The sequence below is a fragment of the Anser cygnoides genome, chromosome 3, assembly GCF_040182565.1.
Source record: "Anser cygnoides isolate HZ-2024a breed goose chromosome 3, Taihu_goose_T2T_genome, whole genome shotgun sequence".
Classification (NCBI taxonomy): domain Eukaryota; kingdom Metazoa; phylum Chordata; class Aves; order Anseriformes; family Anatidae; genus Anser; species Anser cygnoides.
The window spans coordinates 36,532,147-36,604,235 of record NC_089875.1 but is presented as its reverse complement, the minus strand read 5'-3'; the positions used below and the strand labels follow the sequence as shown (position 1 = coordinate 36,604,235).

General features: G+C 37.8%; 1 long non-coding RNA gene across 1 annotated transcript; it reads left to right on the top strand.

Annotated features, from left to right (window-relative positions):
* The first annotated feature begins 47,654 nt into the window (after nt 1-47,654).
* LOC106049937 (uncharacterized) lies at nt 47,655-65,808 on the top strand. Its single transcript, XR_001214596.3, has 3 exons — nt 47,655-47,764; nt 57,053-57,125; nt 65,341-65,808. It is a non-coding gene; the product is annotated as an uncharacterized lncRNA (long non-coding RNA).
* Nucleotides 65,809-72,089: the final 6,281 nt, after the last annotated feature.

The following is a 72,089-nucleotide window of genomic DNA, read 5'->3' as shown; positions in this document are numbered from 1 at the left end:
AACTCAGAGATCACTTATAGTACACGGTCATCACACAGACTGTATTGCCTTCATCACACGACTCCATTTGAATGGAGGCTGGGCAGTAATCATACAGTCACATCTGGAGAGTCTTGATCTTCCTGTTTAGATAAGCAAGGAAGCAAATAAACAAACTTTGCTTCTGATTTGCTTCCTTGCAAAACAGACCATTGCAGCCCACCATGAGATTTATCTATTGACATTTGCCAGTTAACTGCCTCCAGGATCCAGAATAGTTTGAGTCCCTGGAAGTAATTCATTCTCCTATCAACAATAAGAGGCTTGAACATTGTACAGACTGTGCATGGTATCTTTAATGAGCCGGTTCATCCAGGGCACTCAGAAATCCAAATTTCAAACCATGTACAGTCCTTACAACTTGGGCACCAGGAAAAGAAAACATAGGTAATACGCATGGCTTAAATTTTGCATGTAACCAGGCTCTATGGATTAAAGCCAGGTAGCTTCTCTGTTTTCTTTCCTCTTTTTCAATAGGAGCTAGCACAGAGTCCTTTAAATCCCTTTTATCATCTTTCTCATTGTTCAACCTCCTCCAGAACAGCTTTATGCCATGAACTCTAGTGTGCTCTTTCCATTAGAGTGGCTTTTGGTGACTTAAAAGCATGTAGATGGTATAAGTTGCATCAACCTAGGGGTGTCAGTATCTTCCACTCTCTATTCCAAAAAGAGTCGACACTGTCTTCAGTGTGTTTTTACATCCTCTTATCTTGCCTGTCAGGGACAATTTCTTCTGCTTGTGGACCTACAGGATGACAAATGGGTCTCAGGGCATTGAAACTTTTGATTTGCTGAGCTAGCATGTGAAATAGTTTCAGTGCTTTGTGGGGGTATTTAAATGGGTTTAACATGTTTATAAATCTTTGCTTGTATACTTCACAAAAAAAACATACATCGGTTTGGTTGACAGAAATTTAAGAAGGCAATTAGACAGTTTCAGTGACAGATTTGGTATACCATACATTGATTTGCTATGAAAACCTTTCCATATTAGTTACAATCAATTTCAGTTCTTACTTAAATCAGTAAACAAGAGTAAGATGTGCAAAAGATCTATAACCAGAAAATATCTCCTAACTTAGACATATGAGTGGGTTTCAGAGGATCAATCACTACTTCTCACTTCTTGATTCCTAATCAATAAGCAGCCTGCTGTGTGGAATCTCATGAACCTTTCAGAGTGGAAAGGATGATAAGGGGGAAAATGTAAATAATACACAAGTGGTGGTTCTGCTTTTGAGGTAGCTGTCGTGTTCATCAGCTGTTATGCACAATTGCCATTTGATAGAAATAAGCAGGTCTGAAACAAAGACATAAGACCCAACACATTATGCTGAGATCCATATTATTTGGCCTCATGGTCAAGACATATGTGGAGTGGTACTGGTTCAACACTGAAAAATGCTCTGAATGCTTTTGTGTTGTTCCGAGTGTGACACCTGTAATACTTTCTCTACAAGCCCTTGTGATCCGATCAGAGTTCAACCTGAGCTCGCATTTCATCCACAGAGGGCTCTATATTTGGCTCCTTGCCACAGCACCCTCTCCTATTTTGGCCAACCCTTCCTGCTAGATGCCAAATACAGTCTCCCCTTTATGGTCCCAACAGGTTTATACTCATCTACCTTCTCCATGCCTAGTTGCTCACCTTCTCCAAATGCCCTAAGACTTCTGTTAAGGGATGCTTCAGTAGTGGTAAAAATGGCTTTTGAGACCTGGAGCTCTCTTGGCAGTAACATCATTGGTCTGAGGGTGCTTTTCAGTACAATCAGAGAGGTACACATCTGTTTTCGTGAAGCATGACTTCAGTTCATATTTTGTCATATACCTCTGTCCCAAATCTGCCTCTCCCAGGCCAATAAGTATACTCAGTTTATTCAGCTAAAATTGTAAATGTGTAATTGAGACATTTAATATTTTTTATTAGGTAGGTGAACTTCTAGTATCAATATTACTAGACATCTGTTTGATTTTAGAGCACACTTCTACCATATATACCATGGGCACCCGGTGGAGAATTCACAAACAAGCCAGGGTGCAGAACTGATGATAGTTTGGACACTGAATGAATGAATGATGGATAGATGATAGTGGGTGAAGAGGTAGGATCAATATATATCCCGCTTATTTAAAAAGTGTTTCCCTCCTGGAGTTTCTCTGCTGTCAAATCTGGAAAAATAAAGGTGGTTGAACACTGTCGCTTTTGCCTAGGAATTTCAGAGACAGTAAATTGTGTTTCTGTTTTCCACACAGACTGAGAAGAACTGATCATTGCTGTGTTTTATCTATTTTTTCTTTTCTTTTCCTTGAGATTTGCTACACATACAGGTCAGGAGAAGTGCAAAGAACAATGGCAATTCCAAGGTTATTTTGTGAAAGGGAGTTCATGAATACATGAAAAGTGATACAGATATACAGAAAAGACAGAAAAAGTTTGGGAATTTTAAAGGACATATCATGAGAGCATATTTGAACCCTGATTTCAACTAGCCTCTTATAAAATCGTTGCAAATGAAGGCCTACCCATCTGGGAATCATGGATTTGAAGCTTCATGAAAGTGATTTTCATCATAACCAGAAGGTGTAATTCAATAGATATTGCAGAACGTATTTGATCAGCAGGAGATGATCTCTATCGCTAGTTTTATGTTGTTTTTATATCAACTGTCTTCGAATTTTAGTGCTTGTCTCTTATCTCCTGAACCAGGAGGGAATTTTCATAGATGATGCCACCAGATTGCCTCCTTGCTTCCTGTTGTTTTTTTGTTTCCTTGTTCATTTGTTTTTTTTTTTTTGTTCCAATTATTTCAGTATTTTCTGTAGTGAAAGTTTCTCCACAGTTCAAATGAATAATGCTGCAGTGTATTAGGATAGTGTTTTCCTGCAGTGTAACCAAGTGTATGATAAATAGGCTTTTAAAAGTCCTGAATTCTGGTCTTTTCTGGAGCATAAGCTATTGACAGGCATAGTGATGAGTTTCTTGTATTCACTGTGTGGTAAAAATTATTGCTGTAATGATACTTGAAAACTGACAGGGAAATAATACATAAATCCACTTGTTCTAGGTCTGCTTCTGTTTTGCTTTCATCATGGAAATGACTCCACTTCTGTTCTCATTTGGAAACCAAGTCTATGATAATTAAGAAGAATACCAGCACAGAGATCTTCTCTATTTCTTGGGCTTTGCATCTTCAGTCTTTAGGTGTGCACAAACTTTGTGGAAGGTACCACAAATTTTGTGGGCAGTATCTAAGGTTAGGTGCCAGAGAAAGGGACTGCTAGGAGATGCTCAACTTAATTTATAAGCCATTCTTTAGGGAGACTGTTAATTTTAACTATAGAGCTGTCTTTACTTGAGTTGGGAAATAAAACAGTAATTTGTTTTCCTTGGAAAAGAGGTGAAGTAGAAATGCCAGTCAAGATATATACATAGATATATAGATATATCTACAAAGACTTCCTGAATTTGCAGTAATGTAGATGACTAATACCACATTTAATCACAAATCAAGAAAGCAAAGGTTTGAGTTGCCATATTATGCATGTATCCACATAAGAGAGAGATAAAAATAGAGAAATCACCAGTGCCTCAAAAAATCTATTAGAAATTATATATTGAGCAAAGAAACTGAAAGCAGTAAAAGTCCTTTTTATGAAAATTACATTTGCTTAAACTGTCAGAAGAAATCAGAAACAATTTAAATAAAACATTACCTCATGAGGAAACACAGACAGTAATTGATGATCTCATTTCAGTAAAACATCAGGACCAGATGGGATTAGTATTGAATTCCCCCCAAAATATACAGATATAATTTTACCTTGCTCTAAATATATCTACACTCTTCTATAAAATTTTCTCCTCTGTTCAGAGGCATAGCTATACTATTAGTTGTGTTGCATGTGCTTTCAGAATATTGCAATGGGAATATTTTAATACTTTCTAACTGGATATAAATCATAAGAAAACAAAAAAAATGCATTAAAGGTTTTTTCTTGTTTTGTACATAATGCTGTTGAAGAGATATTTGCAAAAGATTATCTGGTTGTGTGCTCCAGCCATGGAAGATTACTACCTTTGGCCTGGGAGCCAAGGTTGCTCTGGCTAAACTGGGATGCTTTTATTGTGTCACAGCAAACCGGCAAACTTGGTGAAACAGGACCTTGGCTTCCCCAGAAAATGGCAAGTGCAAGCTGTAAAGCTATCTCTGCTGCTTTTCCGCACATCTTATTTTTGTGTCAAAAATGTAGCTGTAGTGTAGGTTTTCTGAATGGCCATAATAACAAATAAATTTCACTGATCAAATATGCCTCTGACCAGCAGGGACAACCACAATCTGTGGGCAGTCAATGGGCAGTCAGTGGCAACACACAAAGAACCCTAAATATAAAATGCAATCAAAAAGAAACAGTCCAGTCTGGCTCCTTACAATTGGTTTGAGAATTGCTGTATATCTCTTCTTTTTGTTTCCCTGCCTGTTTCCCAAGTATTCTAGGTGACCTCCATTGCCTTTAGTGCTAAATGAATTGCTCTTGCTAACCCCCACCAGTCAGACACGTATATGTGTGCTCCTGAACTGCTGCGGATAGTTGTTAATAGAAGCTATATTGGATTAGGGAACTGCATTTTGTTTATTATTTGTGTTTTCAGTTGGGACATATTTATTTGCAGAGATCAGGAGTAAATTCATACCTCACAGAGCATTTTCCAAGAAGTATGCAGATGGCTGGGGACTGATGCTGAGAGACAGCCACCAGGGTTCTGCTGTGCAAAGGCAATGTCTTACACCATGGAGATGAGGCTGTGCTGACGCCTGGTATTTGCACATATTGCCACTCTGCCCGAGTGTGCTGACAGCCATAGCAGGAGCTGCCTGGGAAGCGAATGGCAGAGTACTGCAAGAATTCAACACCCAGTGTTTTGTCCAGGAGGAGCTGGCAGTAGGAAGTAGGACAAAGTATGGGTTAAGATGATTCGTGCTGTGACCAGTGAAAGAGAGGGAAATGTAGGGTCTTAAGAAAAAATGATAGAGGAGAAACACCACAGTACCTACCTGCAATGGTGAGTGTTTGGATATCAGAAAACTGGGTATGTAATAATTGAAAGAAGACTCAAAGTGTACGAGTGTGTTCTCAAGTGTGTCTATTATGTTTTGCCTGTACTGTAACTTGAACACCTATTAATGTGCTGTGAGTAAAAGCTTGTAGGGTTAATAATTTCTTGACTTTGGCATTATTTTTAACAGGTCTGGTCTCCAGCTAAAGTCAGTTCAGTACCTGAATCCCCACGTATTAATCCTTTGACATTAAAATGATACAATTTTCCAAGTTGCTCACTGAAAGCAAACTTAGACCAGTGCTGTATTCAGTCAGATTTTTGAAAATATCAGATAACTGGAAAAATCCTATTTAGAATTATTTATTTTTTCATATTAGTTTTGTTACTGTTTTATTCTTCTTTGTCTGTTCTAATCTGTTCTTGGCACTTTAGACCTGTGATTTTTTTTTAAAAAAAAAAAAAAATTCCATATATTTCTTACTTTGCAGTCATAATTTGTAACAAAGTGAGCCTAGAAATGCATGATGAGGTATGTCCCATGGCCATCCTGTGTCATCCATGGACAACATACAAACCATGGAATTATCCTGTGGAAGCAGTAACTTGTCTTTCTGGAAGAAAGTTTTGATATAAATGAATAAAGTGTGGGCAGATAAGAGACAGCAAATGAAGAAATGAAGTCAGAGATACAGACTGAAAAGTTGTGGAAACAACATCATAGGGGAAAACCGTCTGGATGCAGGAGTAACAGCTTATTATTAAGTGGCCCAATGTCATGGAACCAGTAAGAAAATAAAGGGTGTATTTAAGCATTTCTATTTCCACTCCCTTGTAACCACAACACTGACAGCTCTTGAAGACAAAAAAGCCAAAGGTTGATCAAGTCTTAGATAGGAAAGAAGGACAATATGTCTTGCTGAAATTCAATGTGCACCTTTGACTTTTCTATTATCCTTAAGAGTAAAGGACTCCAGACAGAGGAGTTGCTCTTGTAAGCGAGTAATACTAGGAGAAGGACATCACAGAACCTTCTGACAAGGTGTCAGGCTGAAGTAGAACAGAGCAGGAAGTTTACCTTGAAGTCTAAAATAAAGTGTTTTTATTTTGTTGTTGTTGTTCTTGTTGTTTTTGTACTCTATTTGCACTAGCTTTCTTCTATAACCAGTAGAGGGAGGGTTGGATATTGACAGAGGTTATTCAGTTTTGAGGCACTCCAAAAGGTGACTCAGAGCATCTGATCATATGAGGACTGTTAGACATGTTATTTAGATGCCTTTAATTATGCATAGTGAACTGAAACCTAATCAATTAAAAAGGTTGGGGACCTCAAATGACAGTACAGGAGCAGGGATGGCCAGCTACATTCTTGGTATGATGTTTCTGGCAGGAAAATATCTAGCTGCTAGAGCCCTGCTCCACTGCATAAACAGTATTAATGGCAAGTATTGAGCACTGCCTCAACCCAGTAAATGGACTCTGTCAAGGACTATGCAGAGAACAACACTCCTGTAGGTGCCAATGCTCCTTGGTCGCAACCATGCATGTTCCTGTTCATGGCTAAGGAGTTTCAGAGACAATATGTTCTGATTAACATTTTCCCCTGCTCAGGTTTGACTGTCTGTTCCTTAGCCTGCAATTTGGGGTGGGAATCCAAAAACGTGAGTCTTGGAGTCAGTGCAGTGCCTTCTGAGGGCCATAAAGCACGTAAATCAAGGTAAACGTGGATGCTCCTTGTATTAGTGGTAGTTGGTTGCTCTCCCTCTTCTCTACAGGCTTTTCTCTGCTGCCTCAGCCAACATAGATATGAAGAAACAGATGTTTTTAGTGGTAAAGCAGAAAGCAGCTTCCAGAGTGTGACTCTTAATTTTCATTCTTTTTTTTTTTCTTTCAGTTCAGCAAGAAAGATATTACTTAGATACTCTATCTGTTTGCTTTGTATATACTTTTTCCACCTTTATTCATTCCAATTATAATTCCAGTGGTATGATGTGCAGGGTTTTCCACAAAACCTGTAGCTCAGTGACCCTGAAACGTAATGGAATCAGAGCTCTCAATTCTACCTGACCCATCGTTCACAACGAGCTACTTGTCATATACATCACATCCCTCCCAGGTCTGGGCTGTGCCACAGGAACATTTTAAAGAGCACACAGAAGAAAAAAAAAAAAGGTACTGAAGATGATTTCAACTGGCTCTGTAGTCAATTTTCATTTAGTGGATGCATTTTTTAATTTTATGTATTTAGTCATATATGGTACCAAACAACATAAAAACACATATTATCCAAGAGCACTGGGATGACTTCTGAGAGCCACAGTACCTACCTCATGCCCACATGCCACTATGTTATCTACCACTAGCCTGTAACTGCATGGCATGCAAGTACAGGGATCACTTGTGCATTCAACTCAACAGTAAGTGAGGTTATGTTCATGAATTCAGATATATACCAGGTATATTCTCACAGGTCTGACTTCAGACCAAAGTAGGGGCTTGTGCAAGCAACACAGACACAGACTTGCAGAGTCAGGGAAAGGCTAAGTTATTGTTGCAGCCTGGAGATGCTGAGAGCAATGGGGTTGTGATGATCACAAAGCCTGAAACAGTCAAGGTGGCTGCAAACACCTGCAGTCAATCTTACCTTCTCCATAAAGCTTAACTAGTCCTTGTCTTAGGCCAGTGACTGCCCTATTTAAGCAGCAGGCACTCATTTTGGAGTCCCTGAGACAGGCATTATTGATAGTTGCTGTTGTCTTTGCTTGCTTTTTTTCTGCAGTAGTCACTGCACTGGGTTCTGCTTAGAGCCTCTGAAATTACAGTTTCGGTTAGCTTTGTTGTCTTTTCAAAGCTACAGCAGATTCATCTAGGAGACAGGTATTTAGCAGGAAATTTGCCAAAATCTTAAGCAAGGAATTATTCATAATCCAGACTGTACAGGGTATATGGACAGTTAACATAACATTTCTTAATATTTAAATTTAGGTTCTTGAAGTTTCATTAGAAAATGACATAAGACACAGAAAGTATTCCTGGAAAACAAAAACATTACTTCTGTTTTGTTAAGCAAAGGAATTGGTAATATTGGCTCTAATTCATCACTCACTGAATGGGTGTTGGTTTCATCCCTTTAGTACAGCACAGAAAAAAACCTGAATTACCTTGAATTAGACAGCCACGTTGCTGAAAGTTGAGGTGGCAAGGCATAATGTACATTAGACACCCAGAGGGCACCAGAGGTCCTGATTGTCCCTCATCTGAGACCCTTGTCCATACATCCCCTGCACGCTTGCATATAATCCCAGGTCCTTAGGCTTTGTTTCAGCTGTGCTAGAAGTGTGCCAGTGCCTGGACATGTCCCCAGCTGAGTCATTTGGCATCTTGCCTTGACCTCATCTCTGGGGACTTGCCTGGCAGCATGGGCTGTCAGTGGGACCAGTGTACCACCACTGGATTTGCTCTATTCTTCTTGTTCGGGCTCTATGGGTCTCCAGCCCTTGTTGGTGAATAACAAGTCCTTGCTACCTCCCTGGCTCCTGTCCTTCCTCCCAGTTCTGGCCACTCCATACAGCAGGCTCCTATTAACAGAACCACTGAAGGAGATAAAACCTCTTGCTAAGAAGCAAACAGAAAAGCTCACTTGGCAGCCCATGATGCTGACCTTTGAAAGATGTTAGTGTAAAACACAGAGGTGCTGAACTGCTGGAGGAATACTTGTATCACTGAGCACCAGACTGGGTTAAGTAAATATGACAAAAAAGGCACCTGGATGGGAGTGAGGGGCAAAGGTGTGCAACTGGTAGGTCCTGCAGAAGTCAGATTTCACTATCTGAGTTAACTGGGAAGTGATGAGTAATGAGGTTGCCAGTTTTGCTGCCAGTCTTGCTTGTCAGTCAGAAGTTCCATGTGTGACCCTGGCTAAATGTTCCCCATTTTAGCTCTGCTTCTAAGTTTCTGGCCTCTGCTGAGAGAAGAACTGAGAAACGAGAACTGTTCTCAGAGCTTCTCTGATAACAGAGCTACTATCCCATTAATAGGTCTTACTGGCCTTCAGATCCAACACGATCAGTGTTGTATCTTGGTATGAAAGACCACCCTCAAAACTTATACCATGAACTGGACTGACGATTGTCTGACATCCCTTCTCCTTGGCAAAAGATGTGCCTCCTTTGCTCACCTCTAGGTGAAGCAGTTCGTTTGTCCTCTTCACTTACCACTCTTCAGTTGATAGCCTTGGGATGAAGGTGCCCAGTGCAGATGCTAAACATCCACTAGCTGCTGCCTTCTGGATGGTTAGCTGGGGAAGAGAGGACCCATGGAAAGGAGGCACAGAGCCTCACAAGCTCCCAGATTCCAGCTGCCACTGGTATGCAGTCCTTTTGCTGCCTTCTTGCAACTCCTTGCACTTTCTGAGCAAATACTAAGATAGGACCAGATATTCCTCATAAAGGTGCCTTTACTTTTCTGTGTTAATATTTTGATCAGCTGATCTCTACAGCTGAAGTTATTGTGGACAAGCCTGCCCAGGCAGAAATTACCCTTGAAACAGCCAGGTCTGTACTTCTTCAGTACCGGTGAACACCTTGTCTCTTGCCAGAACAGCAGGAAACAATGAAACCACTGCAGCTCCTTGCCTTCCATATTTACAGTCTTGATACATTTCAATTCTTTTAGCAGCTGAAATGCTGTGAGTGCCCTGAAGACTATTCCTCTTACTATACCGTGTAGACTGCTAATGGGGTTAGTTTTGAGGGTCTTAGTGGGCCACTCAGCACAGACATTTTTCCTCTGTGATGGTAAACTGGAGGAGTCCTCAAGAAATTATTCAGGAAGAGAGCTGTATTTAAATACTTTCTAATGTTTATACATCTTCAAAAAACGAATCAAAAGAGTACGTGGCATGAGACTGAGAATAGAATGTTTTCTTTTCCATTAGAAAAGTGAATGGAATAAATGTTAACCTTCCCCTGCTTTATTTGTTTTTGGTAGTTTATTTATTTATTTATTATTATTATTATTATTATTATTTAAATACATGAGATCAAACCACAAGAGCTTCTTTGGTGCTTTTGTCAACCTACCATTGTCAGAAATGCATTTCTTTCTGAGACCAGTTGTGCTGGGGTGAATAACACAGAGTACTCTATTCTCCTCACCTCCTCGCCCTCAGTCTGCATGATGCCACATAAGGCTGTGACATGATGCCACCTGAGGTTGTTTTTGAGAAATGTTTACCTTTGGCTCAGATATGTGTTAATTCAGAAAGCAGATATAGTATTACTGATTTTCAAGCTGCAACACATTGTAGAGGCTCTGTACTACAGAATTAATAGAAAATATAGGAAAACAAGTGATTTAGAGAACTACAACTTATAGTATTAGCGCAGTACATCCTGCTCAGTAATGAGCATGGCTTCTTCAGCCATCCTTTGGTCTTTGTGTGAAGTACAGTACTCTGTCCTAGCAGATGCAGTAATCTCTTTTCAAGCCTTTCAGATACCTGTTTCTTCTGGGACACTGTCTGAAGTGTAGCAATCTTGTCATGTTCTGTCATCATGAGTCTCTGGAAGGCAGCAGTACTGTTTCTACAGTAGATAGATGTCACTTAGCTACATATGTTTCTGGGGAAAACAGTGGTTCTTTGGCTGTCACCACTCAAACCAGCTGTCTTAGGGGCTCTTCCTTTGTTCTGGAACAAGAAGCAGCCTAACACTGCCTCTGCTGTACAAATAGCAAACTGAAAGGGAAATACTCCAGAAAAAAGTATGAAATCTAAGCAACAATAAAACGTATTGCACTACTACTAAATATTTCAAGACGTTAACAGTCTAGGATTAAGATTTCACAAATACATTTGTGCTAATTGTCCTCTGTACAATCTAGCACTCTCCTGATCATTTTTGCACAAGAGGGGAATGAATAGAATATATAAAGTGATGGTCTCTAGGCTGCTTCTCAGCTGAGTCTCAGTAGAGTTACTAGTGAACCTGACACTGCGAACACATCCATCGATACAATAATAGACTCTGTAATACAGCTCTTTCACAACTAGCTCTAAAGCACCTTTAGAGAGGACAGCTAAATGGCACCATTTTCTAAATGTAATAACCTTTCAATAATTTCATCAAAGAGAAAAATTCTCTTCAAAAAAATCATTTAATTGCACAGTCTTGTCTTTAATCTGAAGCTTTATCTCAGAGCCCTTAAGAAAAAGAAAAATCTGGCAATGAATTTTCTCTGATTTCTTTGATTCTTTCAAAGACTAACTGGCAACTGCAGAAGCTCCCTATTCAAAACCTAGCATCTTCTATTTTTCAGAGCAAAAGCCAAACACTTCTGAGGATGTAAAGGTTCACTGGGGTTGGGGAGGATAGGGGGGAAGAAAAGGAAAAACGACAGCAGCAATCTCTAAAGGGACTGCTGTCTGAAAGTAGTGAGTCTGCTCATAAGATTTATTAGCTGTTGACCTCCTTCCACCACTTAGTTTATAACATGATGACAGCCTGGTGGTGATGGAGAGAAGCCACTCTTCCTCCTTGATCCTGACCTAGAGAATTAGAATCATGAACCAGTCACACAAGCATGCCTTATAAAACCATTCATGGCAATTGCATTGCCACCTGCTCCCCTGCTATTAGTGCATCAAGGATAGTTGTGAATTCCTCGAAAGTTAAAAGCATTTCACATCTTGCAGCTGCCCAAGGTCTCCAGGGAACAGATGAAGGTAAAATGCTGCTGTGATTCCCTGGACTGCATGATCTCGCTTTAAGTGATTAATCTTCTGTTTTGTTTGTTTGTTTGTTGTTCTTAATTGGGAAATTCCATATATTGACAATTTGGAAGTTTTTTTAAAATACCGAGGATAGAGTAGAGTAAAAAGTGGATCTGGGAAGGAATGATCTCTGGATTTTTATGGAGACTTTATGTGCATAAATTGCACTTTATACTGGAGAGATGGGGGCAGAGGCATCCCCATCCTGATTTCCAGCCAGTGGGGAACAGATCACAGGCCTCTCGAGCAAAGAGCCTACCTGCACATCTTTTACTGCTAGAACAGAGCATAAACAAATTTACACAGGTATGTGATTTATTTATTTAGTTATTTTAAAAAATTAATTAATGAAAACCCTTTTATTTACTTCTGGATAGATATTAGTGAGAAACAGACTATTTTTTGGCTGTTTGGTCAGCTTCTCATGTCTCCCTGCAGTGTCTTATTTATTTATTTATTTGTTTGTTTGTTTGTTTATTAAAATGTTCAGAAAAGGTATCGTAAAGATAGAACCCTTTCACCCGAATCATGAACTGTATCAGATCGTGATCACTTCAGTCCTTAAAACATGATACAGAAATGCCTATAAAATGAAAATATCATTTTGAAATTAGTTTAAATGATTCCCATAGAAAAGGTTAGAAGTCCTCTCATCCTTGTCTTCCCCTACATTCCAGCTCTCATTCTAAAAGGGCTAAAACAGTTTCCCAAATTCACCCACACAAAAAAATACAGTCTCCTGTTACTAAAGTTTTAGGTGAATGTATTCTTCACTCCAAAATCCAGTAGTCTTCTTTGATTAAGGTAGAGATTTAGGCTACTGGATTATTTTTTTCAGTTTCATTATATATTTATTTACATAGTATTCAATGTAGTATCACTAGAAAGCCAGAGTACTGTCAAAGAAACCGTACTGTTTTTCATTTTGTCTACTTTTATGTTAATGTTAAAAAGGAATTCAGGATTCTGCTTAGCTACAATATTATGAAAAAAAAAATCCTGTAAAAACAAACAAACAAACAAACAACAAAAAAAAGCACACACTCAAAAAGTGTTTTAATGTAGACATGCACATTTTTGGTAGACAGAATTAACCTAGAGAATGTTGTAGTACAGTCATAGAAGACACTGCATAATCCGGATAAAAAAAATACGAATAATTTTGAAGAACACAAATTCTGTCCTGTCTCACTGAGAAGAAATTACAAAATCTCAACAAAAACTTTACCATTCGGTGCAAATAAGGCCATCAGATAATGCATTCTAGCAAAAATGAGGAGATGGGTAGGGAGTGAAGTTGCAAGTAGCTGTCTATTTTTCTAACTATTACGAAATAAAACCACCTCTATAATTACAACATTAGTACTGATCAGTTGTGCTAAGTTATTTTTAGACCATTGTTGCTAAGAAAATAAAATCCAAAAATTATAAAAATATATGCTGTCAGCTTTGATGTATTGTTAAAAAAATATAAAAATGCATACATTGGTTTCATCATACTTTTTTATATAGATAGATAGATAGATAGATAGATAGACAGACACATACATACATACAAACATATTTTTTGTTTTTAACAGTTAAGCCAGGTGATATGAATTACACATTTCATTCCTTTAAGAAGAGGAAAAACATCTTCCTGAAACCTTAATGTAGGCTTTAAAATGCATCATTCTTACTGAATCAGCCTGCTGGATCACATGAACTGCCAGCAGAATAAGATCTTTCTCTGTGAGTAGTATTCAACCATGGTTAAAGGTTTCTGTGTAGTTCTGAGCATGAGGCATGGGAGCATGGCCACTGTACTGGGCTGGATAAGTCACAGCAAATTCACATTCAGTTGTTCATCTCTTGTGTTCTTCCTCCAGGCATGAGAAATCTGGGACTCACTTCCCCGTACATTTCAAAGGGTTGCTCCTCCTTCCTACTCCCCATAGTCTTCACCTCCACGACACTTGGGCAGGAGGCACCGCCAGGGAAAGCTCTTGTCACACATGAGCATAAGAAAAAGAGGGCAGGGATGGGATTTGCAAGTGATCTGTATGCCTTTCTCGGGCTCAAGAAAAAGAAATCTCTTTCTGATGTCCTCTCTTCCATGCTCTGAGCCCTGCAATATGAGAAAAGCAAGAATAGCATTACACACGCACGCACACACACACACACACACACACAAATCCTTATTGAGAAATTGCACTGTTGCCAACACTTGTGATTTTATTATAATATTGCAACTCTGGGGTAGTTGTCACAGTCCCAGTTCCTGGAATCAGGATCTTACAGCAGATCCTACCTTTCAATTTTATAGAAAGTTTTTAGCTTTTGCCATGGTGAAGAAAAGGCTTCTCATGTGAAGTGAAGCCAAGATAAGGAACCAGAAAACAAATAAAAAGAAATCCCTAAAGCATGTATTATTATTTAATCATCTGATTGCTAGAGAAGAATGAGTGTGACTCATGTTTTTAAAGAGTTTTAAGGGATGGCAAAAACTGAATGGGAGAAGCAGAATTTCTTCAGTGCTTTTTGTGAATATTGGAATTACTGTTTAAGTGACAAAATTAACTAACCACATTTGAGTGTATCAGGATCTATTCTGGATGTGCTAGGTTTGTGACTTGGGAGAAAGACTTTGAGGAAGGGAATGAAAAAATGGGCAAAAAGTAAAAAAGACCATGCAAATTCCATTTTCATCATTTTTGTTTCAAAAAGAGCAAATTCAGGTCTGCACCTTCATTAGATGTGCACATGCTACCCTGCTTAATTAGTAACTGCGGAAACATTGTCTTTCTTGATTATGTGATGTTTCCCTGTCAGAAACAACATTTTTATAGGCGTTGGGGTTTTTCCATTTTGCCATTTGCTTAGGTATTTTCTACTCCTAAGATCGTTTCCTGCAGAGGAAATGCTACAGTTCTCATTCCAGTAGCATTGTTAGCAACAGTTATTGTTTCCTATCAGCAATTCTGTGTTTTGGGACAGAACCAAATTGTCTGTTTTAAATTCTGTCTTTTTTATCCTTTCTCCAGCATTGCTTATGAGATAGCAATTTCACAGCCCATAATCTGGAAAGACTATAATAGAATCTACATAACAGTTTGTGCTACGTTTATATCAAATCACAGGTGATAGCACTGCTTCTTGTGTTCATGATGATCATCTGGTACTATGAGATCTCCTTGTTTTCACAGGCTTGCAAGATTTTAGTGGGAATTATGGTTTTACAGTGCTAAAGTGAAGACAGGTATAGGTGAAGTCAGGTACAGCTGAAACTGCCATCTTTCTACCAGATTTTGGGTAGACTACATCTTATCTCTACCTATAAATGTCCTACATATAATACATATTTCCTGGGGAGGACTACCACGATGGTGTCACATTCAGAAACAGATATTACCCTCTCAAGCCTCATCCCTTCGTTTGAAATGAAGTATGCAAGAAAAATAACCATAAAACAGCTCCAGATACCCATGCACAGCCTCCAAAGGGCATTCCAGCATTGTTCTCTGGAGTTGGTGTTGTAAACTGTTGTAAACTGTTGTGCTGTAAATACCACAAACCAATCATGGTATTGTGGTATTTAAAGATTTTTTTTTTTTTTGGTCATGTTTATCTGTGTATGTGGGTTTGCAAGCAATTCAGTCAGTGAAAAACAACAACAACAACAACAAAACCCACCAACCCCCCATTTTCTTTTTTTTTTTTTTTTAAACATCCCAGTGAAATACAGAGGAGTAAGACTGTAAGACATCACAGGCACATTTCTACAGATCTGAACACGGTTCTGAGTTCACGACCACTGACTGTCCTACATACCACCATCTAGAGTACACCATAATCATCACATGCCCTTTGTCCTATTCCTTCTGTCTGCCCCACATCTTATGTGGATATTTTTTCACCAAAAGGAATCAATAATTATTAGCAGGTGGAGCCAAATTCTTATGTGATAGAAATCAACGTAAGTATATTGAAGTCAGTCTGGCCTTGAACAAGTGAAGGCTCCAATGTGGAGGGACAATGAATGAGGAGCTGAGAGGCCAGTTATTTACTGGATACCATAATTCAACCACATATTGGATATAACTTACCTTTCTTTTAGAGCTTTGGCTAACAAAATATTTCAAGTTTCCAAATGAAAAAGAATATAATTGCAGACCTCAGTAGTATAAGTAGAGGAGACAAACAATTATTTAATGTCATTATTCAGTGTCATAAGGAAAAGGTTTTCAGAAAGATGTAACACATCACTTCAGAAACTTTATGATCTAGTTATATATTGAGATGATTTAGATGATTTTCATTTATTTATTTATTTATTTATTTTAACCTAGCCAAACAACTTAGCCAGATGACCCACTATTTTAAAAGGCAGCAAGATAGAAGTCATATCATTGGTAGCTGGCCATTAGAGATATTGTGGTAAATGATATTTTTACTCCTGTTCCATCTCCTTCTCAATTATTTGCTATCTAAATTTAGCTCAATTACTAAGAAACAGAAAACTCAGCTCTTCACATTAAATAGAGATACTCTTTCCTCCAGACAGAGATTCCTGCAAGCTACACATCTTTACAAAGCGATGCCCTTGTGTTGTGCACCCTGAAATCATGGCAGAGGACAAAATCTCAGGAAATTAAATCACATGTCTACAGAAGTTAGATGAATCCGGATCTTATCCAGAGCTTTTAGTCAAGCTGGAAGCTCATTGCCTTGGCCACTGCTGCAGAGGCTTTCAGACCAAGCTTATAATTAGCTGTCAGAAACTAACCAAAATTAAAATATAATTCAAAACAAGCAATTACTCAAACATTATGCTCAGAATTGTCTGATAGTTTGGAAACAGTGACTCAGTGAAGGCTTTTCAAGCCTGTTGCTGAAAAGAAGAAAATTCAACTATCTCCATTCATACAGATAGAATTAGGTAACCAAAGTCCCAGCTCCTGAAGCATCAACTGAAACAAGTACATTTATATTTTTTTATTTCCCAGCCCATAAATGGGAATGCTGAGGACAACGGCACCTGGCACCGGCTTACTGAGCAGCTTGAGCAGGAGCTGAGTGAGGGCCACTATTATATTGCAGGCACTGTTAAATACCAGTATTTCTTTTGTTTTGGTACTTGTCCACTGAACTCTCCTAGGCTTTAAAAGGTGAGAAGACTTTTTTATTATTATTATTATTTTTTCTAGAAGAGTTTTAGATAGTGAAAATGCATTGTGTTCTCCAAGTAGACTGGGCATTTATTGGATGCAAGCACATTTTTGTCCTGCAGTATCATAGTCTGAGATGTTATAACGTAAATTTTATCCTTTCTGTAAGATGCTACATACTGTTTCAATGTTTTAAAATTTACATTCTAAAAGTATACTGAAAGCATATACACCTTCTCTGTGTTTTAAAAAGAAGCAGTATGCAATACTAATGCAAACAAAGGAGATTTGCATGAAGTGTAACTTGAACGCAACTAAGATCCTAAGAGGTAAAACATGAACTCTCACACTATATATCAGCAATGTTCCATAAATAAGAGACATTCATATTTCAGACATTTTTTATGTTTTTGAGTTAGATCATTAATTAATTAATTAATTAATTAATTTATCTTTGAGAAGGGTTCTAAAGAAGAAAAAAAAAAAAAGTACTTTTCACAATTTACCATCATTTTATGCCTTTCTGATAGCTTTTCTTTTCTCTGTCTCTACCCATGCATTTTCTTTGGGTGTTTAACAGTTCCCTCAGGGCAGGACCAATTATTTATGACATACTTCTCCATGTAAGATTTATTTGGGAAAACTGTTCCTATGGAAACTGCTGTTTTCAAACAGGCTTCTATTAACTTCAAACAATAGGACTGCATATGCAATAGAGAATACATCTTTTATTAGCAGGCATATTTTAATGAATTTGACAACCAAATAACTTGCTCAGAGGAGCAAAATGAGATATATTCTGTGATATGATCAAGTGGGCATTCAGTCGTCAGCTGGTAACTACAGGGAATTAGAGTAGCTCAGTTCATTTTACCAAAGTCCATTTTGTAGGCCTTTTAAAATTTCAGAACAAAGCTTTTTAAAATATCGGTCAGAATCCTCCATTGGAATGCTATGAAAAAGCAACAACACCTTACTTACAAGTAAAATACTGAAGACTTTATTTCAGAAACATAAAATTTTATCTGTATGAAATACTGACACTGCAAGGCTTTGGCACTAAAAGTAGATTGACAGGCCAGGATGCTACAGACACTTTTGATTTCTGTGGCTTCAGGATCAAGCTCTTATAATTACATTTTCTCTTTGTGGTATTTTTCAGTTTATTCTCGTCTCACTGTACCTCTTGTTTATCTTCTCTTCTTTGTAGTCCCCCAGATGAAATGAAATGTAGTTCAGCAGCAGCATAGCCCATCTGAGCAGGTCTTTAATGAAATATATATATATATATATATAAAAGATCTTTTCTATCTGCCTGAACAAATAATTTGACTTAAAAAAAAGGCATTTAAGAGACTACTTCATTAATTACGTTGGTGGCATTATAAGGTTTCTAGAGCTGTAAAATCTTGTAATAATCTAGTCAGGAACTGGTAAGGGCAGGTGGATGGGGACAGCATAACAACATCCCAGTCCTCCAGTTAGGACTCTTCCTTTGAGTCTGTGCAGAAGCTAATGATTTTAATACAAAGGCCTCTGCTACTAGCCTTAGCACAGACAGCCTGGTAACACTTGTTTACGTTCTGACTCATCTTGTTAAGAGAGATTCAGAAAATATCAATTCTGCTTTCCTTCTGGAAATGCATTCTGTACACTTAAGTGGCCGTTCTGTTATTTAAATGATTAGCCAAGAGTGCTTCATTTTTAAAAGGAATGAATTCAGACGGAGACTGAATAAACTCCAAGGCCACGATGTGTAAGGGAAAAAACCTTTGAATTCCATGTTGGAGAGTTTTAACAGCCCAAGATAAATTGACTGAAGAACTATCAGAAAAAAGCTCTCAGTCTGCTAAATTGCAGCTTCTAGGCATATTGTCACACATACAGAAAAGGAGAAAAGTATGTAAAATATTTTTTTCTACTAAAATTTAACTTAATTTATCTTTTTTTTTTTTTTAAGTACTAAAATGTGACATTTCCAAGAAAATAATTAAAAAATTGTGAACAAGATCACCCAGAAACACTGACTGCTTGTTTTTAAGTTGGTGTACAGACCTATCAAAGGACTGTTGATGGTGAACATTCTCACAAAACCAGTGACTCAAGCCATCTAACAGGATGTCAGGAGGTTTGGAAGGTAGTCTTGATTACTAAGTAACCCTACAAGAAAGAAGCATACTTCTTATACTGAATGACCCTACAAATGTTGTCAGAATTCCGTAAGCTCAGGCAAATGATGTGTTCCGTGAGCCTAAAATTAGCCCCTCTATGAGGAGAAGACATTTTCCAGTGGCTGGCAAAAACAAAATAATTTTGAAATATGTAACACAAGAGGAAACACAAGAATTTCCATCCCCATATCTTGATATTCTTCACATTTTAGCTTCTTCTTATAGATTGTAGATCTCCCTCCTAACTGAATAAATAAATAAATAAATAAATAAATAAAGTTTATTTATTTATTTTACTGGAAGAAGATCCATTGTGATATGAATTGAGTTCATCTTTCCAATATATATTCCTAGCATTGCCATCTTCTTTTGAATTGTATTTTTAAAGAAGTAATTCCAGAACCTGGTCCACTGGGTCCATATGAGAACATTCACTTTAAGCCCATTGTGGCAACACTGGGAAAAATAACAGCTCAGCATCCAGATTGCAGATGGATTAATTTTCATAATTAATGATATATATTCTCATGTTAGTGGTCATTGGGTGAGTAATAATTTTTAATGTTTAATGTGACAAGAACTTCCTGAGTCAGACTTTAAGTTACATGAAAACTGGAAGAAAAAGCATATTGAAAAAAGGATTTATTGCTTTTAAACAAAACAAAAAGGAAGACATTTCAGCTCATTTTTCAGGTGTTTTTGTTAGACATAGAAATGCCGAGTTTTACCAAAACCAAGGCTCTGCAGTTTGCTGAAGACAGAGGATTTTGAGAAAGGCCAAGGACCCTACTGTTTTCCTGTTGGATGTTGGGATATTTATCATTCTCTTAAAGTCAGTCCAGGGTACTTCTGAAAATCACACTCCTGACCTACTTTGAGTGATTTATATTCTCATAAATATAAGAAAATTATCTAACAGAGAATGGTGCATTTGAGAACCTAAAAGCCACTTCTAATCTCTAAATACAACATTAGGTATTGCAGGTGTTCAGTTGCTAAACCATGCACTGCCCCCATTTACATTCACAGATAACTTGTTTTTCACTGGCACTTTCTCCAGCAACTGCACTTTCCCCTTTGGACCTTTACACAGCCACCTAAATGCTGCACAAAGTGCGATGGGTGAGATTTATCGCGTAGCCATGATTCACCAAGTAACATTTTTGAACTTTTCTCACACGTGAGGTTGATCTTTTCATCCTGCTCTGATTGAGCTTTTCATGCAATTCCACCTTCCTGGAATCCTGGCATTAACACCCCCCACTTCCACACCCCCCCCCCCCCCCCCCCCAAGGGTGCCCCTAGACCAGCACTTGAAGCCTTCTGGACAGCAGTGATGAGCAGAAAGTGAGATTATTAGAGCCTCCAAGTCACAGCCACGCCTTCAACCAATCTTCAGTAGGAACCTGATCACAGGGACTTCATTACTCAGAAAGGTCTCCTGGCTTTTAAGATGTGGAATGGGTAAGTTTTGCCTATCCTGCTTTATCTCTTTTTAATATATTTCTATATTCACTGGAGAAGGGCTCTGCATATAAGTGTCCTAGGTTAGTATCAAAGCTGGCATGTTTTTGAATCACTCTGAGTAGATATCTGCCCATTGAATTTTTAAACTTACACTTGAGGGAAGGAGGACAACAGCCACTCTTCCTTCTATTTCTGGCAAAAAAAAAAAAAAAAGAGAGAGAGAAAGAGAGACAGATTGACTTAACTTAGACACCTCAGTCCAAGAAGGGATTCACGGCTGTGAAAGATGAGTATTTCTATCCAGTCCAAAATTAGAAACATCGTACTTTCTGAAGGAAAAATTCCCTAGTCCCTGTTCTTCTCTATTTTCCTATGGGCTAGCACTACCTGAATCTGCAGCCAGCTCATTGGCTTCTGTGTATCTGTTTCTACAAGCTCTCACTGCTCTCCAAGCAATGAATAAGGTGCCAAATCTGGGGTTACAAATTCCCCTGGGTAGACAGGTGCCAAAATTTTGACATCTCGGTTTTCAACAGCAGTGTCTAATACTCCCTTCTGAGCACTGTATTTCTGTAGTTACATAATGAACTGAAAGGAGTTGCTACAGTGTTTTTTTTTTGTTTTTTGTTTTTTGGTTTTTTTTTTTTGTATGATAAAGTAAAAGTTTTAGTAAAACAGAAGCTGAGACACTACATGAAGAAAAACTTGGAATTAAGTGATAGGTCGACTTGCCCTTCTCTCCTTCTGGAGGAGAATTAGCAGAAAAGTGAATCTTGTTGCATATTAACACCATATTTCAAATGTAATTTCAAATCCTAGTATCTGAAGAGAAAAAAACTATATTTTTAAACAACAAAAAAAAAGAGAAAACAATTCAGAGAATGGAACAAATATATTTATTTTTAGATAGCTACTTGTTTCCATGAGTTGACACACCAGGTTCTTTCTGAATACATACCAGCCTAATAAAAGTCTAACAAAAATTCATATATCTGAACATTAAAGTATTTAATCTTCAGAAATTAGAGTTTAGTACAAATCTAATATATGCCCCAGGACTTTTCATTTATTTGTTCTGTACTTAAAGCACAAAGTTAGGCAGTTCTTCACAGAATTAAAGTGATTCCTTTTCTGAGTTCTGTATTGAGTTTGTGTCTTATGTGATATTTTTACTTATAGTATTATTAATTATGATTTTCAAAACATGAATGTAAGGTACTATCTATTGGTTGGCTCCAGGTCTATCAGGTGAAAAAGCAACCAAAGTGATGATCATTTGTTCTCGTTAAATTCCTGGATCAATCTCCAAGACCAAATAGAAAAGCATTACTTTTTTAAAAGGGATGTGTCTTTAGAGGTTTGCCTGCTATAACAAGATGTTGTACCTCATGCTAACTTTACACTATCATAAATTTCTTGCTAAACATGCCAAATGAAAAACTCAGGTCCATATAGCAAATGTATTCATGGGGGAGAACAGACACCTGTGGCTGCTTGCAGCCTCTGAATAAAAAAGCAGTGAGGTTACATTCACATTCATTCTGAAACTTCAGGACAAGAAAAAAAAAAAAAAAAGGTGCTAATTTTCTGTACTATTAGATTTCCTGTGCCTTTTGATCCAATAGTTGCCAGTTATTTTTCTTGAGTTTTCAAGCATTATGTTTTCCCATGAGAAACACTAAGCAACCATTTGACTTACAACTAGGCCAGGGATAGGCACTGCTTTTCCTGGTGCTCAATATGGATCCTTCTCCCAGAAAATACATGCTGATGCTAACCAGCACGAGTTTCTGCTACACATGCTTCGCTGCTTGGCACCTGCCTTGGATGCCAATCAGATTTTCAAGACAGTCGAGATCTTTGTTATGATCTCTGTAGAGAATTATTTCTCTTTCTTTGTTCCCATCCATGTTTCCTATTCATCACTGAACACAGGGTCTGATGGAGTACAGCTAATATCCCACTGTGAAAAGAGAATATGGGGGAGAGGGAAAAAAAAATATTGATCAGAGTTCCACAATAGATCTGGTTGAACCTCAATCTTCCCAGTTTTACTGTGCACAACAGAACTTTTCTACTGAAGTTGGCATGTACCAACTAATAGTCAAATGGAATGTAAATTAACATGCCAGCAGCTTACTTTATTTAAACAAACAGGATTAAAAGAATAAGAGAAGAAAGATCTTCCTTCTAGTGGTACTTTTGATATATCTTTGATATTATGAAATGCTTTGATGCTGCCACAATAGATACTATAAAAAATATCCATGTCTAGTTGCAGTATATCCTGATTTCAGTTAGGACAGAGTTAATTTTCCTCCTAGTAGCTGGTAGGGTGCTATGTTTTGGATTAGGATGAGAAGAGTGCTAATAATGTGCTGATGTTTTAATTGTTGCAGGGCAGTGCTTACACCAAGCCAAGGACTTCTCAGCTTCTCGCTCTGTCCTGCCAGCGGGCAGGCTAGGGGTGCAGCAGGCGCTGGGAGGGGACAGACCCAGGACAGCTGACCCAAACTGGCCAAAGGGGTATTCCATACCATCTGACGTCATGCTAAACAATATATAGGGGTGGCTAGCTGGGGTGGAGGGGCCGGCTGCTTGGGGATAGGCTGGGCATCATTCAGCTGGTGGTGAGCAATTGCATTGTGCATCACTTGTTTCGTACACATTATTATTAATAGTACCATTATTATTATTATTATTATTATTATTATTATTGACATTATTATTATTTATTATTATTATTATTTTCCTGTCTTAATATACTGTCTTTATCTCAACTCACAGGCTTCACTTTCCTGTTTCTCTCCCCCATCCCAGAGAGGGAGGGGGGAGGGTGAGCGAACGGCTGTGTGGTGTTTAGCTGCCGGCTGGGTTAAACCACAACAAGTAATATAAATAAGACTAATTCAGAAGCACAAAACAATGTGCTTATTTTCACCTCTAGCAAAGACAATATAGATATACCTAACTCCTGATCTGCAGTGCTACTGGTAGCTAAAAAGTGTCTGCAACCTGTGTGGGCAGGACCATTGGAAGGGGACAGTAGAGACCATGAGTGCAACTGCATAAAATATAGAAGGCATTGTGTAAAGAGAGCTGAGGCAAGTACTGGGAAGAATCTTACGGAAAATAAGGAAGAAGGATGGCAAACGTGTTTTTCCTGTTATTGTTGTTGGTGTTGGTGGTGGTTTGTTTTGTTTCATTTTTTTCAAATTCTGAGAAAATTAACTTGGCTTAAAACCCATAATGGGATCTGGACTGTGTGAAGGCAATTTGCCATTGAAGATGCTCGGATGGAAATGTAAAAATCCATGAATGTTCTAGTCAAAAACAATTAATTGTCCATGAAAAAAAATGACTCAAAGATACCCAAATCCATCTATCTTTCTAATGAGATTTACTTAATAAGATTTAAAATGTGCCATAGTTCCCGTGAATCACCACCTAATGGCATTACAGCATTATTCTTATTTTTTTGTTTGTTTGTTTCTTCTTTTTTCCAGGAAATCATTAGTTAATGAAACTGTCCTAACCTTTCTATTCATTTCAATACTGAGGCAAGTATTACAACCTGGAGAACTCTAATCTGCACAATTAAGCAAGTGAATCATAAATATAAACAATTCTAGGAGCAAGTTCAATCCTTTAATAGGAATATAAGGTCAGTTTTGATTAGCAATTTGGATAAATTTAGTCTTTAATGGAATCTAGAACCACAGAAGTATTATTTATTTTTTTTTAGACATTCTAATGGAAAGAGAATTAAAAGAAAAATTGTCTTGCAATGTAAGCACAAAATTGTTGGACTAAATCAACAAATGAAAATATGAAACTCAGAAGTCGAGGCTTGTTATTCAAGCTAAGAGAAATGCAAAACATATGTATGGCAGAGAAATAAATGAGAGACCAAATCCTGACTATAGTTACACCCATTAAATTTCAATGATCATATTTGGGCTACAGTGATAGTTTTTTAAAATACTGCCTTCTTAGTCAGTTAAGGTGTAGTAGGTTAATATAGTAACAAATACGTTTCTTTGACCTGGAACCATCTCTAAAACTACAGTTTAGTGTTTTAGGAAATGAATATTTGCTGCAGATTTTTTTTTCTTTTTTTTTTTCTGTTTTTTTTTTTTTTTTTTTTCTTTTTAACTAAACGTCTTAATAAAATAGGAGCTTGATTCAATCTTTGTAGGGATTTTAAGTGCATGAGCCAAAGCCATTACAGAAACACACGTCTAAACTATAAAGCATGTACAGGAGTCCATTTTACATTTAACTGTCAAGAGTAAGCGAACTGCTTCCAACAAAGCATAAAAATAATGATTTTAGATAAAAATAATTCCTCTTATGAAAACATACGTGGAAGACCACTTTTATTACCTGATTCTGTTCATTCAGTTTACAAGAAAATTGTATTATGAGACATATGAGGCAGATTAGTCTTCTCCTTAATGAACTTCTGTAGGTTCCAGAAGCCAAATGGCTTCAGTGATAGCAATGTGCACTGAGTTGCAGTCAGGTCCATGATACATGACATAATTACAGAAGTAGGACTTCCTTACGTGTTTTTTATGTGCAGTGTTTGCCCTGGAGATGGAGAAGTGGTTTGGGGTAGGAAGAAATGAGAGCTGACAGAAATTTTGGATGGTCTATTCACAACTGTGGGCAGTTTGAGAAAAAGGGCCTTATCCTGGGTGAGGTACAACAAGGTATACCTGGGTGAGGAACCAGGAACAGCTTGGTTCCTCTTCTTAGCAGAATACTGAGTACCAAATAAAACAATAAGTCACCCAGAACACCTGAGTTACCCAAACAAAACAATGCAGCATATAGTAGTGCCCTGCCAGAACCAAGCCCCTCCCCACACCCCAGCCCAAAATCTGCACAGTGATACAAGTGACTGGAAAACTTCAGTCTGAAAACTCTACTTCTTCAGGAGAGACTTCCATAGTTCCAATTCTGGGATGAGTTTTGCCTCTGCAACACAACTTGCTTCTAGTGTTTTAACAAGTAAGTATCTGTTTTAACAATCTGCTTGTGTGGGTGGCAGCAGCAGCACACTTGTAATAGCTACCTGATTCATGTTTCCCCTGTTCTTCCTCCTGTTTTCTCTGTTCCTTCTTAGGTTTGGAGAGGTTCTTATTTCTTGGAATAAATATGCTGGAGAGCAAAAAGGCCTTGCAGAAATGAGCTTCCACATCTCTCAGAGACACCTTAGCCTTAGAGTTTCCACAGCAGTCTCTTCAGTTCTTGTGTGATTTAGGAGTGGAAATGTATTACAAAGCCACATATACCATTACTGAATGTATCCTTGTGAACTACTTGGTAGGTCCTTTCCTCTGCTCTCTTAAATGGGAGTCAAAAAGAATTTACTGAAGACTGAATCTGAACTTTGAAAAGACTGGGGTGATTTTTGTCAGAAGAAAAAAGTAGTTTGAAAAACTAATCATACCTACTCTCCTCTCCTCTCCATTTTAAACTGCTGTGGTCCATCTGGCAGAATGATACGAAGTCTTGGGAGCTGGAAAGAGAAGTGGCCTTCCAAGCTTAGCTCTTGGCCAAGCAGGTGAGATGAAAGGATCTGTAAGAGCACCTGCCTGGCTCCATCTCAAGCTTAACAGCAGAAAACGGCATTTGGTCTCGGTGTCCTTCATGTGTGTTCCCACCAGCTGGGGTGGTCATGATATGAAGGAGGTTTGTGAGGACAGCATGCTTCTCCTGCTGCACAGCAGAGGTGTGGCAGAGCATGGCAGAGGTGAGACAGAGATGGTGCTACGTCACCACGGCAGGTAGGGCTGTGCTCATGCAGGGGAAATACAGAATATGTGCAAACAGACAGAGTGTATTCTATCTGTATTTTTGTATTCACAGTGCTACTTGAATTCGGGAAAAAATGTGAGTGACAAGTTAGAGCTCTGTCATGTATGCCACAGGTACAGTGACATATGAAGTAATTATATTCCATCATAGAGTTGCTAGTGAATAAACAACAGTTAATAGATGGTTTTAATGAATTATTACAATCTCAATGTCAGGGCTGAACCTGAAATAATGGTAAATATTTTAAGGCATTCTTGAGCATGTACCATTCTCATATCCAGCAGTAAACTGCCGAATGTGAAACTGGTCATTGAAAAGCTCCAGGGGAACGTTGAAGGGATCATGTTAAGTCTGTTCATGTTTTTAGACAGCTCTAACAACGCAAAATCTCTCAAGATACATGTGTCTTATCTGGACCAGAGTGACTTACTTTCAGCAGTCCATGCCAGGAAGAGGAGAGAGGGAAGAAGGGAAGTTTAAGGTGCCCAGCTTCTAATATTTCCCCAGCAGATAATTCTGATTGTGCTAGTAAGAAATTATTAACAAGAACAGTGAGTGCTGAAGGGGAGGTGATTTCTTTCATGTGTCATCTTTTCCTTTTGAAAGAACCCAACTGGATCCCCAAAAACAACCTTCACATTTTTCTAGCCATTTCCTCTCCTTGTGCAAATAAGAAAAAGACAGATAATACTTGAGAGAAAATTTCAAAAGCCCTGAGTGATTTGCAAAGTGAGGTGTCCTTAGAGTTTTCAGTAGGATTTAAACTGCTAATGCAAGATTTCTGATTTTTTGTTTTTGTTGCTTTCTATGATCTCTTCTCAAATTAATAATCTATCTTATTAGAATAAATATTTAGTGCTCTATCTATCTTATGTTAAAAGTCTGAGGGTTCATCAAAATTGTCAGTATCACAGAATCACAGAATCACAGAATCATCTAGGTTGGAAGAGACCTCCAAGATCACCCAGTCCAACCTCTGCCCTAACACTAACAAGTCCTCCACTAAACCATATCACTAAGGGCTACATCTAAACGTCTCTTAAAGACCTCCAGGGATGGTGACTCAACCACTTCCCTGGGCAGCCCATTCCAATGCCTAACAACCCTTTCAGTAAAGAAGTTCTTCCTAATATCCAACCTAAACCTCCTCTGGCACAACTTTAGCCCATTCCCCCTCATCCTGTCACCAGGCACGTGGGAGAACAGACCAACCCCCACCTCGCTACAGCCTCCTTTAAGGTACCTGTAGAGAGCGATAAGGTCGCCCCTGAGCCTCCTCTTCTCCAGGCTGAACAATCCCAGCTCCCTCAGCCGCTCCTCGCAAGACTCGTTCTCCAGACCCCTCACCAGCTTTGTTCGCCCTTCTCTGGACTGTCTCGAGCACCTCGACATCCTTCTTGTAGCAAGGGGACCAAAACTGAACACAGTAATCGAGGTGCAGCCTCACCAGAGCTGAGTACAGGGGGACAATCATTTCCCTAGACCTGCTGGCCACGCTGCTTCGTATACAAGCCAGGATGCTGTTGGCCTTCTTGGCCACCTGAGCACACTGCTGGCTCATATTCAGCCAACTATCAACCAGTACTCCCAGGTCCTTCTCGGCCAGGCAGCTTTCCAGCCACTCATCTCCCAGCCTGTAGCGCTGCTTGGGGTTGTTACGCCCCAGGTGCAGGACCGGGCACTTGGCCTTGTTGAACTTCATACAGTTGGCCTCAGCCCATCGGTCCAGCCTATCCAGATCCTCCTGCAGAGCCTTCCTTCCCTCGAGCAGATCGACACACGCACCTAACTTGGTGTCATCTGCAAACTTACTGAGGGTGCACTCAATCCCCTCATCCAGATCGTGGATAAAGATATTGAAGAGGACTGGCCCCAGCACTGAGCCCTGGGGGACTCCACTAGTGACCGGCCTCCAACCAGATTTGACTCCATTCACCACAACTCTTTGGGCCTGGCTATCAAGCCAGTTTTTAACCCAATGAAGCGTACACCAGTCCAAGCCACGAGCAGCCAAAATCAATATCAAATGATACTTGAGGCTCATGGTCTTTTTGCGGGGGGTAGAGTATCTAGAAAACTTTGTGTCTGTGTTAACAAATGAAAAAAAATTATGAACTTATTTGTTGAACTTATTTGTGAAAATAAACAATTACCAAGATTAATTAACCATATTTTACTTCTGACTGGAAAAAGCCTATAGGTAGTCATAGTTTCTACCAGTGTCCAGTGCTTCCCATTCCCTGTCCTTCTTTAGCCATGATAATCTCTGTATCTGCATCTGAAGAATCACAGAATCACAGAATGGTTTGGGTTCAACGGGACCTTAAAAATCACCTGGCTCCAAGCCCCCTGCCATGGGCAGGGACACCTGCCACCAGACCAGGTTGCCCAAAGCCCCATCCAGCCTGGCCTTGAGCACTTCCAGGGCATCCACAGCTTCTCTGGGCAACCCGTGCCAGTGCCTCACCACCCTCATAGTGAAGAATTTCTTCCTTATATCTACTGTCCTGGTTCCAGTTAGGACAGAGTTAATTTTTCCTTATAGTAGCTGGTAGGGTGCTATGTTTTGGATTAGGATGAGAAGAGCGCTGATAACATGCTGATGTTTTAATTGCTGCAGAGCAGTGTTTACACCAGGCCAAGGACTTTTCGGCTTCTCGCTCTGTCCTGCCAGCGAGCAGGCTGGGGGTGCAGCAGGAGCTGGGAGGGGACAGACCCAGGACAGCTGACCCAAACTGGCCAAAGGGGTATTCCATACCATCTGACGTCGTGCTAAAAAATATATAGGGGTGGCTGGCCGGGGTGGGGGGCCGGCTGCTCGGGGATAGGCTGGGCATCGGTCAGCGGGTGGTGAGCAATTGCATTGTGCATCACTTGTTTTCTTACACATTATTATTATTAATACTATTATCATTATCACTATTATTATTATTATTGTTATTATTATATTCCTGTCTTAATAAACTGTCTTTATCTCAACTCACCGGCTTCACTTTCCCGTTTCTCTCCCCCATCCCAGAGAGGGAGGGGGGAGGGTGAGCGAACAGCTGTGTGATGTTTAGCTGCCAGCCGGGTTAAACCACAACATCTAAATATCTCCTCTTTTCATTTGAAACCAGTCTCCCCTGTCCTATCATTATTTGCCCAAGCAAAAAGTTGTTCTCCATCTTTTTTTTTATAATCCTTCTTTAAGTACAGAAAAGCTGCACTAAGGTCTCCCCAGAATCTTCTCTTCTCCAGGCTGAACAGCCCCAGCTCTCTCAGCCTGTCTTCACAGGAGAAGTGCTCCAGCCTTCTGATCATCCTCGTGGCCCTTGTCTGGACCCAGTCTAACAAATCCACATCCTCCTTGTAGGAAGAAGAGGCCCCATCCTGCCTTCTCTCACCTGTCAGCCCAAACTGCTTTTCATTAATGTTTGGCAATATGCACAGGTTGTATCCTCCATTCAGCCTGTAATAACTTTAGAGGTCAAGCTTGGAAGAATGAAAAAGGTCTATAGCATTTTAATCATTTCCTTTACAAATAGGCTTCTGTTGTTTTTCATATATTTATTCACATCTCTCCATCCCATGAGTGTACTAAAACTCAGACAAATAATCCAATTATTTCTACTGCTAAAATATGACCATCTGGTCAAATTATGCTAGTCTCATTCTCTGACTGTGAACAAGTACACTTTCACACCAATTATTTTTAAAAGTTAACCTGGTTTTTAATTCAGAATTCTTCTTTTCCCTCTCCAGCTTGTTTATGTAGCAAGTAATGCTTTCTAATCTGTTCTATTTATTATTATTATTATTATTATTATTATTATTATTAAATTAATTTTTCTTGTGTGTGCAGAGAATTCAACTCTGACCACAGGGGAATTTGTGAGAACTGGACCTCTTATCCTTGTGAAGTTTGTCTCTTGCTACACTAAAGATAACTTATTTCAGCAGGCCAGGCATTTTTATACAAAAGATGAGAGATGTCACCATGTAGGCGTAACGATAAGTACCGTCACGATTTTCTTTTTTTATTTTATTTTTTTTCCCTTTGTAAAAGAAAGTCAGAAATGGAGCAATTACCTTTTAACCGCTTTACTGAAATGGATCTTATACCCATCTATCCCTGGAGATTTGTCTTTCCTGGAATCCCAAATAAATAGGGAGCAGCAGGAGGGGGGAGGGAGGAGGTTGGGAGAGAGAGGGAGAAAGAGAAAGAGAGAGAGGGAGGGATTTACAGTTACGGTATGAAAACAGGAAGCTCTAATTTGCCATTGATGTCATTGATATGAGCTCTGTTTATCTGGGAGTAATACATAATAGAGCAAAAAGTGTTTAATGGCTGTCTTAATTTCAGTTAGTATGGTCAATGTTCCTGTGGGCTCACTTTGAAAACTGACAGGATATTATTTTATGAGGTTTATTGCTCTTTTCTCCATAGAATCTCCAACTTGTGCTTTTCATTAAGAATAGTGTTATCTTCAAAGTAGCACATTAAACTCTCCTTTTACAGTAACAACCTCTTCCTATAGATTCTGCTTGCTTTTATTTTTATGAAGATTTTGTAATGTAGTAAGATCAATTCTAAAATGCCCATGCCTTCAATCTGTTCTCCTTTGTGGGAGGAAGATCTGGCACAATTTTTGATTACTATGTTTTTCATCTTTCGATGAAATATTTTGCGTTATTTCATCTTTTTCATTCAGAATTCAGAAATTCAGTTAATCTCTCAAGATATTTTCAATTTTTGTTTTTGCCAAAGGGAACTGGATTTTGTTTTGTAGCATCCTCTTGCAAATCATCTCTGTCAGACACATGCAGAAAGCACAGATTTTGGATTTCTCTTTCATATTTGGGAACATTTTTGAGAGAGAGAAAAAAAATACTCCTATTTTGGTTTTAGTTCCTTTTTTGACTATGTGTAAAGATAATCCACACTCAACAAGGGTAGTTCATTCACCCACTGGATTTTCATTAATTTTAAGCTAATTCTTTTGCTTAATGAGATTTTTCACTGATTAGTTCTATTTTGGAGTAGAAAACATGATTGTTCATCTTGCAGTGTTCTGCCAACAAAAAAACCAACAACAATATAAGCAAAGTAGTCAGGGAATTATGCATACAAGAAACCAATCTAATATGGATTTGTACACAAGCTGATGAACCTATCTAATTTCATCTGACAGCATAGTATTAGGGCTCATGGACAGGAGAACTGAAAAAAATGTCATCTAATGTGACAGTAGAGAAAAATTATGACATAAAACACATGACATTGTTGCAAGCAAATAAGGGAGTTTTCAGTATGGGTCGGTGGGCATAAATTCAAAAGTGGTGTTTCTATAATATTTTTTTAAATTATGTATATTAACTACTATAAACATTAACAGACACAACCCTTTTTGTAATTTTACAGTTGATACCTCTTTGGATTTTAACAATGATCCATTAATAACTGCTTTCTGGGTGCATTTTTAAAAACTTCTCTACATTGAAGATCTGAGTTAAAATTCAAACTAATCTTGGTAATTTGCTTTGAAAAAAAAATCATATCATATGATACTCAGTACGGACAAGAGGGAGACAGCTCACCTAGAAAGAAATGATCTGATAAGCAGAAACAGGTGAGGATTAATTGGTGGGGTATCAGTTCTGCAGAAAGAGATCTAAGGGGCTGAATAGGAGACTAAACAGGAATCAATAATGTTGCACTTCTGAGAAATGCCAGAGTTCTACTTGAATGTATAAATAGGAATGTAGTACGTAAAAACCACTGAAATAATTTTTCACTACACAGCACCAGTAAGTCTTCAGCTGAAGAACTGAAGACAACTTTGGGTAGTGGAATTTGAAAAGTACCTACACCAATTAAAAATGGAAAACAAGAAGAATGGTTAAAAGGTCAGAAATTTTGATGAAGATGGGAAGTTTGAGGTTATACCTTTTATACTCTGTAGGAGTGATGACACCATCCAAGATGTTTGCTGATATTCTTTGATTCTGGGAACACATTTGCCCAGCACATGTTAAGAATAACATAGGTATAGAGTGTGTCTTGGGGCACAGGAGTGGGCCAGACAACTTTCTGAGTGCTCTTGCAGCCTTGATATTCTAAGAAACCATCACTTCTTACCCCAAATTCTCCATGACTAGTACCCTTTGTGTGAACTATTGACTATTCCAATACTGATAAATTAACTAGGGAAGGGGCATAGGCCCAGGCCTTGGTATGTAACCATCCATTACGCTTAATGTTGGTGGGCAGGCTTATGATACCAAGGCATCTGGGACATAACCCTGCCAGAGCACTTGCTCCCAGTGGGATGGGTATACAAGACCAACTTGTCCTGGGGCCTGTGGGGTGAGTTCACAGGGGCAGAGTTCAGCTCCAGGAGCACAACTGTACTTTGCCCTTTTCTTCTGGGCCTAGGAGCAGCCCATTCCCTCTTCTATTTGTTAGCATAGGTAATAGCATGGTGTCTTTATAGAGCTCCAAGCAAATTTACCGTCTGTTTTATTACACATCAACTGTAGGCTCATCTAGATTAGTTAGTGAGCTGCTCTTGACTACCTCTGACAACTGCTTCTGTCTCCAAATAAGTTTCCCCAATTATCCTTAAGTTATAAAAATTAACCTCAAAAACAAAGCAACAATAACAAAAAATATAAAATAAAATAAAATAAAATAAATAAAATAAAATAAAATAAAATAAAATAAAATAAAATAAAATAAAATAAAATAAAATAAAATAAAATAAAATAAAATAAATAAAATAAAATAAAAACACACAAAATCCTCTTTTCAAAATCCCAAACCTCTGAACTAACTGCTCCTATTTCCTTCTTGGTTTAATTCAGCCTATGCACACAGGAACTTAGCTACTGAAAAAAAATAAAAATATCACAAAGCAGTGCTATAGCAGAAAGGCAAACCAGTCATCAACTAGTGATATTAGAGCACCCGCAGCCCCCTGTCCTAGGGAAGTAGAAGCAAAGGGACACTATGGCAATTTGGAGCAAAACTGAGAAACGACATGGGGGGCAGCTACCACTGGGAGGAAGAAGCACCTGTTGGAGGGTTGTAGCTAAGGGCATTGTAGTAAGAAGCTGTCACCACCTGCCCTGTGGCTGTCAGGTCTTCAGGGATTTGGTCAGATTATGTTATTCCCCTCAATCAAAGCAAGTAGCTGATGGAATACACATGTTGACCTCCTGGTCTGCTTAGAATAAAACTGAGCAATAATGCTCACTCTGGAAGTGGCCAGTTCAGACTGCTGTCTCAAGTTATGTTTGCTAGTAATCAATTCCTAATGAATAGTGTAGGTGGAAAATGAATGAGAACATTCCATCTATACAGGGAAAGTGTCACAATGGTTTATCTGAGGTTCATCATCAAGTTATCTTGCTGGGTGTGAATCACCACGTACCCTCTCTTCTCACCAGAAGTGTAGTAAATAATACTTGTGGTATTTCTTTGAGGAAAGCATTCCCTCTGGTTGCTAATGGAAAAATAACACATATCTAGTAATGCATCTTTTATCATTACATACTATTCAGTTATGAAATAGTAAGAAAATGGTTTTGTTGTTATTTTTTTTTTTCAGGAAGTTTGCTAACTGAAAACTTTGATGCTGCAGGTAAATAACTACATAGCATGTGGAAATATATACATGTATACATTAAGCAGCTTTTACTACCTTGGTTTGAAAAGAAAGTTAGGTTTTGGAAAAAAAAAAAAAACTTTTAGTAGTTTCTACCGCAAAACTTTTCAAAGCTTCAATATTCTTCAGTTACACAGGCAAGGTCCCTAGAACTTATTTTAAACCTTTTAATAAAGGTTTTAAAACTCTCACAGATGGAAACTTTTCTCTATTACAGAAGCTGTATTTCCTAGCTGACAAGTGGAGAGTCTCATCACCTGTGGAGTCAGCAGCTGGGGCAAGATTAATTAGTAAAGCTGAGAAGGTTGTTGTGGCTGAGCCTCTAAAACAAAGAGAAAAAATATCCTCATCCTTAGACCAGACTTCAACGGGAACATAAATAACTTCTCATATATATTTATATATGACTAAGACTGAAGTTTCACTTGCCTATTCAAAGCTGAAATATATTTTAGATATAGAGGAACAGCTGAACACAAGTGATAGTCAACTACATAAAAGTTAGAGATGAGCTATAATATTTTTTCAGGACAGTTCTCACATTTACTGACATAAACTTAGAGTTACGTCAGAAAACCACAGTCCTTATGTGTGTTATCTATGACTACATCTATCAGCCTGACATACACTTAATTTAGGAGCTGAGTTCTAACTCATATTTCCTGTAGCATAAGGCTGAATTTCATCATTCACTAAAGGGACAGTTAATCTAACAAAGGTAAAGAACTCCTCAGTCTTTTTCAGAACAGGTACAGAGCTAGCTAGTATGGAGATGTGACTGTGAAATTAATGTTTAGGATATCCAAAGAACTTTCTTACTTAAAATAAATGTCTGTTTATCTTTATTATATATATAATTGTATTTGAATGAGACAGAGATCTGGAGTCTTATGATCATGGTGCCCTTGGCTATAGCAATTATGTTCTTAGATAAGTCTACCCTAGTTCAGGGCACTGCGTTACTGGCATAACACCACTATGAACCCTACTTAGCCACTCCAAAGCCACAGCAATGGTGAAGCAACACAGAAGAGTCCTGCTAGCAGTGGTATAGTTGCTACTGCTGGTAATGTGCTGGGTGAAGGTGCCTGTGGCCTGGAAGGAGTCACTGTAGAAAAAGGAGAGAGAAACCAAAGTGGTATGAGGAAAAGCTTCTGGAAGAAGCGATCCATTGTGGGGACATTTTGTCCCCACAGTTCAGCCACAAGTGTCCTGTTAGCTTGTCAGCTGGAGGAGTATCTGATGTATCTTTTAAACCTGTGACCTGACATTGGTGGTTACAGCTGAAGAGTAAATTGGAGAAGCTCCTGGGCTGTCCCAGCACGGGAATGGTAGGAGGCTGCTTCACAGCTCAAGGAGATAGACACAGCTTAGAATTCTATTCATAACCTGTTTTATTTTATTTTATTTTATTTTATTTTATTTTATTTTATTTTATTTTATTTTATTTTATTGGTTTGTGTTTCAGTGTGTTTTGTTCCTGCACACTCTAGAGAAAAGGATAGTTCAGGCAAGCTGTCTTTTGGCCACTTTCTCATTGCCGTTTATTTTGTTTAGTTTTGCCCATTCCAGGCACTCTTAAGCAGTATGACATCTGGGCAGGAGTAATCCTAGAGGTCTTCTTTCTCTCGTTCCCGTAAAGTTCCTTTTGCTCGTTCACTAAAAAAAAATGGATCAGGAAACAAATGGAACTAGAAAAAGCAAACCCCATGTGAGGGAGGAACCAGGACCCTTGCTTAGAACAGATTTTTTTCCTCAGAAGGTCCAAGGGAGATGCTGCTCTGTTAGGCTGTGAAATAGGTTCTCAAGGGAAGAAACAGAAATCCTATTGCATGAAACAATTTTAAATTGAACTGAGGGGAACTGTTATATACTACACAGAGAAGTTTTGTATGGGTGAAGGGATAAGTAAGATGAACTTCAAGTTTTTTTCCATATATTCTGACTGTGACCCTAGGAAACAAAGGCACCTGGGAGGAAGCTTAGCAACGGTGTACAAATACTGCATGTATGACAACCCACAGAGAACTGGGAAAGTAACCTTTCTTCAGAACAGGATAATACAATGCAAATTGAGGAAAGAGAGGTAGACTTGATATTCAGAAGACTTTATTGCCATGTAAAGTGATACAGTCCTAGGAAATAGGCTGTCAAGAGAAATAGTCAAAGTTAAGAGCCTCAAAGATTTAAAGCCAAAACTGACAAGTATCTAAGCTGGCTGTGGGGGTGCCTGCCTGTGAGAGGAGCTAGTTCAGTGCACAGGTATGGTTTGGAGTTACTTTTTTCTATCTCCCCGATCAGATACTATCTCAGTAAGTATTTGATGATTTGTAATCTGGAGTCTTTTTGAAAATCTTCAAAAGTACACAAAAGACATGGCATTGCTTTTGTTAGCAGTGGCAGTCACATGGAATAATAGAACCATCTAGGTTGGAAAAGACCTTCAAGGTCATCAAGTCCAACCACTATTACACAAGGTATCTCCCCCACCCCGCTCCCCCCCAAGTAATCCACTATTTTCAAAATGATTAGAAAAGAAATTAAAACATAATACTTGATTTTTACAATTTCAATCAACTGTACGATTATATATGAGAAGCGATAGTGTATCATGATGGGAGAGTTCCCAATGCAATTTGCAGTCTGTGGCAGTGAACTTAACCTCCAGGATGCTGAGGATAATATACTGATGTATACCTGTGAAATGTTTTCTGTTTCCTTTGGGCCAGATTACTGGCTGCCATTTGTATTATCTCCAAGATTCTACTGTTAGATTCCTTTCACTTATCCCCTGGTGTGTTAATTATGCCACCTTCAGCCCACAGTGCCAAATTCAGAAATTCTGACAAAGAGGACAGAAATCAGATACCAGCGTGCTGCCAGAGGCCTGAAAGAGTGGGGCACAAAGAGGATTTGTTTTAAGATTCTTGCCAGAAACCTTTATTTGCAGACACATCCAGTTGTAAACATATTTGCACTGTAAGGGATCCTTCTACAAACTTTCCTCTCTGTATCATTAACTAAAATGAACTTAAAGAATTAAAATATATTTTTTCTGTTAGGTGACAACATAGAAACAGAATAGGAAACCCTCCTCATACCACCTGTAATCCCTGAGCAGATGCAGCTGTAGGTCCTACTACATGGGGAACCTGGGGGACTGCTTTCTCATAGTGACTCTATCTGCAGGATTCGTTTTGCAAAGCAATTTTATAATCTGCTTTTATTTCTTTATTTATTTATTTTACCTAGAAACCACTGAAGTTAATAATGTTGTTGAATTTAGTAGCTTTTTAATCAAGCCACCATTCTCCGTGTGAGAAAATCTACAGGTTCCCCATAAAACCAAGGCAATGCTAGCATAGTCAATGTTTGGTGAAAGATTTCTGTGATATTAACACATCATTCTTTAGTAAGTGTTGTGACCAAAAAAAAAAAAAAGGTAAAAAATTAATTGACAAAATAATTTGCAGAGCAAATCTCACTTCTATAGCATGCCTGCTGAGTTATCTATTACAAATTACCTCGTTTCAAAATTGGTGGAGTCTGGAGAATGCTGCATTCCCTCTAGGGCAGGAGCTCTACTCTTACTGTCTCATAGGGGATAAAAAAGTAATTACTGAAGATCACCCTTTCCCAGACAAGTGTTGTGGACTGTTCAACCACTCATTTACAATTTTATCCCAATAGGTTTTTAGGTGCTAACTGGAGGCTGACGAAGTGGTTATTTAAATTCATTACTTTCAAAAAACTAGAAAGCATACTTGCAATTGTGTGGTGTAATTGAAGCTGTTTTTTTTTTTTTCCCTTAACATGTAAAGTTGAGTGATAAGTAATAGCGTACTGTTTCACTGTCTGTAACCTCTAAAACTTTCCACAGATAAAGAAATATATTTTGTGATGTTTCTTTAGGAAGTATTTTTTTTAAAGTTTAAGCATCAGATAAAGTATACAATGGGATAAAGAACCATACTTAACAAGGACAGCTAGTTACTGACCCAGTTGCATGTATTTGCTTTTGGAAACAGTTATTGAGTGCAGCCAATACTATAAGACTTGCTTTCTCATAATGAAGACTGTGCTAGCTGAAGACAATATATTTTTTTCCTCGCTCTTCCTGTGTGGCTCTTTTGCTATTACTATGGATAGTGAAAGCAATAAATTTTGCTTAGTGTTCAAGACTTGGTTCATGTTCAAAGGATCACATTTTCTTTTGGTGTAAATTGGTGAATTAACAACAGTTTAGCGCTGCTCATTTAAACCATCTGAGATTCTGTTTATTTGTTGTGGCCTCTTTCCACCCCTTTACATATATTTCAAAAAGCATTGCTGAAAAAGCACTGAAGTCCAGATCTGCAAAGCTATTTTGGTGCCCATGTTTCTTTGAAATCAATGTGATTTACGTTCCTAAGAACCTTTGAGCAGCCAAGGTTGAAGGATACAGTAACGTGAAAGCACACACAAAGTGAAATGATTTTGATTTAAATTTTAATGTGGATGCCTTCAGTCCTTTAGGAAAAAAAGCAAAGGAAAACATTTCAGAAGTCTTGAAAAACACTTTCTTTTTTTGTGGATCCTTCCTCCCTGGTACTTTTAATATGAGTGAAATATTGTACAACAAGGAGCTCTCAGGTGATCCCCTGTCTGGCTCTGAATCTAGAAGCATACATATGTCAATACCTCAAGCTTGCTTTGCCTGAGCTGTAATACCTACAGCCCACTGTAGGTTCACTGAAATGCTGTGTGCTATGGTGATGATAACATACAATTCAGTGAAATTCAGCAGGGATCATCTCAGGTACAAAAAAAAAAAAAAAGATCAGAACAGTACCCACTTAGCTCACATTTCAAATGAAAAGTCAGACTCATGATACACTGAAGCTGTTATTTTTCATAGATCTCCAATACCTCCAATTCTCCAGTTTCAGGTAAAGTGATGTATTAAGAAAGCATAAAATGCAGCAGGTAATGAAAATCATAAAAGTATTATGTAAGTGCTTATTATTACTCACCTACAGAGATAAGTGAAATGTATCATGTGTACTGCCAACAAAAATAGCATTGGTATTTGTCAGATGATGATTTCTACCTGGCTGTGATATAGGATTTATATATTGTATATACATATATATAATATTTATATATTGAAGTGTGTGCTGGGAATCTGGGAAAATTATCACACATGATGCAAAAGGTCCCTTGCAATACATGTTGTTGGACTGACAGGATACTATACCAGATGATACCTTGTTAAAAAAATGAAGCAAAAATGTGCCAGTGGTTGTTCTGTTTTCCTACTCAGTCACTGGGAGCATGTTGCAGCTTTTAGACTATTGCTTGGAATCCATCCAAGCCATCTGCACCCATGAAGCCTGAAGCAAGGCAGAATACTTTGGGGTCAGACTCACTTTTTGTGAAAACAGTCTGTCTCTTTGACCTCCTAATTAAGTCAAATATTGATTTCAGGAGTTTGTAGCTGGCATCTTTTTTTTTTTTTTTTTAATGAATTGGGTGAAGGATGAAAGATGAAGGATGTGGAAGGGGTGAAGACACTCTGTGTGCAGTGCACTGATGCAATATGGTCATGGTAGGTGTGATCTCCTGGCAGATATCAGTTAAAAACACAGTGGAATCACTGAAAATCATCCAATGACTGTCATGTTCAGATACAAAATTTAGATCATCTCATAAACGTCATATTTTTAAAAAGCCCTTTCTATGAAAAGTATGTGTTACTGAGGATTGCCTGTGTGAAATTTTCCCAGTGTTTTCAAAGGAATTCTGCTTGTTGATGATGGTGTTTGACTCTTGCTCTATAAATTATCATAGCATAACAGGCTAAAGATGATGGATGAGATGTTGATATGAGCCACTCAGCAGCAGATGGTAAAATATCACTCTTCCAGTGTTTGGGACACAGTTTTGAACATATCGGTACTGGAATGCTCTTATCACTAATTCTCTTTAGATTGTAGGCAAAGTGGATGAATTATATTCATGTTCTCTCTCTTTTTATTATTATTTTTTTCATTCTTAAAGAAAAAAAAAAGGCCAAAAAGTTCTGTTACCTACAGTAATACACATTTATACTATTTATCTTCAGAACTAAACTTACGATGTTGTAATGATTAATTTTGCAGTTATCTGAAAATGTGAGTAGGTGCTATAAGTTATATTTATTTCATATTCAAAGTGACATCATGTAAACAGAAAAAAAAAAAGCAAACATACTTTTTGTTCTGCTGAGCCACTCAGGACTATACCAGTCAATTTCTTTGCTCACGCTGTCTCATAATGTTAAAGACAGAACCATGAACATCAGATATTACTGGAAGCTTAAGTGGCAGAGAGATTCTACACTTTACTTTTATACAAGGAATTTCTTTACCCTATATATATATATATTTAAATTGAGACACATAACATGGTATTAGAAATACATGGAAGTACAAAGATACTAATGACACAAAAGTATGTGTTACCCATGAGATCCATTGTGATGTCTCAAAAACATTTCTTTTCACTGACCACAGTTCACTGTTATATGATCTTCATAACAGGCTCTGTTCAACTGACGGTCTTGTTCTTTCTCTCTTCAGCAGTGCATGTCTTTAACAACTCTCACCAAATATTTTGCTTGCTGTAATTTCCAGACACCCTCCTCTCCCCCCATAGATACAATATACTACGGTATGAGAAATAGGTATATGAGAAGACCACCTTGGGTCTGGTGCATGCAGGCAGAAAACTGGCAAAGGGTTAACTAGGGAATTACACATTTCTGTTACTTAAAGTCAGCTGCTTAGAGAGTATTCTTTGTGTCCCTACTTTGATAAAATAAGGTATTTGCTCCCCTAGCAATTTAGCCTCAAATCAGAAGGATTACTGTATATCCTTGCTCGTGTTGATCTTCATTGAAACATTATAGCCATCCACCTAAATTGATTTTGAATTGGTCTGCTTAAGACCACTGAAAGACAATCCCGGTTAAGCCGGTTTATCCCCTGCTTAGTCAATTTAGTGTAATTTAGTAATCTCCTGTTGCAAGCTGAGAAAGTTTTAATCAAAGCTTAAACTGGGGTAAGTGAATATGTAAGGAGAGGTTTGCAATGGCTGAACTGAAACAATTTAAAATCAGATATCTTCCTGAATCCAGGGCCATGGTGGAGAGCCTCTGAAGCTGTGTATCACAAGCAGTCACAGAGACAGTTTAAAGACATCTATGGAGATGTGTGATATTTCTTTAAAATTTGGGAAAACAGGCAGCAGGAGCCCTGGGGAAGATATGGTAGTAAATTAAATGAGGGAAGAGAGGCTTTAGGGCTAATAACTGTTTTCTGTATTCTAATAATGACCTTTCAGAGTGCTGGGAGAGATACTTTTGATGTTTTTTTACAGCTGCTGCAGAAGATCATGCATCCTGAAACTGCAGTCAAAGTATTTTGTTTGAACTGAGTCCTGAGCATCAGTCCAGCATAATTTTCAGGTTGTGGTCTCTTGAGTATGAAGGCCAAAGCCTGGCTTAAAAAAATAATTAAACCTTATTATTTCTTAATCAGAAACATCGGAGCTTGTATCTAAAAATAACTGATTTGAAACATCACACCAGTGCTAAGCCTCAGACTCTACATTTAACTTTCCCATGGATTGGAGTTAAAGGTGGGAGCCTTTCTGGTTTCTTAAAGCAGGAACAACCCAGCAGCTTCCCTAGATTGCACTTAGAGTGATGCTTGTTTGTGGTGTTGGGGGATAGTTGCAAAGAGCCTCCCGAGAGCCAAGCTGAGAAATGTCAAGAGAATGGTGCTTGGAGTCAGGTAACAAAGATGAGTGTATGCATTTTTAAAAATAAAAATAAAAATGTAGGCTTTCATTTTTAGCTAAAGCTTTTGTCATGGGATGTTGTCTGTCATGGATGTAATGATGTCTGAATGAGACCTTTGCCCCAGTGTGTTGCCTGGTCTCTCACCAGCAGCCTGTGCGTGCAGCCAGGGTGAGGGCAGGACCCAGCAGTGACATGGCTCTTAGCAGGTTGATAGGCCAGGTTTCTTGCTGAGTCCTATGCACTGGTACATTGTGATTGCCAAGCTGCTAAGGGATTTGTGACTCCTCACCTGTAGCATGTGTCCCGAGAGGGATCTCTTTGTCCACATTTCTTCCTAGGGGCCAGGAGCTGCTGTTAAGAAGCCAGCAAAGGGAAAACTTTGCATTATGTTGTATCCTGTCCCTGGAAAGTGCAATTGCTGTAAAATCAGGCTGCATCTGCTGAATCATTTAAGACTGAAGCTGAAGGGGGACTGAGGAATATAGGTTGGCTTAAATCCGGTTGGCTTCTGGAATCTGGTGACAAGGGTGATCGCATCTAAACCTTTCAAAACTTTGCAGACCACAATTTCAGTTTTTATTTGTGCTAAATTCTACCTCACTAGATCTTCATCTAGAAGCCTCTGAAAGCACCAGCTTGAGTGTGCTTTAGTCTCTTCATCTTAGATGTATTTTTTACCACAAGCTGCTTCTAAATACAGTAGTCCATCATGCTCAGCACAACTATATTTTTAATAGTAGTGTCCCATCTACTTGGTCTATAAATACCAATGTTCTGGCAATATAGTAATTGAAATATTTTTCCATGAAGTTATAAGGATTGTTGGTAATATTTTTTGCGGGTCACAGCAAATTCCATTCCATGTAACGTAAATGGTATTTGCCAAGCTAGAAGACAAACTTTTACCTCCTTTCATGGACAACAGATAGGCACATTCAATAACAGGAATCTGTCTAAGGCTCCTCCAGGGCTGGCCCTACATCTTGTAGATGGTGAAGTCACTCCCAAATCTTTATAGTTTGGATATATCTCTGTGACTAGCAAGAAAACTCTGCCCCAAGCACATACAAATCAAGAGTTTAGAGGAGAAAAGTTGTGCTGAGGAGAGCACAGTGTATCCCAGCGCCCTTCCTCAGGCACACACTGAGGTTTGGCAACCAGCCTCCAGGGATCACTTTGGGAGGAGGCTAACAGAAAAAAAGACCAGAAGGTCTGAAGACTGATTAACTACTCTGTAAGATTTGACACCCAAAAAGCCTGTCAGTGGGAAAGGTAGGTCACAGGATTGTGATGGTGTACGCAGAGATGGGAAGTGAAACATGCTTTATTTCCCCTTCACCTCAGGTAACAGGCCTCTAGTCTCCCTGCATAAACCACTCCACAGAATGACTTTGAAGAAAGTCCAACTCAGGGTACAGGATGATGAGGTCCTTTCCTCTCTTATTTTCTTGCTTGTAGAAAATGATGCATTTGTGAATATATTCTCCATGGGGATGCTTATATACATATCAGTTTTTAAAAAAATAATGTGTAGATTATTCAGTTTGTTTTCTGGTATTTACAGTATTATGCAAATCATCTCAGGACAAATTTTGCATTTGCAGTAGGAACACCTTAGTGTCTTCATAACATCTTGTACTTCCCTTTTCTTGATCTCAATAGCATTGTTCCATCAGCAGCAAGCATACATCGGTCTTTCTTATTCAGCTCCCTGTGAGATCTTCCGCCCTCTCTCTTCCTGCCAATTTTCAGTTTCTTTTTAGGAGTCTAATCTTCCCTTGCATCTTCAATACAGTCTCGTATAATTACCTTTGAGCACTTACCCATCTTCAGCTCTCCAGATATACTGCAGTCTCCTTCTCTTTCTTATGAAAGTCTTTAAGCTATTTTAAATATTATATAGAACAGAAAGATTCCTTGATATAATTGTTTTGGCTTTTGTCCCTGTGCACCTCCAGCCTATGCAGGCTCTACCTTGCTGAATGTAGCTGACAGTCTCCCCTAATCCTCCTTTTCATCCCCAGCCTGGGGCTCCTCATTAGCACTTACTTCCCTTTCGCCTGTATGGGCTGTTCTGTCCAGTTTTTGATGACCTCTCTCGCTTCTGTAATACTCTGTGCTTGTGAGATTCAAAGTAAGAATTTGATTACTGCAATTATTTAATTATTTGACTCAAAACCTTGTGTCATAAATTCCTTTCCTGTCCAAACAGTCTTATTTGTTCAACATATTTCTTACCAATCATGCTAAGAATTCTCACTCCCTTCTGTTTCTTGTACCTTTTTAAAGAAAAATCCTAGGTTTTTCTTCTAACATTCAAGACATTTTACACATCTCTTTCTTGCTGCTTAGTTTCTGGTGTTATCTTCCTGCATGAACTTTCATTCTGACCCATTCTGCCAATGAGTCAAACTTTGAATCCTTATTTGGTGCCTGACTTCTGTTGCTGTCTTCACACTCATCCATGCCAATACTTTGTGCATATTTTCATTACCCTGGATTAATCCCTAAAGCTGCTACAACCTCCTCTTTCAGATTCTGCCTAAAAATCATTTCTGTTACAATACCAACACCATTAACTAATTTCCTAATGAAAGCTGTGTCAAGAGTCCCAATCCCTGCATATGCAAAACAGCTTTTCAAGATTCAGAAAATGTACATACACACATAGTAACCCTTCTAAGTATATGAATCCTTTGCTGTTGCCCTTGGCTTTCATTGTTGCTTAATGCTTCTTGAACTTTGTGTTTAAATAAACAAATCATGTCAGAAGGGGCAGATCCTTAGAACAGTTACAAGCCTTGTCCATTCTACAATGCAACAGAATCTTTCTATTACTTTCCACTTACTTTTTATTAAATAGTTTAAGTTTTCTAGCTTTGGGGGGCACAAGCATATGTGAATGTGTTTCTCTCCCGAACCCCATTTTAACTGTACATTAAATAACTGATTTAAGAATTATCCTTACCTATATTATGAAATGCCTCCCCCCCCCCCCATCTGCCTCAGTTCTACAAATAAGTTAGAAAATGAATTCCTAATTACAGTGTTGGCTGTAAGCACATTTAAGTTCATCTTATTAAACTTTGAGGGATGTGAAAGGAGCATATCCATAACTCAAAGATATTTATTCTCTGCTTCTCTGGAATTTGAAAAATAATTTAAGGCAGAAGGAATGCATATAAAACAAGGGAAGTAACCATTGGGATTACATAGAAAATTAATTTAAAATAGGCTCATGTCTTTTCGTTCTGAAAATTTGCTTATTAATTAATGCAGCCATCATAAAGAAAGCTTTGACACAATACTTAAATAATGACAGTATCATATTGTTTCATCCACAACAAAATAGCCTATGAAGAGTCTATTAAAATATAGTGATAGTGTCTTTTCTATCCATAAGATAGTACTCAAGAAAGCACATAAATGCTAAACAAAGATACCTAAGAGCTAGTATATAAATCAAGCAGGATTAATAAAGTAACCAAATGTCAGGGAATATAACCTTGAGGCAAAATCTTTATCCTTGACTGAAAAATGAGGCAACTTTGTCAACATTTTTAGTAGAGCCTTTGGGTGTTCATTGCAGCATTACAAGGTCACATCTCACCAAAATTTCTCTTTCAGGATGCACAACAGGCATTTGTTAATCTGCTGCCTTTTGATCCAGGACCCCTGCAGAGTTCAGCAGGAATTTGAACAGCACCACAGCTGAGTGGCTTGGCTTGTAGTACGAAAATTCTCTAGAGAGTCTGAGTAGCCACCCGAGGGCTGTGTGCTAGATACAGCTGTTAGCCCCATGAATTGTGCTGCTCACATCATGTTACCAGCAAAGAGCTACACTGACCTGGGAGACTCTGCAAGAGAAACTGAGCTAATAATGCGTCTGTAATGGAGCCCACTGGAAGCATGCCCAGCCCAGTTTTGTCCTACAGTGAAGCAGAGGGGGCCACATTGGAGCCATTTTCACATCGTGCCTTCAAGTTGCACCCACAGCTTTTCTTCCCTGTGATTCTTCAGGAAAGCCAGTACCTGCCCTGGAGACAGGGAATCTGAGGGCAGTTTGGGGATGAAGTTCAAGAGGAAGCTTGTTAGTCCCAATTAGTGTTAGGGTGCTCAAACAATTGTTGACACAGTTTGCCATTCAGGAAAGCTTATTGATGAACTATCTTGATTTTCACTGTAGAGCTTGCCCCTCATGAGCTTTTATCATAAGAAGGTGTAGGTCCCTGTGTTTCTTGGTAACATCCATGAAACTCACTGTCTGAAAAGCACCAGGAGGACCTATGATATAATGGACATGAAGATATGGATGTCATTTTGGCTTCTAATTACCCTGCAATATTTTTTAATGTATCATTTAAGCTCACAGCTGCTCCACCAAATAAAATGGTACACATAGCCGTTCAAGAATGTAGGGCTGTTTTCTGGAAGACGTAACCGTTCCTATGGTATCCAAGTCGGTAGACAAACAACCTTGATTTCCCATGCAAATAAGATAAAACTTCTAAAGAGGAACTCTTACAAGTTGCCATTGCCCATGAAACCTCTTCCTATCCTGAGCTCCCAGTCCATCTGAACCCCTTCCCCAGCCACCACCAACCTCCCTGGTGATGTGCAGTCTCCTTCCTGTACCAGTATGACTAGCCAGCACCTTTGAGATACAGTTTTCTGCAGGAAACTAGCTGTTGCTTTTTCTTGCTTTCAACAGCAAGATAAGGTTATTTTGCCTGGGATGCTACATTTCACAGAGGATATGGCCTTTGATACATCTCATAGCAAACCTGTTTTGAATTTTCCTTGAAGGTGTTAATGTGTAGTGAACAGTCATTTGATATGTTGTTTTCTACCATTGTGTGATTAGATTTTTATGCAGAAGCTCACTGAAAAACAATAGATCCTCCAGAATAAACCTGTAGCAATTGGTCTTTCTGAAGACACAAATTGCATTTTGATTTTGTGATGTGGAGAGATCAGTAGAATTATAGTAGTTCTGTTGTGTTATGTCTGATGTCTTATGCTATCAACCTCCTGGTTCTCCTCTTGGTCTTAAAAAAAATCCTATTCTTAGACAGAGCTACCTTAATGCAGGTATTTTATTGCCAAATGTACTTTAAGACTAGGCTCCACAAAGTGCTTAGGAGTGTGCAAGCCATCCATTGATTTTGCTGGAGCCACAGACATAACGAAAGTTAATTATACGTGTAAGTAAGTGCTTTGTTGGATCAGGTCCTGCATCTCTTTAAATAATATATACATATATATAAAAAATCATTTTCAACAGCAAAATTAAGTAAGTAAAAAATAGTCAAAATAGCTGTTAGAAGTTCATATAGTAGAGAGAGGAATGGTGAAAGATTTTTAAGAAAAATCAATATTTCTGGAACTAAATATATCATTTTTTCTTTTCAAAAACAATCTTTTGTGTAGTAACATCAAAATAGTTACATACTTCTTTTTTATTTTTTTCAGAAAAAAAATGTTATGAGAAAATTAATGTTTCCTTGATAATCAAATATCTAGAGGATCAGACATTTACAACTTCAGTAAAAAGTGTGTAGACCTAATGTGAAAATGTTAGCTACTGATGAGAAAAATGCATCTAGGTTAAAAATATATCATATGTATTTTTATTTACTACTGGAATGTCTATGAACAGGAAGAGTGTTTTTTCTTTCAGGTGTTAATTCTTATGTTTTTCCACAGATACTATGCATGCACTTATTACACAAGAAATACAACTTACTGCATTTCAGACACTCATTTTGATTCCAATGAACATTGCATTAGATTCTAAAAGAAAGTAATTTTAAAGGTAAGTAGCAATTTTGAATTGGCACAATACCTGCTGCTTCTTAAACTGCCTTTAACATTTATGTTTTCCAAATTAATACAATTTCAGAAGCACATTATTGCAGTATTTGCATAAAAGCTGTGAACAAATTAAACGTATTTTTCTTTTGCCTTTATTTTTCTCTCTAAATAAGAGAATTCTTGTCATCTGGACAAATTGACATTTTGCTGACAAGTTTGAAAGGAAAAGGAAGTCCTTTTTTTTTTTTTTAATACTGCAAGAATAAACAATAAATTTTCATTTTCTAAATGAAATTCAGAAAACAAACTAAGTTTTAGTGAATAAATAACATGTTGACTACGCTTCTGTTTGTAAAGTTATGTGGAAAGCCATTACCAAGCAGCATGGTGTCTTATTAATATAATAAACTAAAATAAGTGAATAAATAAATAAATATCTCAGAAAACCAAAACTGCAGAAAATCTTTAACATTTTTATATTAAATGCTCTTATAAAATTGTGCAGCTATAGGAAAATGTACCTGAATTAGGTAGGCAATTTACTTTTTCCCTTTTACCTGCAAAATCTTAATTCCCGAAAGAATTCACATAGACTTTGAAACAAAAGTCTTTAAACTGGGAAATTAAGTTTTTCTGCTTTGTTGTTATTGTTGGTTTTTATTGTTTGTTTTTAGTACGGCTTTTCTGTTTTCTGTTTCAGTAATCCACATGTATGCCACATGTAATAATCGATGGTAGTCAGCTGGCTTGGAAAAAACAAACCAAAACCAAAACCAAAACACACACACACACACACACAAAACTAGTAGTTTTTTTACTACCTAACCTTGGATATGTATTTGAGGCTAATAATTGTTCATGTAAAAAAATAGCCTTGTCTTCTCAAATGTTGAGAAAGTGCTGATGAACAGCTGGATTTACGCGTTCAAACCTTCAGCAGTGATTCTGGTAGCATGTTTCTGTCCTGTTTCATAGAAGCGCAAAGTTTAGGTCTGTATCTTGTGTTTCCTGTCATTCTGAATGACACTCATTGAAACCTGACTGACAGTTTCTTTGGAATATCTCAGCATACATGATAAGGTACATACAAGTCAAAAAGGAGATATTTTTTTTGTTTGCTTTTTTGTTTGTTTTTAAATAGGTGCTGTTTGCCAAAACAATCTGAAATCTACATACCTTGTTTTCCATATTTACGCCCCTGTTAATCACAGACCATACACTGTCAGAAAACTCCATCCATTGTAGAAATGTGGCAACAACATAATTAGGCTTTTAATTTCTATTTAGATTCATAGCTTCTTGCTTATTTCATTGATATTCCAAAGATGAAGTGTATCATTATTTTGTTAGAAATCACTGTTGTGCACCCTAGTTACTGTAAGTAAACATGTAATTAAAAAATGGACCACAATAGTGAAATCAAATCATCTTTTGAGAAGATGTGTTATGATAGGACTAAGGATGCTGATAAGGACACCTTGCTGTGACTAGAGCCATATGGATGATTAGCACAACACATTGGTACAACATATGTGGCAACAAGGGGGAAGAGAATATGAAGAAATTAATATCTTTCTGTTCCCTATTTTGACAACATGGGGTGTGTTGATAGGACTAAGATTTGGACTTCCTCAAATATCTTGGATTTTGCCTTATATTTTTTCTCTTTTTTTGTGCTCAGTTGTGTGCCTGGTTTTTACATCTTTCTCCCCCACATACTCTTATCTGTTTGCTGAACCATGTCCTGAGGACACTAGTCAAATAAGAGTCATTGCTTCTGCTCTCTGTGAATCTGACATTATTAGCTATGCTCATCAACAATGATTCATGCTACCATATTGAGAAAAATCTTTATTGCCAGGGAGTGCATGAAGACAGTGCATGAAGGTAGCAGAGGATTTGAGTCTGTGGGAAATGAGGAGGCATGCTGCACATCCTTCTTTTATGAAAATTACAGAGATCAAAATATTAACACGCAGAGAGTGTTGGCAGAAACAGAAAAAACTAATTTTATCAGTGTAGTCTCTGCACCAGTGATATCAAACAGATAAACACTTTCCTTTTAACTGGGTTACATAACAAGGATGAGTAAAGAAAATAGCTAGTCAGCTATATGAATAAGATTTCAGTGTGTCCTTGTTTTTCACCCACATTTTTTGTGACGGATGCTTCAGGGATGGGTTACATCTTGCAATGAGGGTGTGGGGTCAGTGCAGCCTTGTTCTTCATTCTGCTTTCCACCACTGAGCATGTTGTGCCTTGGGGAAGCCCAAATGCCTTTGGAAGATCCAGAAGGGAAAGATTCACAGTGAGTCCACTTCAGAGGGTGGTTGCAGCACACCTTTCCCCCCACATTGCTGGAATGATTCAGATAAATCCGGGTTTTGTCTGTTCTTTTCATCCCTGCTCTCCTTGAGGAAATGTGAAGCAACGAGTCCGTGCTTGAGCACAACAAATGAATTTTCACCTGGACAGTACTGAGATGAAGGATGGTTCTTCACTCCAAACTCACTTCCACAAAGTTTGCCAAAATGCTATGATCTTATCAAAAGCTTGGTTCACCTGCCTGTTTTTGTTTGTTTGTTTTTTACCTCATTCAGACTGAGGTAGCTATCTGGCTGTTTGCTCATTCATTCAAAAAGCAACAAGCTCCAACATGGAAAAGATTAATATCATTGTCTATTCCTGTGTTACTTTATTTGGTTTGAGGATGAATATATTGTAAGTGATGTTTTGAACTGGCAGCATGTGACTACATGTGTGAAAACTATTGTGTAAGTAGTAAATGTAATAGCCCTTGGCCATTGCTCTAGCTCTTTTTCTCTAGCTCTTTTTTTTTTTTTTTTCTTCCCTACAGTAGAAAGAAAGAAAAGTTGTGCCACATCCCAGCTCTAGGGTTGGAGGGAGACTTTTCATCTTACCTTTCTGATATTCACAAATTGTACAAAATCCATTTTTGTTTGTTTGTTTGTTTGCTTGTTTTTCCAGGCATTATGCAGAGAAAAGAAGATAGGCCCCCAGAGGACTGTTCTGAATCTGATGTGTGGGGTTTCCTTGGAGATGTTATATGTTTTAGTTTTGAATTACAAAAGTTTAGGCAGTCATGTGAAGAGATGACTCAGCAGTGACTTTTGAAGAAAGATCACAACCTTCTCTCTAATTGTATGGCAAAATTCTTCCTGCTTAGAGTTGCATAGAGCTGACTGCAGTGCCTGTGTCCCACTGATGGCTATAGTTTTCAGATTTCCTGAAGACTTTTCTGTTCACGTTTCTGTGGTAAAGCTGGGTTAAGTGACAGCAGACAGTTAATACTGTTTCTATAAAAGTTATCTTAAATGATATTCTATATCTCTGTTATACACCACAGAAGATCTAGAGCATTGGGAAAAGACAGAGTGTCATTTTGCCACTGTAAAACCTCTGTGTAAAACTCCTGTGTGACGTTCTCAAGAGATGTAGAGACAATAGTAAATATGCAAAGGAAAGCACATAAATGATCCAGGGCATGCAGAAGACTTACACAAAAAGGCTAGAAAATGGCATATTTTTTTGGGAGCAGAGATTGCTGCAGGAAAGCATGACCAAGGAAATCATGCAGGTGGTGGTTAACTGCAAGCAGATATGTAGTTAACCAAATCTCACAATACAAGAATCTGAGGACACTGGATACTACTGAGATAGGTTTAAACAGATTAAGAAATACTTTAAACAATTTTGGGAACTTGTTGCCACAAGAGATTGAGGACAGTAGATCATATCAGCAGGTTAAATTTTCTGGATAACAAAATAAACATATATCAAATGGAACAAGCAAGAATGTAACCTCCAATATCCCTAATTCAAAGATGGCAGAATCAGGGGAACAAGAAGAAAGGACAGCAGAAAATGGTCAGCTTCATAATATCTGCCACTGTCAGAAACCAAATCCTGTGCTAGATGGAGTGTTAGCCTAATCCTGAAGGAAATTTCTTGTAGTCTTCCTGTTATCCTGAAACATTTCCCATTTACCACAACCTACCTCTTCTCAATAAAACTGTTTTTTTTTTTGTTTTTTTTTTTGTTTTTTTCCTTTTTTTTTTCTATGAATTCTCACAAATTATTATGATTGATTATTATTTTGTACTCAGGTAACTTTGATTTCTTCTGTGAACCATAGGGAGCTTTCTTTTCCATTTTATTTTGTATTTGTTTTCAATGATTTATTTATTTATTTATTTATTTTAATCAAAACTGGTTTCTGTATTATTTGTTACATTTTTTTTCATGTTTCTTTACTTCTGTTTAATTCTCAAGAATTACTCCATTGTTTAATCCGATCAGACTTTAACTATGATTTTAATAAAGTCTTTACATCATACCAGTAGCAAGTCGTTTATCTCAATGATAAGTGCACAAGCTCTTAGACAGGGTAGTGTAGTTCCAGTGAGTTATAAGAAGCAGTTGCCTTAATAGGCCTTCTGCCCATCCTGAAGATTATTTATCCGCTATAAATTCAAGAGGCTGAATCTAAATGCCCACTGGAGACAATTTCTGACATGGTCAACTCATTTGACTTTAATCTTCTCTATCTCTAGCTGAAACTGTGCTATGATCACCAATGTTATTGAATAAGGCACTGTCTGAGACCAACTAAGGCAAAGATATGCACCACCTCGTATAAAGTCAAATTTTGGGTAGAAGGAAGAAAGATTTTTCCATGTCTGGTAACACTGAGGATTATTTTACTGTCAATTTATGAGAGTCTCAATATTAATTTGAATTAATATAAGCAATATACGGACCTGAGATTTGAATATTGTAACAACCCCTTTCCAGAGAGATTTATTATTATTATTAATAATAATAATTATTATTATTATTTTCCAGTGCTCTTGGGGATCTCTTCAATAACATTTTTCTTCTGCCTGAAAACTTGAGTTTGAATTTGTTAAAGAACCTAACTACACATTTGACCTCTTCCACAAGGCTTAATTCTTCCTCACTATGAATCTCTCTTTTTTTTTTTATCTGTAATAACCCCAACCTCATCTTCCTACTCACAGAAAAATATGGCTAGAAAACTGAGAAAGGATTTTTGCAATGAAAGACTGGTTTGTTTCATTGTTTGCTTTTAAGAATAGAACAAATCTTATTTGACATGATGGACTTTTCTGCATTTCTTGACTTTTCCAAGATCTTTCTTGGTAGCAGGACACTTCATTCAGAGAGATGAGATCATTTTGCCAAACAGTTAGCTATGGGACACAATTATGAATTTGGAAGCTGTGAATCTCCTATTGACTTGTAGTCTCAAAGTACATGAAGTGCTATTTCAGATTTGTTCTTCTAAGGAATTCCCTAATTAAATCGTTTTAAATTCTTCTCCCTCCACTTTCTTAGAATTTTTTTTGTCAACTACAGTAGCAACTTACTGACAAAAAAATTCATTTTAACACAACCTCCCACAGAAAACTTTTGTATATTTCCAGTTCTGAAGTTACACTTAAACTATACATGTTCTTAAGAATTTCCTACTTATCTTTGGTAATGAACACATAATTTTCACCCATAGAGCCCGTAAGAGCCCATATAATCACCCAAAAGAGCCCATATAATTTTTTTTTTCCAAACTAAATGTCTTTCTTCCTGTATTAACAAAACTGATATTTCCCAGGGCAGTTTATTAATATAAAGGCATAAATCAAGAGAAATTACAAAACATAAACGACTCAAATCTCTGTTGCCCTTTTCTGTTCCTGTCTCTGCAAAGTGGATGCAAAAAGTTTTGAACTCTGGAATGGCAGCACTTGTACAGTCTTTACACTGGAGCATCAAGGACATGATACCCCTGGTTTAGTTCCACATCAAGGACATGATACCCCTGGTTTAGTTCCACAGCCCCTGTCAACTTGACCCAAAATTCTTAGCAAGGAAGAAAGGTTCTTCTTTTTTTTTTCTTTTCTTTTTCTTTTTTCTTCCTCTTTTTTTTTTTCTTTTTCTTTTCCTCTTTCTTTTCCTCTTTCTTTTCCTCTTTCTTTTCCTCTTTCTTTTTCTTTTCCTCTTTCTTTTTCTTTTCCTCTTTCTTTTCCTCTTTCTTTTTCTTTTTCTTTTTCTTTTTCTTTTTCTTTTTCTTTTTCTTTTTTTCTTTTTCTTTTTCTTTTTCTTTTTCTTTTTCTTTTTCTTTTTCTTTTTCTTTTTCTTTTTCTTTTTCTTTTTCTTTTTCTTTTTCTTTTTCTTTTTCTTTTTCTTTTTCTTTTTCTTTTTCCTTCTTTTTTTTTTTTTTTCTTTTTTTCTTTTCCCAAACTGAGGCTTCAAACTAGTCTTAGAAAGACCTTTGGAAGGCAAACTAATTTCACAAAGCATTTTGGCATGTGCTTACCCTTAGCAGTCCTACTGGCCTTAAGGAGGTCTGTTTCTGTGCAAGAATTTGAAGATAGGCTTTTGTTGCTCTTTTTTTTGTTGACTGTGAAATCTTCATTCACTTGGTTTCTTCCTGTTCCATTTCAGAGTGTAGTTTGGGGTGGAGAAGAGTGTTTCTTCCTGGTGGAACAGAAATGATGGAATATTAGACAAAATGGAAAACTTGGTTTGCGCTCAGTTTTCTGTTCACAAGATCTATGCCATTTCAGGGTAGAACTGCTAAGGTGGAAAATGGGAACCTTTATTAAAACTGTACTTTTATCTGCAACTTATAGCTTTATGTATTTGGGGTAGGGGTGCTTGGTAGGGAGGGGGAGGAAATGTGACCATTTTTTTCCTAATAACGTAGGGAGTAACATAATGCTTTTGCAATACACAGGTTTTTTGCTTCACTTTGTTGGAAGGTTATAATCTAAAAAGGTTCTTACAGGTTCTTATAATTTATGCATCACAATGATCACATGAATAAACATGCGTATGCCTGTATTTCTTCTGTAAAGTGGGAGTGCTAATACATTTCTTTAATGTATACTCCTAGTGAGTGTTAGGCAAGAATAAGCTATCCTAAAAATAGTGGTGGATCCATTTCTGTATGAGTGTTTAATACTTTGCAAAACAATTGCTATCTTTTTGCCTCTAAATTGGAAGTCCTAATTTCTAAAGTTTGTTTGTTTGTTTGTTTGTTTGTTTATTTGTTTCACCTGTTAAGATCCTTTACTGTTTTTAAAAAAAATCCTTTTATTTATTTTTGAGTTGAAGCTCCTACACAGGCATAACTGTATGTCTTTTGGGAAGCTTGATCTTTCAGTCCTGAAAGACATCAAAAAAAAAATGAGTAGCACCTTTCACTTCTGAGAACAGTCTAACACCTTTGGTAAGTCAGAGGACTTGCTATGCAGCATATTCTCAAAAAAGTATCTTCAATTCAGTTATTGTACCTTTGTTTTAGGCAAGATTTTGTTCACAGCTTCTATGTGAAATACAGAGTGCAACCCATCACTCACATTCTAAGCTGAACAAATTATTTTTTTCAGTCCTTGCTCTCTTTTCAACATTAACACTTTGAATGAACTTGTAAAAACACAGTTTTGATTTTATTCATGTTCCAAAAGGTCTCCTTACATCCTTGTACTTCCTTTTCTTCCACCTAGAAGTTTTCTCTCTGAAAATCACTGTTTACATATCTGTGTAATGTCTGCATTTTTAACTTTGAGCAGGTCTAGTTTTGGCGTTTGCAGGCACTTGATTTATGATTCATTCATCCAGATCTTCAGACTTCATAGATAGCAAATGTATTTCCTTGGTTTTCATAAACTGGTCAAAAATATTTTAATGTTGTAGAAGTTAAAAACCAAATGCGTTTGTGTCGAGAAAATACCTGTAAAACATCTAATGGCAAACATTGCAAAATTGTAGCTTGCCACCATGTTAAACTATTCACTGAGAGCAGGGAATCAGGCTGCTTATTTAAGTTCAGATTCTGTATACTCACTAAACAATAAATTTCTTTCTCCCAGCAAAAGAAAAACACTAACTATCGCGTATGTCTATGCAATAAAATATTATGATGTAGCATAGTTATGATGGGTAAACAGTGATTTTACCAGCAATGGCCTCCTGTTGAAGGAAATGAATGGTGGTAATTTATGTGAGATCAAAACTTTCCAGCTGATTCAGGGTGCAGTCTTAATAAAACGAGATTTTTCGAGCCAAAGAAATTGGAAAGTTTACTTAGGTGGAGGAGGAAGCATTACTCCATTGAGTCAAACACAGCATTTTTCATTATGGAGTATACAAGGCTGAGCACAAGCTTCAAGTCAGTAAGTTATGGCTTGGAGAGAAAAAATGAAAATAACCAAAAGGAAATAAAATGTAGAATAAATTAATACTTTGAAAATCATGGTAAGTGGTTCTAAAAATATAACTTGAAAATCCTAGTCATAGGTTTTAATGGGTGAGAGAAATTTTCCCTGCCAAATACAGCCATCTAAGTCACCCATTTATTATTAATTAGCGGTAGATCCTCTCCAGGACTGTACAACCAGGTTTTAAATGGAAAGACCTTACCCCAGGTGACTGAAACAGGAGAGCAGATAAGCCCCAGCTGGAATTGGTGATTGCACTGGTGTGGAGCTGAATGCCATGTGAACCAACTGTCTTTGGAGGAAGAATGTTTTGCTAACAGAACAGAATTTAAACTAATGCAACATCATCTTTTGGAGACAAGGTACTATATGGTCCCACAGAGGCTCATAATTCTGCATCCAAGAAAATATGGATCAGTTTCACACTGCTTCTCAAACCCTAAAGCTGAACTGGTGGTTACTATTTAATCAACTTATAAAATGCTTAATCATCAAGATCATATTCGAACAGATGTTTCCCATGCACCCAACGATCAGAATATTCCTACCAGCTACAGATTTTTACATGATTTTCTGATGTTAAATTTGTATTCTGTTGTGAATTACATACATTACTCCACTATCTGCTAGGCTGTGTAGGTCAAACTGTGCCCTAAAATGAGGATTCATTTGCAATATTCACCTGTGAAATCTGTAACAGATGTAGCACATTCAATTAATCACTAAATGCACCATGATGTGTTTATTTCTGTGCATAAAGGTCTCTGAGACAGGAGCATACCCATCTCTCTAAAGATCAATATGTATCCTTCTGATCTGAGTTCAGCTCACAGCCAGCAATGCAAGGTACAGCAGAGCTGGAATCCATGCCTCTGGGGTCTGTTGTATCAATGGCACTGACGAGATCCCAGATTATGCCAGTATCTGAAAACCAATCAGCCAGATCTATCTAGTCTAACCATTCAATTTCTGTCAGAGGACTATCAGAGGAGTAAAATGAGGTTTGATTTTCCTTCTCTTTCCAGGTGTGCACTGTTCTGTCTTGCCTTGCTTTGTATTTGGAGCAAGGATTTCTCCTCAGTCAACCTCACGTGAATGGTAAGGGGATTTTGTGAAGCAGCAAAGTTCAAAATTCAAGTAGAATTGCTTTATCAATAATCACCATCAGATTTTGTTTGATGCTCCTTTCCAACTTCCCTGTCTTCCTTAATGACCCACAGCAATTTATGTAAAAGACTTGAAGGCCAGACTTGAGGTTTTGTCATCCTCCATGTTTTGCTTGTGATGTTGGGTCCTGGGGAAGCCCAACTGCTATGAATGCTCTAGCAAACATGGGGTGGGAGAATGCAGGTGTTGTCCAGTACTCTTGCTGGAGAGTTGGAACCATATTTACACACATGCTTTAAAGTCCAGACTGCCATTTATGAAAAGTCTGGAAGGTGAGGAATGAAGCAGCCTTCTGGGATGCAGCAACTCTGCTCTTCGGTATGCCCCTTCACTACTTTTGTTATAATGTTCAACCAAACAGCATTTGAAGTTAAGTTACAAGGGCTTTGTTCTCAGTGAGAAGTGAATTATTAATACACTAACCCTAGAGAAGATGAGTGAGGTGGGTGGTGAAGTGAAGCTACTGTGAATTGTGCAAAAAGATGATCACTCAATTCAGGCTGTTATATAAATCATACAGGAACCCCGTTGACTTTAAAACAGGAAACTGGTCTCAATTGTGTGGTCCAACACTAGCTGTGGGTGATGGAAGAACACGACAATCTTACAGTCCTGAGTCCTGTTACTGTCTTATAATTGATCTGGACTGCTTAATATAATATTTTTTTTTTGCCTTTTTTTTTTTCTCATTGCACATTATTACTGAAGATCTGGAAAGAGCAATTAGGAACAGAATAAACAGCAGTAAATGGTAACTACACAGATGATTCAACAATGTGGTCAACATGTCTGAAAAGGCAAGTCTTGCAGAGGGAAAATAAAGGAATAAAATATTTATTTCTATGTTTAATGATAAGCGAACATAAATGGTTCACTCATTCATTCTCACCCTCAGACACACAGATGTGCTTCATTGCCTCACTTATTAATTCAGTGACTCCAAGTGCATAAAAACAAAGACGTTGATTGGGTTCAATATCTGAGGATATGGTACTAGATCAAACTTGAAAACTTCCTAGAATAGGTGGGGGGAAAAGATAAGAAAATTTTGGAAAAAAATTGAAATAATTATTTCTTTTAAACAGACTGTAAATAATATCAAATAATAACTTGTTTTTAGTAAAACTGGCAAGTGTAAGAAGCCAAAAACTTCAAGAACAAATGTTCAGCAAGTCCTTTAACTTAAAAAAAAAAAAATGAAAAAGAAAAAAAAGAGGAAACTGACATATAGTAGATGAATTTGCTGATGTGCTGACACAAAAACCAAACCTTTATCAGATGGTACTAATATGAAGAAGGTTTACTGGGTTTTGTAAGCTCTCATTCTCTATACATTCTAATATCAGTCAATGTTTCAGTGTTTGGTAAATACATTTGAAAGATCTCAAAATGTTTTGCATTCCCCCTCTGTTAGATGGCAGTATTGTGCCAGTCACTGGTTACTTCTAACATTAATACTGTTTTACCATTCACCTTACCCATAACGTTTTTATTTATTTATTTATTTTTAACTAATAAGTGTAGACAAGGTACAGTGACATAACTTACATGCAGGTATATGACAGTATGACAGAAGGAGAAGGAAAATGGATAACTTTGCTTGCAGTAGGAGTAGACCCAGAAATTTTACTTTAACATATTAAGGATACTTATTTGACAAACAGATATTACTGCCAACTCCAATAGTTCAAAGCATATCATTAGATCTTCAAAATTCCTAAGAACTTACCTAAAGTCATCAATAAGAAATTTTTGCCCAATTTTTGCCCAGTAATTGTGAGAGTTTGTTTTGTTCTTTTAAATGAAGATGGATGCTCACATAGAACCCAGCAGTTTTTAACTTCAAAAACAAACAAACATGCAAACAAAGAAAAGCACCCTACAGGTTATCCCTAGGTTTATGAAACTGTCATGAACTGATATGAGAAATTCTCATATTCAGACGGAACTTCCTGTGCTCCAGTTTGTGCCGTTGTCTCTCGTGCTGTTGGTGGGCACAACTGAAAAGAGACCGGCTCCATCCTCTTAACACCATCCCCTCAGATATTTATACACATTGATGAGGTCAAAAGTGGGTCAAAAGGAAAAGTGGGTCAAACGAAATAAATATTATCTCCAATAAGTAGGGCATGGGAAACACCAAGATCACTCCGTAGGAACTAGGGAAATTTTATTTTTACTATTGAACAGCAATACGCATTGCCCTGAAAACTGTAGCTAGGCTGCGATTCCAATGTGCCAAGGCTCTGTATGTTCAGCTACACTAAGTCACAGCATCCACTACTCCAGATAGTTTATAGCCTAAAACCATCTGGTTTGGTAACATGCCTGGCTGTCTCAAAAGAGACGGAAACTAAGAGATGAGTTAGGCACCTACAGGGAAAAAGCTGATACAGGATACTGACAGCAGGACCTATTTCTTTGGCTTAAGGTATATATAAGGTACTTGTAGTATTACTGGGAGGGAGGGGTTGCTTTGTGTACAGCATAGAGCAAAAGACTATATATTATGATATATATGTATTATTTTGGCTCCTGGCACTGAAATTGAGAACTTGATCAAGCCTCTTATGTATCTGCTCCTGTTTCCACCTGTTGTTGCTCCAACATATTTAGAGATTAAATTCAAAAGCTTCTTGAAGAATCTCTCTGTAACATATGCTAATCTCACTTGGGCCTTTAACTGCACTGTGTAAATATGAATCACTCTTTATATGCAAGATAAAATAACTAGATTAAAAAAACATTATCTCTGCAACTGAAATAGTGAAATAGTGAAATCATATGACATCTGTTATACTTCAGCATCAATTTACAATCATATATGTTGCACAACGTTTAATAAATATAATAACCCTAACTTAATTCTGAAGATAAATAATCTAAATCAAAGAGAACTACAAGAACAAGAGAACATGCCAGAGAGAAAAACAGAAAATATGTATTTTTCCTCTTAAATTACTTTCCCATTTCAAATATATATATATATATATATATATATATTGCTTACATGTGCTGTCTTTTGATAGAAATGATACATTTTCACCTTGTCCTGACTATTAAATACCTTTGGGCATATTAAGTGTTAGTTGTATGTTATTAATCATTTATAAAAATCTGTCCATCCTGCCTGCATGCATGGATTTGAAGCAAATATTTGAGCTGTGTTTCAAACTCCATGAAGCCATTTGAGAAAAAGAGGACTGCTCCTAGGCCATTGTCCTGCTATGGGTGCTGATAAGGTTTCCAGACCCTAGATTTTGAACCGGATTTTTAGTGGGGTGGATAAATACCAAGCTGTCCATTGTTAGAGACCTGAATATAGGGTAAATGGACGAGTATATAAAATGCTGTTTTCCAGTACCTTCAGATAACACGGAGTTAAAGACCTCATCTTGTGCTATCTAAGAGATCAGAATTTTCCTTCAAGTTTCTATAGAAAAAGCACTGAGCAAATTTTAACCTACTTCATAAGGCTTAGACGTTTGATTTGCTCTGATTCATTCTTCTGTATAAATAGATAAGGCATCTTTTGTAATCATGCAGACAATGCACTGAGTCCTTGAGGTGTGGCACCAATTACTGGTCCAGATTTTAGTAAAGAAAAGAGTAAAGAAAAGAGCTGGGTATAGAAGTCATGGGTATGTCAACTGGTAACGTTGTTTGTGAAATGCAAAAATCAGATGGCTCATAGTCATCCATATTTGCTATTGATCTCAAAATGTAGGCTCAACTGTGAGAAACGTACTGAATTTTTTCCTTTACTTCTTTTCTTTCTCTCATTCCCTTTAAACTAAATGTCATCTATATAAAACTTGTTTTCCCCTCCAGGACTGTGGGAATTTTTCTCCCTTCCCTTCCCTTCCCTTCCCTTCCCTTCCCCTTCCCTTCCCTTCCCTTCCCTTCCCTTCCCTTCCCTTCCCTTCCCTTCCCTTCCCTTCCCTTCCCTTCCCTTCCCTTCCCTTCCCCCTTCCCTTCCCTTCCCTTCCCTTCCCTTCCCTTCCCTTCCCTTCCCTTCCCTTCCCTTCCCTTCCCTTCCCTTCCCTTCCCTTCCCTTCCCTTCCCTTCCCTTCCCTTCCCTTCCCTTCCCTTCCTTCCCTTCCCTTCCCTTCCCTTCCCTTCCCTTCCCTTCCCTTCCCTTCCCTTCCCTTCCCTTCCCTTCCCTTCCCTTCCCTTCCCTTCCCTTCCCTTCCCTTCCCTTCCCTTCCCCTTCCCTTCCCTTCCCTTCCCTTCCCTTCCCTTCCCTTCCCTTCCCTTCCCTTCCCTTCCCTTCCCTTCCCTCCCCTCCCCTCCCCTCCCCTCCCCTCCCCTCCCCTCCCCTCCCCTCCCCCTCCCCTCCCCTCCCCTCCCCTCCCCTCCCCTCCCCTCCCCTCCCCTCCCCACTTCCCTCCCCTCCCCTCCCCTCCCCTTCCCCCTCCCCCTCCCCTCCCCTCCCTTTCCCTTTTTCCCTTTCCCTTTTTCCCTTTCCCTTTTTCCCTTTCCCTTTTTCCCTTTCCCTTTTTCCCTTTCCCTTTCCTTTTCCTTTTCCTTTTCCTTTTCCTTTTCCTTTTCCTTTTCCTTTTCCTTTTCCTTTTCCTTTTCCTTTTCCCTTTTCCTTTTCCTTTTCCTTTTCCTTTTCCTTTTCCTTTTCCTTTTCCTTTTTCCTTTTTCCTTTTCCTTTTCCTTTTCCTTTTCCTTTTCCTTTTCCTTTTCCTTTTCCTTTTCCTTTTCCTTTTCCTTTTCCTTTTCCTTTTCCTTTTCCTTTTCCTTTTCCTTTTCCTTTTTCCTTTTCCTTTTCCTTTTCCTTTTCCTTTTCCTTTTCCTTTTCCTTTTCCTTTTTTCTTTTTCCTTTTCCTTTTCCTTTTCCTTTTCCTTTTCTTTTTCCTTTTCTTTTTCTTCTTTTTCTTTTTCTTAAATTTAATATTATTAACAGTATTATTTAACAGGTTTCTCAAACAAAGTTTTGGGACCAGGTATGAAAGAAAGAAAACTACAGTGCTAGAGGATTACAAGAATATGGTGTTTTCTTCCTTCACCCCAAGCCTGTGCTCTTGTAGCCCTCTCAGTCTCAAAACTTAACAGCCATGTGATGAATCTCATTTGTTTCCTCTTTGGAGGGTGAACAGTGACAAAGAAGCTGAACTTCTTTCCTGTTTGAGATACTAGTCAAAAACAGTACCTCTGAAAAGCTATGTGCAATTGCGGTCCTTAGAATATTTCTGCAGGGTCTCAGCAGTCATGAGCAGTTGTAATCAAGTTCAAAGGTACCGAATGGATCCTGTCCCCTGACAAAGCTCAGGCTTCTTTACCCAAACTGGATGAAACCTGGGCACAAGAGACACCCTTCTTCCTTTTCAATGTGATCTTGCACTTGTGGAAGCTCTTGCTGAGAAGCATTGATCTTGTCTGTAAGGCAGAAACAGATTTATGTGTGGAATAGAATAATTTTCTATCTATCTAATCTGATTTGATTATTTGCTGTATAATATTAACCAATTGTGATTTGACAGCTGTATTGGATTGCGCTATACAAATGTCTGTTTAGTTGGAAGAGGAGATCGATAAATGAAATGATGACCTTGCTTTCCCTATATGCAATGGATATTTTTAGGTAATTTAAATTGCATATGAAATAAATAGTGCAACAAAAATATATTCAAGATAATAAGTTTTGAGGACAGAGAATTTATAATTATTGATTAAAGAAGCAGTTTCTGAAGTTAGAACACATTGTTGCTATACTGAGAACTCATTTATTTCAAGTAGATCTGTTACATTTTTAAATTGTGCTTGCTGCTTATTTCTTACTTTTACTGCAGCCCATACAAACTGTATCCAATTTTCTATCAGCCACTCCAACCCTTGATTTTAGAAAATGTTTGTTATAGAGCTACTTAGTGATCATCTGTCTCCATTTATTTTTGGAGCTGTAAATTAGCTGTTTTGATGTAATACTGGGTTTCCAGTGGTATTTCTGATTGACTTGTATTTTGTTATTACTTATTAGCATATATCTTTTCAATTTTTTCTTAAACACACTTTGTACTGTAAATAATTTCTTTATGTATTGTGTTTAACATCCTCCCATCATAACTAAGGGACTGGGTCAGCAATATGGTTCCTTTTGTTTTACGTAATAATTTCACACACAGCTGGAAATGAGTGCCTTTAGGAATTCTTAGTTAAAGAGACATACGAAAGAAAAATTAATCTACAATATAAGGCTATGATGCTAAAAGATAACGTCTAATATTAAGTCCCTAATAAAAATGAAATGAGGCTTGATTTTTGTTTCTACCAAAGAACTGTGATCAACTTAAATTTTCATGTCCAAAAGAGAAATGGCACAGTGACCACTGTGTCTACCTGGGAGACTGGACAAGAGGGCTGTCCTAAATAACCATGATCTCCTGGCAGCAGCACATATACATCACAAGCTCAAAGGCTGAATATCATGTATGCAGAAAGACTGGATTTGTTTTTGAGGTTCCTGAGGTTCCATATTCTAACTACCTGAGGCTAGTTGTTTTCCTTCGTACAACTCATTCCATCTCAGAGGAGATCAGGACTCTTATAGGACTCCAGATGATCCCCAGCCCACATCCGTCCTCCCGGGCAGGCTACGGGCACAGTGTCTGTGAGCATAAGTAGGAGGGTGTATGACTAATCTTGCTTTCCTACTGTTGGAAATATTCTCTCTCAGTGGCATGTATAAAAACTAAAATGAATCCAATTAAAGTGGACTATACCAATAAACGGAGAACACACAGCAACAGTTGAGAGATTATGTAGGGCAAAACACTGTGGTAACCAACTGACTGCAATATGTTGTACTAAATTTAGGTCATATATTATACACATGGGGAAGGTGCTGTGTACTGCGGTCCGCTACCTTGGACTTGTTTGCTGTCTTATTGATTAGTTGTTCAGGTCTGAGCTGTTGTAAATTCTTTCACTTCTCAGTGCATACTGTCAAATATGTTGCCTGGGGAGTTCATAGCTACAGTTCTGTTTAAAGACAGAGTTTTAAATTGTTTCTTTTCTCATTGTTCATTTGTTCATTTCTTCTTTTCCATTGCCTACTGCTTTTGGAGCCTAGTCATGAGCAGAGCAATATAAATTTAAATTGTTATTCTTGCAGTGTTGCAAGGCTATGTCTATCAGCTGAAGCAAATCATTAAATCTACCTTAAGATTTAAGCTACAGCTGTTTTTCATGCAATTAAAAAATGTGTACGGCATAAATATATGACTGACCAGATTTACTTTCTCTCGTTCATGCTAGGGAAAAATAAACTATCATCATTCATGTATGCATTCAACATTTTGCATGACAAGCTTTTCAAATGTTATGAATGTAAAGCAATAATCACTCCAAGGCAAAAAGAAAAAAATTTCTAGTGTGCTCATAACAGCAATAACAACAACAAAAAACAACGAGATAACTGAATGAAGGATAGATTTTTAAAGTTCTGAGAATGTTTTCCAACAAGACTTTTTTTTTTTTTTAATTACTTTTCAACTACTGAAGCTAACTATTGAATATTGTTGTTTTCATCTGATCTATATAACTGAGGTGCATTCAACACATATGTGTTTATAAGAAAACATGTTACAAGTTGTGGTGTAGGTACAACTTTTTCCTAAGACTACCCCCTTCCATTACTAGATACCATTTCTTTTGATTTTGGCAAACTTTAATCCTTTGTACTGGTACAAGCTGTGTTTTTAATTCTTTTTAAGAAATATTTCAGACAAAATTGTTCAGGTGTTGGTGAGACTAATGTTTCAAGAACAAGTTGTTATTTGGACAACTTAAAATAAAATCAAGTAAAATTACATAGCCTTTGAGTTCCAGTACATAGTTCTGAATACTTTTGATATTCACATATCAAACTGAAGGGTTTGATATTCTGCAAAGACACTTTCTTTGTTTCCCATTCTTTTCCATGTTCACACAAAGTTATGAGCAAATTATAAGCATTAGAAAGATTTCTGTACTGAAAGATGTAGTTTTCATATCCCTATATGCCTATAAAGTATAGTACAAACTCTAAATTGACTGTAACATCTGCAGCTCATGGGAAAGGAAAAAGGCAGATCTGACAGCCATAGACCAAAATGGGTCAAGCATGTGCCAACAGCCTAACAATAATTCTGTAATGCAGGAAGGAGAAATAGAACTGCCATGAAAGTGGTCAGAGGGATGAAAAGTGGACTTACTGAGGATGAGAGGAGTTAATTTGGAGAAGAACCATGGAACAGACAGAAACAAGAAGTCTGGAAGAATGAAGACTGACATTGAATCTTGCATCCACTAGCACAGGTGTAACCACCTGTGCCACTGGCTAAGGCAGAGGTCCTGCAGGAAAAATATAAGCTATGCGTGTAATTACAGATCATAAGAGAATGCATGCACCAAGACCAGACAGCCAATTTTAACTCTGTCCTTCTCTATCTTACACATTCCTAACTAGCAGCTGACATTTTTTCACTAACATAACTTAAATTGAAAATTATGGAATAAATTTATGTATATATAGTAACATTGTGTATTGTAGAAAAATACTATATTGAGTAATAATTAAGCAATATTGATTCTTTTGAGGAGAATTATTATGTGAATGGTTTGAGCTGTGTCTTCTGTAATAATGATAATAAAACCTTTATTTTTATTAATAAATCTGTGTGAGATATCAAGCTGGACTTAGCAGTAATAAAAACAGAAACATTTTGGCTATATGCTGGGAAGAAATGTTTATGTGAAATAAAACAGCTGGACCTACATGAAATAGAGACCAGAGTATAAAAATGGCTAGTAGCATTACACACACCGAGGGCCAGGTTTTCCAAAGAGACAAAGCTTCTGTTTGCCTCTGTTTTAGTAGAAGATCTTAGCAGCACAGCAAGTAGCCTCTCATGGCTTACAGCTGCACATTTTAATGCCACCTAATGTGCTTGTGCATGACTCTGAAATTCATGGGCTATCCATCTGGCAGAAGGAAGCTAAACATTGGTTTGTAGGAGTCCTGAAATTTCTCTAAATTACAAGTGCAACAAATCAGCACAAATTTGGCAGGGAAAACTCTGCAGTGGTTCTGTATCAAGCTGTACCATATCCTACTGAAGCCAGGACAAATACTGCAGCCAGGAAGACCCTTAGCTAACAAGAATTTTCCCACCATTCAAAATTAAATAAATTCTCATTGTCTGGCCATGGAACAAACAATTAGTACAACTTGTGTTGGTAAGGGCCATTTTCTGACAGCCCTACATCACTATTTGCTTTGATTTAGGCCATACGTGCAATAGTTTACCTAGACAAATAAGGAAAGCTTTCCTTTCCTTTCAACATAAGTAAAATTCATCCCAAATACAGAAAAATTCTGAGAAACTGAGGTTGGAGGGGGAACCGGCCCAAATCAGTGGAAAGACTAAGAGAAGCAAAAGACTAGATATCTGGCTTAGATATAATCTCTTGACTTTAGAGTTTTCACAGAAAAACACTCAGACAATATCCAGTTTCACAGCATTAGAGATGATCAATAAGTAAGAAGAATCAGTTTTCACTTTACACCATATTTAAATATCACAATGAAAATTCAAGTGGAACTTATTAGATCAGCTATATTCTGGTAGTTATCATATTAGCATATCTCTTTCTAACATGTTTTTAGAGACATTTAGCAACTAGTGCTAATAGCTGATATTTGTGTTCCAATCTTTTAGTACAGCTGGTCCTGACATTTCATAGTTCATGTATCCTTCAGTTAGACCTTTTTTTTCTAATTCTAATGTCCCAAAAGAAAGACAAGAGTTCAGTTCAATTAAAATAAATAATGGATGTGGAGTAATATGCCAAGCAGAGAATTTCTCTCTGGCATAAAACATATGCAACTGTCGGATTCCCAAATCCAATCAATGAAATAAATGGGAGAGAATTAAGAGTGCTTTTTCACCTCCCAAAAGCCTTAGCTATCTTGCAAATTTATGGGGTCGCATTTCACTTGTATAGATCAAGAAAAATTTGTTTGAGTTTCTTTAGTGGTTATTGTAATAATGCCTACAAGACCTAGGTAAAGCTGTATTTACCAAGAAGTGAGGGAGAGAAAGTTCCAAGTAATCTACTACTTCAGCAAGATATCATCTGGGGGCAAACAGCTTTACTTGCCCCTAGTGTAACACAGCTACTCAGAAATCATTTCAGATTGACCTTAATTTTAATTGGACCAAATAAAATCTTACTTGTTTTATACTAATCGATGTAATTCACAATAAAAAGATGCTGGTGTCAATGCACTGATTAGCAGAACTAGAAAAGCAGAAATAGGGTAAACTCAATGTTTTAATGTGATTTCCCCAGCTGGTTAAACAAATTCAGGTAAAACACTCTCTGCGAAGACCATATGTAATAACCAATGTTGTGACATGTACCAGGTTCAAGCAGACGGGTTGATTTATTGTAGCTTGGATTTCACCTAAGGAATGTGGATAGTGTTTAAGAAAATAATTTTACAATCAACTTTAAGAGCCCAATGTCACTGAGGTGAAAGAAATAATGGTACTGCTAAATGTTTGAATGGTAATTGGAAGCTTCAAAGGTCACATTTTGTGGAATCCTCTGAGATAAAATATATTCAGTTTGACAGTTACCAAAACATCCTGCCTAATTGTAGCTCCTTGTACGACACTAACTGCACTTCTCAGATTCCTTAAAAAAATATATAAATAAAGAAGAAAATAAAAGTTTGAGCAGTTTTACATATTGAAAAACTCATCTTTTTAAACTTCTATTTTTAAATAACATTTAAAGTATAACCTAAACATAAAATCAGCATAATATCTCAATCCAAAGAAGGAATCAAAACCAAGCTGCATTTCCCTCATAACAGCATCTTGCTGGGGCCCTGATATGCAGTAGAAAAGTGCTTGCACATTACTGAGAAATACTGGTCATAAAGTGTTCAACAGATACTTTCTTGAACTACAGGTTTTAGGTGGTATTTTGCTGCAAGTTCGTCCATGGTAGACAAATCTCTAAAGCTTGAGGAAGTCATAATGAAATCCCTTTTTTCCACAGACGGAGCACCTCAAAATTCCATTGTGTCTAGATTTTAGCAACTTTGTACAGCACTAATCAGACTCCAGAATTATTAGCAGGTTATCACACTCTGCTTAGTCTGTAAAACTAAAAGAGTAAAGGAGACAGTCAAAACTTGCATACTGATTAACTACTAACTCCTCAAAATCTGTTTCCCAATTCTTTGCTAATAAAGTGGAAAACCAAGGCATAACTAAGTATGAGATGTGTAGATGAAACATTGAATTCAGCAAATACCTAGAGAAGCTCCTGCTTACATCTCCTGGGTAATTATCTGTGCTACAGCAAAGCATCTGCAAGAGCTTCCTCCTCTGGTAGGGACTTATTTCATATGGCTGAACCATTAAAAGTGGGTTCAGTTGTGATTTGTCTACCTGCCATTGCCTGTACAGTGGCAAGCAAAGAAACCCTAAAGGATTTTGCCTTCTGAGAAAATGTAGAGGAAAATCACTCTTGTGATTTTCAAATTCATACAATCTATATCAGCATAGCCCTCAGAAATCAACAGGTATTTATTAGTTTGTATGCAGAAAGTATCAGCTCATTTAAAGGCACAGTTCTCTCTCTACATCTTTCAATTGCTTCCTCTAAGCTAGTGGCATCACCTAGTTTTATAAATTGAAAGTCAGCTCTCTGGCCTTCTGTATCTCTGTATAGCATTTTAAAAAATTAAAATCCACAGGCCACTGGGTCAAGATATTAGCTTGCTTACTATGGAAGGCTAATATATCCTTAACACCATTTCCACAGAGTCAGTGGGAGGATATAAGAACAAAGCTAGAAAGCATGTGAGAAATATGTTGCTTTGTACATGGGGGTTTATAAAGAAAGACTGAGAAGAAAAAACTTCAGAAGGAAAATTGTGGTAGAAAAGTAGGCAAAGGAATGGACACTGTGAGAAGAGTATTACACAAAGTCCATGAGAAGCCAACAAATAGTATTGAGGAGGGTTAGTGAGCATGGTAGTGTATAAGGTATCTAAGGGAGATGATCAGAAATGAGTTTTTATTTCAGCTGTTCCAGTGGAAGTGCAATAAAACTTCTGAGAGTCTCTGAGGTGTGCAGGCATGAGAACCAAGCCTTCATTTATGTAATGTAAGCTTTGTCAATATTCCAGTGTACATTTTCAGATGAAAATAGTTGATATATTTTAGGAATATCCTATCTTCTGAAGATTTGTTTTGAAACAGAAGTAAAACAGAACTAAATTAAAATCATAACTCTCTATTGTTTTGATGGAATGAAGGGTTATTTTCTGCCAAGTATTTCTAAAAAGTAAATCTAGATGTCTGCTTTTTGTTCCCAAAACAAAGCAACTTGCTACAATACATTACATAGAGCTGCAAGTCATCTCCACAAACCCAATTATTTATAAGTATTTTTATTTTCTCTTTTGAATGCAAAGTCTTTGACTAGGAGACAACAATATATTACATTAGTATTTTGGTGGATAGTATGCAGAGTAGTAAATATATGGAAGCTATTGTCACAACGACAACATATAATAAATCTATTTAAAATGAATATAGATGAATAGGACATATACTCTTGTGTTGCAGAAAGTTTGTGCAGCCAGCTCAGAAAACTGGTCATAACTCACAGATATTCGGTATTTTTGTTATTGTTTAACAATTTACAACTGCCTGCATGCCATCCATTCTCAAGGCCCTCGACCTTAGTAGACCACACACAGTCACTCAGAATATCTATCACAATTATTATTTGAGAAGAAAAAAAAAAGTTTCAGTAAAAATACAGAGAGAGAGGGAAAAGTAAAGCAAGAGAAGTGCTATGCTGTCATTGAGGTTCATCAGTGACCTCATTGTTTCCTGCTATTTTCTTGTCTACTAACAGAGCTGCTGCACATTCTTTCCCCTTAGCTCATTGCAGCATTGGAGAGTGGGAGCATCCTTGTGGTAAATGATGTTACGATTTATTCAGTGTCACTCACTGAGAAAAGCCCCACTGTGGCAACCAAAAAGCAACGCTGCAATTTTATTTTACTAGAGAATGGATGTGCTTTTGGCAGAAAGAAGGACTGTAAGTTGATGTACAACCATGGGGCTGCCCCAGGCAGGGATCTGATCTCGGAGCCAAGGGTGGCAACAACAGAGGCAGTTGCAACGTCCTCAAGGATGGGTAACATCCCACAGCACCAGGGCTGAGCAAACAGGAATGGGTGTTCAGGGTGACAGGTCCCATCAACAACTTCTCAGACATCCTCAGGTGAAGACCAGGTGGTACCTAAGATATAATGTTAATCTGTAAAGCCCCATGAACAGTTGAGGAAAGGGTCTGGCCACAGACAAGCCTGTTACCCTGCTTAAGTCCCACCAGGGCTCCAGGGCAAGTGACAGAGTGTGGCTGGGTGGGAGACCCTGGTGGGGCTGGTCAGGGCACTCAGCATGCACACAGGGCCTGGCACATTTGCCATGAGATTTACTTGCTGTGGGGCAGCAATGGTATAAGGAAGTTACTATAAACTGATTTGGCCTTGAATGGCCAGCTTTACAAAACAGTCTCCACCAGATCACTAGTATGGAGAACACATTTTAAACATAGACTTTAGATCCAAAGTGTGGAGCAATCAAGTACTGTAAGCAGTCATCATCCACCTACATATGGCATCCAGCAAAGAGGCCATTTGTGTTCTTCAGGTGCAAATTAATATATATGTTGACATTAACAAGTGTGGAGAGTAGTGGAGCTCTGAATTTGTTCCCTGAAAGAGTACATGAATAAATTTATGACAGTTCCAACAAGTGCATCCATCCCTCATTTCTGTGAGGTTATTTTACTGCTTATGTTTAGTCCAGCCAATGTCCATATGCAGGCTTTTGTGATAATTTCTGTGCTTTTAGCCTAGAAATTGTTTGTTCAGCCTGCTATATATATCAAGCCAAACTCTTGTTCATCATCTCTGCTCTTATTCTTTCCCAAAGCCATATGTATTCAGAAATGAGGAAGACTGCTTACACAGAGCTCTCCTTCAAAACGTCCTGGAGTCTATAAGAGCTATTTTTCAGAACAAGCTGCAAGTCATGTTCCAAATGCTGATATTGAAGAGCCAGCACTCCCTGCCTCCTATTACCCCTGTGTTTATCCCTGAGACTTTCATTTCCATTAAGAACATGATGCCTTTGAGAATCGAGAGCATTCTCATCAAGTTCAATCCCAACTGCAGTCCTCGTAAGCCACATTTAAGTACTGCTGACAAGACATTCTGTCACCCCCCCCTGGTTTTAGGCTGACCTCCATAATGATGATATATCCCTTTAAGATCACCATAATGTTGTAACCTGGAGTCCTCAGCTCTTCTGGTAATGGGGTTAGCTTTAAAAGCTGTTAGCAGCTTGTATGCTCTAGCCTCTGCCGTTCTGGTAATAAAAGGCTGGATGTGACTCTGGGTTTTACATGGCCTCAACTTACATCTGGTAGTGATGAAATTAAACTAGTGCTAATAAAACAAGATGAAAAATATGAAATGGATAAATAATAAGGTAAGTTTCCCTAGTCATACATGTAGGAAGAGAATAACAACTTCCATCTTGATCTAAACACAGTTCCCAACAATACACTATTCAGTGAACAATGGTTGCTGAGCCCTCCAAGGATGTGCGTTAGCAATGTAACACTGGAAAAATCATTCACACTTGCCCACTGGGAAGTGACAGCTGAGCTGCATAGGTAATTATCAGGTCTCACTTCTTGAGAAGCAGATGCTCACATGTGGGGACATCCCTCCACACCCATCACATGGCTATCACACCCATTACGCATCACAATAGCAGGAGAGGGAAAGCTAGTTGGGAAATG